This window comes from Zea mays, chromosome 1 (assembly GCF_902167145.1).
Source record: "Zea mays cultivar B73 chromosome 1, Zm-B73-REFERENCE-NAM-5.0, whole genome shotgun sequence".
Lineage (NCBI taxonomy): Eukaryota > Viridiplantae > Streptophyta > Magnoliopsida > Poales > Poaceae > Zea > Zea mays.
Genome location: NC_050096.1, coordinates 302798164 through 302859111, shown reverse-complemented (window position 1 = coordinate 302859111; position 60948 = coordinate 302798164). Strand labels below are relative to the sequence as shown.

Sequence of the window (60948 nt, the reverse complement as noted above, 5' to 3'; positions counted from 1 at the left end):
GCCCGACAGGGTATCATGACTCCCCATTGATCACTTCCTAGGTGGTCCGGCAGGGTATCACTACGTAGCTTTTACAAAGATTCCCTAGAGGCCATAGCCGCCCGTTAGGTTTCTCCAGTTTGATAAACACAGTACCTCTCCCCGCAGGAGGGTGACTAACAAAAGCAAAACGAAAGAACCTCGGCACTCAGCCTCGGCAGAGCAAGCACTGTGCCTGGACCCCATTGACGGCACGACGGCGAAGCAACTACACATCTAGTTCCTCTAATTAATTAGCTAAGGGCATCCCATTTCACCCTCATGGTTGCACTGTTATCCCGGGTGGTCTCTCAACGAACAGGTCCTTACGGAGAGGTACTCGGGAAACAGCCCGAGTCCTCTTAAATGCCACAAGTATATCACCATATCTAGAATAAAATCATAATATCATCATTGTATCTCATCATGTTCATTGATTAAAGTAAAGCGCTAGCATGTAGCTAACCATAGTAACCCAAAAGGTAAATCAAGGACAAGGTAAATAGAAAGCTAGTAAATCCTTAGGTTGTTCATAGTATGCGGGACAGTGTATTATAAAGTAAATGAGACATAATGGGTCAGAGGACACTTGCCTTCACCAAACAGATGCTCAGGGTCTTCAATCTCGTAGAACTCGAAGAACCAGATCACTTGGTCGCCAACTCTTGATCTTTGATCCCTCAAAGCTCGGAAACGGATCGCAATCTATTCGCGACGCACAACGAATACAAACAGGTACAAACAAACATATATATGCATAAGAACATTACACCATTAAAATAAGAACATAATAAAATATGCAAAACGAAATAGAGTGCGTTACTACGGTCACGCGAGGAAAAAAGAATTATCGAACTCGAAGCTACGGTCGGGAAGATATCGTGTTTACGCTAAATCAATATCAACTATAACATTTAATTCGATATTACCAAATATAAGTTATATCTAATATTTAGTTTCGCTTAACCTGCTACACTAGCCGCTATCAATTAAACCAATAATTTAATTAAAACGAGAGATTCTAAGCGAGGCGAATTTACGATGAGCGAAACATCACGGCAGCGTGCGAACGACACGCGGACATGTGCGCCATAGCACACTGACGACACACGAAACAGTGTGTGCGACCAGCGCGAACGACGCGCGAATCAGCACGACACCACGTGCGGAACAACTCGTGCAACAGGCGAGAAAGACTAAATACGTGACGCGTTTATACTAAATAATTATTTAATAAGTAGTTAAGTTAATATTATCCATGTTAATGTTTATTCTACAAGCACGAGTTGAACACTACACATTTAATCTAATTAGAATATTAATCTAATACATATTAGTCGAGCAGACTTTAAGTTAATTATCTAAAATATGTGACCTGACGAATTAACGTTATTAACATGAGCGTTTACAAGTGACAACAATTTATTACGCGCAGACGCCGCGCGACACACGAACCAGACGCGCGAAGGAAGTGACGACGACGCGCAAACAGCGGGCGAATGACACGCGAACACTCGCGCGGCAACATGCGAGCAAAGCGATAGTGCGCGAACAATGCGCGACGACGTGCGAACACACACGATCCTCACGCGCGATACGTGCGGACAACACGTGTGAAACAGCACGCACGACACGCGCGAACGACACGCGCGATACGCGAGAAAAGCTAAACAGACGTCACATTTACATTAAACAAATATTAGTTGAAAACATCTGAGTCGGCATTAACCACATTAATTTGCATCTATAAAATCACCATTTAAAACTATACCTTAATTTTAAGTTCAAATAAACCTCAGTTTAACTAACTAATTAACGAAAACATGCGTTACGACCAAATAATATTACTAACATGTAGTTGAGGTTATTACGAAGTTGCTACGACTGAAACGAGTCGAGACGGACTCGCAACGCGACATATAAATTGAATAACTAGTGTTTCTCGAATTTAGACTACGTGGCACGATTCTATTGGTGGAAGGCTAACCATACGATGGACCACATGAAAAACGGTCATAGAAGATGTGGGATCCATTGTGAGGGCTGGTTTCTAGGATCTCGTGGATGCATGTGGGTGGGGCCAGGCAATTTGCAAGCACATACGGAGGTGTCGTTTGCATCGCATGCAAGGGGCTCACACATGCGGTTGTTGCACGATGTGTGTACGGTGGTGGGATTTGCGTGCATGCGGCCATGCAGAGTGGACCCCACATCATTTCTACTTTCTTCCTTGGCTGAAAACGCACACGGTGGTTTCTTCTACGCAAAACGTGGACGCGCAGAGACTCCGAGCGATGGTGGCTCGCTGGCAGGGGTGGATCTCGCGGCGGCTGGCCGCGCGCATGGTTGCCGCACCCGAAAAACACCTGGGCAGGAGCGAGCTCGGCCGCTGAAGAGGAGAACTGGCCTCTAGCCATGGCCGCGTCAGGGCGGGTCACAGGGTGCTGTGCTGCTTGTAGGAACGCCGGGCTGGCCGCGCGCCATGGCCTCCTGGCCGGCCAAGCTATAGCACGCGCAGGGGCATCGCCTTGCCTTGCCGCGACGCGGTCGTTTGCCTGCATACCGAGGGATGTCGTCGAGCACTCACTGGATATTCGAACTGGAGCCCGACCCGTGAAGCAGCATGTGCGCCGATTCGACGAAGAAAAGCGTAGAGCCATAGGCGAGGAGATCCACAAGCTGATGGTTACAGGGTTTATCAAAGAGGTATTCCATCCTGAATGGCTAGCCAACCCTATGCTTGTGAGAAAGAAAGGCAGAAAATAGCGGATGTGTGTAGACTACACTGGTCTAAACAAAAGCATGTCCGAAAGTTCCCTACCCTCTGCCTCGCATCGATCAAATCATGGATTCTACTGCTGGGTGCGAAACCCTATCGTTCCTCGATGCCTACTCAGGGTATCACCAAATCAGGATGAAAGAGTCTGACCAGCTCGCGACTTCTTTCATCACAACTTTTGGCATGTACTGCTACATTACTATGCCATTCGGTTTGAGGAATGCGGGTGCGACATACCAAAGGTGCATGAACCACGTGTTCGGAGAGCACATTGGTCGAGCGGTTGAGGCTTACGTCGATGACATCGTAGTCAAGACGAGGAAAGCCTCCGACCTCCTCTCCGACCTTGAAACGACATTCAAGTGTCTCAAGGCAAAAGGCGTAAAACTCAATCCCAAGAAGTGTCTCTTCGGAATCCCCCGAGGCATGCTCCTGGGGTTCATCGTCTCCGAGCGGGGCATCGAGACCAACCCGAAGAAAATCGTGGCCATCACCAACATGGGCCCCATCAAGAACTTGAAAGGAGTACAGAGGGTCATGGGATGCCTTGCGGCTCTGAGCCGTTTCATCTCGCGCCTCGGCGAAAGAGGCCTACCTCTGTACCGCCTCTTAAGGAAGACCGAGCGCTTCACTTGGACCCCCGAGGCCGAGGAAGCCCTCGGGAACCTAAAGGCGCTCCTTACAAGCGCGCCCATCTTGGTGCCCCCTGCTGCCGGAGAAGCCCTCTTGATCTACATCGCCGCTACCACTTGGGTGGTCAGCGCCGCGATCGTGGTCCAGAGACGAGAAGAGGGGCACGCATTGCCCGTCCAGAGGCCGGTCTACTTCATCAGTGAGGTACTGTCCGAGACCAAAATCCGCTACCCGCAAATTTAGAAGCTACTGTACGCGGTAATTCTGATGCGGCGAAAGTTGCGACACTACTTCGAGTCTCATCCGGTGACTGTGGTGTCATCCTTCCCCCTGGGAGAGATCATCCAATGCCGAGAGGCCTCGGGTAGGATTGCAAAGTGGGCGGTGGAGATCATGAGCGAGACAATCTCGTTCGCCCCTCGAAAGGCCATCAAGTCCCAAGTTTTGGCGGACTTTGTGGCTGAATGGGTCGACACCCAGCTTCCAGCAGCTCCGATCCAACCGGAACTCTGGACCATGTTTTTCGATGGGTCGCTGATGAAGACAGGAGCGGGCGCGGGCCTGCTCTTCATCTCACCCCTCGGGAAGCACCTCCGCTACGTGTTGCGCCTCCATTTCCCGGCGTCCAACAACGTGGCCGAGTACGAGGCTCTGGTTAACGGGTTGCGCATCGCCATCGAGATAGGGGTCCGGCGCCTCGACGCTCGTGGCAACTCGCAGCTTGTCATCGACCAAGTCATGAAGAACTCCCACTGCCGCGACACGAAGATGGAAGCCTACTGCGATGAGGTTCGACGCCTGGAGGACAAGTTCTACGGGCTCGACTCAACCACATCGCTCGACGATACAACGAGACTGCGGACGAGCTGGCTAAGATAGCCTCGGGGCGGACAACGGTTCCTCCGGACGTCTTCTCCCGAGACCTACATCAACCCTCCGTCAAGACCGACGACACGCCCGAGCCTGAGGAGGCCTCGGCTCAGCCCGAGGCACCCTCGGCCCCCGAGGGTGAGGCACTGCGCGTCGAGGAAGAGCGGAATGGGGTCTCGCCTAATCGAAACTGGCAGACCCCGTACCTACAATGTCTCCACCAAGGAGAGCTAACCCTCGACAGAGCCGAAGCTCGGCGACTAGCGCGGCGCACCAAGTCGTTCGTCTTGCTGGGTGACAGAAAGGAGCTCTACCACCGTAGCCCCTCAGGCATCCTCCAGCGATGCATATCCATTGCCGAAGGTCAGGAACTATTGCAAGAAATTCACTCGGGGGCTTGCGGCCACCACGCAGCACCCCGGGCCCTTGATGGAAACGCTTTCCGACAGGGTTTCTACTGGCCAACCGCGGTGGCCGACGCCACTAGGATTGTACGCACCTGCCAAGGGTGTCAATTCTACACAAGGCAGACGCACCTGCCCGCTCAGGCCCTGCAAACAATACCCATCACCTGGTCGTTTGCTGTGTGGGGGTCTGGACCTCGTCGGTCCCTTGCAGAAGGCACCCGGGGGCTACACGCACTTGCTGGTCGCTATCGACAAATTCTCCAAGTGGATTGAGGTCCGACCCCTAAACAGCATCAGGTCCGAATAGGCGGTGGTGTTCTTCACCAACATCATCCATCGCTTCAGGGTCCCGAACTCCATCATCATCGACAACGGCACCCAGTTCACTGGCAGAAAGTTCTTGGACTTCTGCGAGGACCACCACATCCGGGTGGACTGGGCCGCCGTAGCCCACCCCATGACGAATGGGCAGGTAGAACGTGCCAATGGCATGATTCTGCAGGGACTCAAGCCAAGGATCTACGACGACCTAAACAAATTCGGTAGGCGATGGATGAAGGAACTCCCCTCGGTGGTCTGGAGTCTGAGAACGACGCCAAGCCGAGCCACGGGCTTCACGCTGTTCTTTCTAGTCTATGGGGCTGAGGCTATCTTGCCCATAGACTTAGAATACGGATCCCCGAGGATGAGGGCGTACGACGACTGAAGCAACCAGTCCAGTCGAGAAGGCTCACTGGACTAGCTGGAAGAGGCTCGGGACGTAGCCTTACTACACTCGGCGTGGTATCAGCAGTCCCTGCGACGCTACCACGCCCGAGGGGTTCGGTCCCGAGACCTACAGGTGGGCGACTTGGTGCTTCGGCTACGACAAGACGCCCGAGGGCGCCACAAGCTCACGCCTCCCTGGGAAGGGCCGTTCATCATCGCTAAGATTTTGAAGCCCGGAACATATAAGCTGGCCAACAGTCAAGGTGAGGTCTACAGCAACGCTTGGAACATCCGACAGCTACGTCGCTTCTACCCCTAAGATGTTTTCAAGTCGTTCATATACCTCGTTTACATATGCAAATAAAGTCTAACCATCAAGGAAGGGTCAGCCTTGCCTCGGCAAAGCCTGACCCTCCCTCGGGGGCTAGAAGGGGGGAACCCCCTCTGCGTCAAAATTTTCCTCGGAAAAAGTCTTTCTGCCAGAACATCTTTCGTGCTTTTCGACTACTTCGATAGTGGGATCCTGAAAACGACGGAGTACACGTAAGCGGCAAGGTCGACCGAGCCGAGGGACTCCTACGCCTCCGGGATACGTATACCTCACTCATCACCTTCTGCGATAAGTAACTCATGCTCGGATAAGCGATTCCGCTGACCGAACGAGTCTTAACGCTCGAAAACTTTTCTGCCGAAACGATTTTTCGTGCCTTCTCGACTATATTGATAACAGAATCCTACGGACGAGTAAGAGTACACGTAAGCGGCAAGGCCGACCGAGCCGAGGGACTCCTACGCCTCCAGGATACGGATACCTCACTCATCACCTTCCGTGAAAAGTAACTCTCACTCGGATAAACGATTCTGCTACCGACGAACAAGTCCTGATACTCGAAACAAGGGGAAAAGAGACGCAGCTTTACAACACGACGACGGTATGTTTGGGCCTCGGCGGTCGCAAAAAACATACGCACACTACAGATAAATTGTTCCTGCAGGATCAGACATCAGTAGGGGGAGCAGCAGCACCCTCGACGTCGACTCCATCTTCGGCGGAATCCGACCCGGCCTCGAACGGCGACACGGTCGGAGAATCTCCCCTCGAAGGAAGACGTCAGCACCGCGCCTAGGCCATCGTCGCTAGGGTCTCCTCCAGAAACTCGGCCCAAGCAGACGGCTTGATCAGCCGCCCTGTAGCCTCAGCCAACTGTCCCCCGAGGACGTCAGCCCGGCTCATGGCCGCGGCAGCCCGACTCCAGGGTTGGTCCCGCCAGTGGACGACCCGGCCAGGCTCCGGCCGCCGCTGCTATGCCTCCTCGGCCTGGGAAGTCCCCTGCTCCTAGGCCGACGAAGTTTCTTATCCAGCCAACTCTGCCTCTGTCCATGCTGACACCGCTGCCTCCGGCTTTGGCTCATCGCAGAGCAGCCGAGGGTTCCTTCACTGAGCAAGAGAAGCCTCGGGCGACAAGGCCAACCGAGCCGTGGGACTCCTACGCCTCCGGGATACAGATACCTCACTCGTCACCTTCCGCACGAGGCAACTCACACTTGGTTAAGCGGTCCAGCTAGCCGACAGGCGAGTCTGGTGCTCGAAAGGAGGAAGAAACACGGCTTTACGCCCAAATACACACACGTTCAGGCCCCGACAGCCACAATGAACAGACACCGGCACTCAAGGTGTCATTACAAACGAAACTCCGGTTCTACCCCCGCAGGTACAAACAACCCCCCACATTGGAGGGCCTGCGGGACGACAAAATCCCAGGTGGCTCGCCGCCGCCCACTCCGGCAGCAGCGACAACGACCTCCGCTCCGGGCGGCCAAACAGCAGCAACGATGACCTCAGGGCAGACGCTGCTGCGATAAGGCCCTCGCCCACATCCCCACTCGAGGGGCGAGGACAAGCTATCAAAGCCAAAGAGCCGGAGGCCCAGAGCGCAGATGGTGGCGGCGACCTCGTCGGCGACGAGGACTTCTTCAGCCGCCACCACCTCAACACCGACGACGGCAGCCATCTGCCCACCGGCAGATCCCCACTCGGGTCCTCCCGGACGGGCGAGCACAGACCTCCGTGCAGAGGCGTCGTACCGGAGCAAGGGCAGGACAGCCCAAGAACACGAACGCCGCCCTAGCAGCGCGCGACGTCTTGGGCGGTCCCCCGGTGCGCGCGGCGCAACAACTGCCCGTACGGCGGGCAGATAGCCGCACTCTGCCCAGCGGTGGGAGGTGGCACCGGAAGCTGCGCCAGAGCCAGCTGAGCCAGCGAACCGGGCACGCTGGAGCTGACAACGTTTGCGGCCGATCGGCCCCGCGTTGTCGAAGTCTGCCCCTTCCGCTAGGCCGGTGAGCGCCCTCTCCCCTGAATGCTGAAGGAGAAGGTGGCCCACGAACCCGTGCGGGAGGTAGCTCCGGCTCAGCTCGCCCTCCGCCCCAGCAAGGATGATGAAGATCCTTGAAGCTGAGGGCGGGGCACAGGCCGTGGCCCGGCTTGCTTCTCCCCACCATCAAACTGGTGGTCACCGTCTTGGGTGACCATCGGCGAGGGGATGTAGCCGGGCTGCCTGATGAAAATCCTTGAAGCCGAGCGATAGCTGAAAGGTACCAACTTCCGCGAAGTTGCGTTCCTCCAACGACAGCAAGACGAAAGCAACACGGGCGCTCCCCATCCGGGGGCTCGGAAGGTGGAAGTACGCGATGCATGAGGGGAGTGCGAAGGCATGGCTGCCATCCAAGGGGGCCGCCCCCTTTTTAAAGGCGACTCTCCCAACTTGCGTCCTCAGCCGTCGCGGACTGAGTCTTCACCAACACGCTCCAAGGTCCTCCCCCTACGACACGGGGGCTGGGTCCCACGCGTCATGCAAGCTGGCCCAGGACAGAAGGAGCCAAATCGCCGCGCGCGGAGCGCGTAACTGCCCAGCGGTTACAAGCACTCCTCCACTTTCGCCCAGACCAGCGGGTGAAAGGGCGGACCGCCATGCAGGCGGCATGCAACCGCACCAAGGGGGCGCACCCTTTCGACTTCGACGCGTCCAGCATGGAGGCCCAGGCCCACACGTCATGTAACCGGCGTGCCGGTTACTACGTGCGAGAAACTGCACCGCCACTTGCGCCAGTACCGCGCCTTCTCGACAGCAGAACCGGTGCCGCGACTCGAGGCAACCCTGCGCATGGCCCAACAGTGCCAACCAAGCACATCGGCCACGGGTCAGTCCGCCGCGGGAGAAGGCGCGACGGTCGATATGGCCAAAAGTGGGCCGGCAGTGATGGCGGTGGCAGGCGGGCGGAAGCAGCGGTCAAGTCGTCTGCAGGCTCACGTCCCCTCCTGGGACAGCGAGAGAACCCTCTCCCACGGTGTGAAGACGACGCACCCGTGTTCCGTTCCTCGAACGGCTCGCGCACGCACAACGACCGCCCCGCGAACCACTCGTCTCGTCGCATTAACTCTGCGGCAGGGCAGGCGACACCTTTGGCAGGCAAAGCGGGCGACGCTTCACCTCCGCCATGATGACCGTGTCAAAAAAGGTGTGCCACGTCGTTCAATTTCGTATCATTTTCCTCTTCCCCTCTCTCTCTCTCTCTCTCTCTTGCTACAGGGACCGGGAAAGGGGATACTCCGAAAGGGATCCTTCCCTGCGAAGGAAGCGGGCCCCGAGCCCTCCTACTGATCAGAGGTTCGAAGGCTAGCCCCTCGGAAGGGTTCGACAGCCGCCTCAGAGCACTCAGGCTCCGCGCCCACTACTGGTCAGGGGTTCGAAGGCTGGCCCCTCGGAAGGGTTCGACAGCCGCCTCAGGCCACTCGGGCTCCGCACCCACTATTGATCAGGGGTTTGTAGGCTGGCCCCCGAAGGGTTCGACAGCCGCCTCAGAGCACGCAGAGCGAGGGATGACTCTGGGTACGTCCGATACATGGCCGAGGCTCGAGCTACGCTCCCGAGGTACCCTAGGACATTTCCGAGACCAGCAGGAGCGATTCAGTAATGGAATCCCATCAGAGGGAGGCATCGAGCCCTCGGACCCTATCAAACGGGACCGGGTCTGGCAAATCACCTGCAAGTACTTTTGGAGCGCGCCTCTGGGCCATTAGCCGACCCTTATCGAACGGGGCACGGGCGTCCACTCGGATCACTCGTTAGCAACTCACTGGAGACACCATGTTCGACGCCCTCCGAGGGCAACATGGCGCTCTCCCCCCTCCTCCTTGCGGAAAGGCGATGAAGGGGCGTATGATAAAAGCCGAGTCAGTCCTTGACCGTCCTCTCGCTCTGTGTAGAGGCTCGGGGGCTGCTCTCGCAAACCCGGCTCCGGCCAAACCGTTGACAACATCAACATACCAGCCCGAGAACTTGGAACCTGACTATGCACCCGGGCAACGACCAGTTCGCATGAGGGAACAACCAGACCGGTCGAGGCATCACGAAAGGCATTAAGACCTCGAAGGAGTCAAACCACTCCTCCGAGGCCTCGGGGGCTACACCCGGCGGGTGCGCTCGCGCGCACCCACTGGAACGAAATGCAACCGAGAAAGGCCGGTCCCCTTGCAAAAAGTGCGACAAAAGCCTCCAAGCGAGTACTAACACTCCCTTCGAGGCTCAGGGGCTACTGTCGGGGACCATAATTAGGGGTACCCCCAAGACTCCTAATCTCAGCTGGTAACCCCCATCAGCACTTTTGACACCTTTTCGGAGGCGCCAATCACTCAAAAGAACCAGCGGCGGTGCTCTCTGGTCAGGCGCGGACGGTCCGCGGCTTGGGGCCGGACGGTCCGCGACCTGGCGCGACGTGGCGGTGCTCTCTGGTCAGACGCGGACGGTCCGCGGCACAGGACCGGACGGTCCGCGACCTGGTGCAGGAGCTCGGGTTCCCTGCCTGACGGCCGGACGGTCCGCGCTCTAGGGCCGGACGGTCCGCGCGTGCGCAGGGGCGGCGGAAGATCGCCGGCGGCGCCTGGATCTCGCTCCCGGGAGGGACCCCGTCGGGGAGGAGAGATCCTAGGAGTTGTCTAGGCTCGGGCCGGCCGACCTAGACTCCTCTAATCGACGTAGAGTCGAGGAGAGGCAGAGAATTTGGGGATTGGAATACTAAACTAGGGCTAAACTAGAACTAGACTAGAACTACTCCTAATTGTGCTGAAAATAAATGCGAGATAGAAGTTGTATTGGTTCGATTGTTGGGGGTTCAATCGGCCGTAGCCCTTCATCTATATAAAGGGGGAGGTCTGGATCCGTTTCCAACTGTTTCCCGAGTTAATCCCGCGGTTTTAGGTAACAAATCCCGCGAGAAACTAGGAACCCTAACTGACTCTGCGCACGCGCGGACCATCCACGCCACCACCGCGGACTGTCCGCACCGCGGACCGTCCGGCCTCGGGGCCGGACCGTCCGCACTGCTCTTTTTAGAGCTCAACATATGCCCCCCTGCCTTTTGGTGAAGGTAGACGAACCAAAAGCATATGAACTAAACCTGATGTAGGTCACCGGCTTTTCGATATGGAGATTATTCAATAAAGCACCAATATAAAGGCCGTTTCGGATTGTATCTTTCTCGGCCATGACCATTTGATCAATGGATCAAAAGGAATAGAATGGAGGTGCCCCCCAGTCTGGATAGACGAAGGGACTATATATATACCATGGATTCATCATCGTGTCATTCCATGTTTGAACAGGATAATATACCGACGATGAGTAAATAGGTGGAAAGTACCCTGGTCTCATAGAATGAATAGGCGATGCTTGTTGTGTCGCCTTTCGGGTCGTTTTGTTTGACCGTTTTGTTTTAGCAGGTGACCGGGGTTTCTTTGTTGACCGATCACGTGGAACAGTCTTTTTGCTAGTATTTTTGGAGAGCAACTGATCAAAAGTAGGATCGGCTTTGATCAGCCGATTATATGTGCTTTGACCTTGCGTCTTTTTCCTTGCTTTGTGTAGAGGTTGACGCCTTTGGTCATAGGTGGACTGTCCGGCTGAGTTAGCCGGACAGTTTGTCTGAGCACCGGATTGTCCGCACGTAGGTGCCAGACCATCTACGATGCTGGGGCTAGGCTGATGTGTTTGGTTTATTAACTGTGCCTGCCCCCCGGCGTCTTCGGACCTTTTAGCCTTCTCGTCTGAAGCCTTTCGAGCAATCTCCTTTTGTGATATATCTGACATGCGAGGATTGCTGATGACGATGCCCTTGCCTTTGCCTTTATCGGTCATTTCGGGCCGAACCAAGACCTTTTTGCATGTGAGTTCTATTGTATTAACAGGAAAGGGTTGTGTGTCTACTTGCATCTCCTGAAAAGCCAATCGACCCTCATTTATGGCCGATTGTATCTGTCGACGAAAAACATTACAATCATTGGTGGCATGAGAAAAGGAATTATGCCACTTACAATAAGCACGCCTCTTTAATTCATCATGAGGAGGAATAGTATGAGTTAATTTAATGTTGCCGTTTTTCAGTAACTCGTCAAATATTTTATCGCATTTGGCAACATTAAAAGTAAACTTAACTTCCTCCTGTCGATTCTTTCGAATCGACTGTAAAGCAGAACACGCTGAAGGTTTAGCCTGTCCTGGCCAAACCAGTTCGGCGGTGTATACATCCGTGGATTCATCATCCGAATTATCGTATCCCACTAGATGCATCTTATGGCTAGCCGATTTTGATGTTTCCTTACTTCGGCTTTCATAGGTCATAGCCCGCTGGTGTAAGTGCACTAGTGAAAAGAATTGGGTGCCATCTAATTTTTCTTTTAAGTAGGGTCGCAACCCATTGAAAGCTAGCCCTGTCAGTTGTTTTTCTGCGACATGAATCTGAAAGCATCGGTTTCTAGTGTCCCGGAATCTCCGGATATAGTCATTAACCGATTCTTCAGGCCCCTGTCGGACTGAAGCTAAGTCAGCCAATTCTAACTCATGTTCTCCTGAGAAGAAGTGTTCATGAAATTTCTGCTCTAATTCTTCCCAAGAGTTAATAGAGTTTGGTGGCAAAGCTGCGTACCATGCAAATGCAGTATCAGTAAGGGACAACGAGAATAAACGAACGCGGTAGGCTTCCCCATCAGCCAATTCTCCCAGGTGTGCAATGAATTGGCTTATATGTTCGTGTGTGCTTTTCCCACTTTCACCAGAAAACTTAGAGAAGTCTGGTATTCTAGTTCCCTGTGGGTATGGCACGGTGTCGAATCGGTGGCTATAAGGCTTCCGATACGATTGCCCTGTACCTGACACACTAACACCGAGTTTGTCCCTGAACATCCCGGCTACCTCGTCTCTGACCCTCTCTGCCATGTCTGGCGACCATCCATTGAGTTTGTGGGTGGAGATTTCAGGTTGCCTGACATTACTCTGTCGGCTTTCCTCCCAGGTATGTTTGAGGTGTGTGTTAGGTGTCCTATTAATGTCACCAGCTCCTGCCCTATACCCCTCAGGCTCTCTTGTGGCCGAATAGTATTCAGCCCTATGTCCATGAGGTGGTATGGCATGATTATAATGTGTTGCTGGTGGGGCACCATAATGTTGCTGCGATGAATGTGGGAACTGTGTGTATTGCGCAGCTCTCGGCTCTGCGTATGCATATCCGGACGGTCCGGCGTAAGAGGCCGAATGGTCCGCGACCTGGCCAAATGGTCTGAAGGTATATCCGGATTGTCTAGCCGTATATGGTGCTACGTGGGTAGTCTCGTACCCAGACCGTCTGTCGTAAAGAACTGGACGGTCCGCGATCGGGCCGAATGGTCCAGGGCTGTACCCGGATGGATCGGCCATATATGGCGTGACTTGGGCAGTCTGCGCATGGACTCGTGTAGAGTCGGATGGTCCAGCGTAATACGTCGGCCGGTTCATGCCATATCCGGACGGTCCGGCGTGATGCACCGGACGGTCCGTGATGGGGCCGAAGTGTTCAGGGTTGTACCCTGATGGTCCAGCCATGTACGGTGCGACCTGAGTGTTTTGTGTGCGGGCCTGCATCTGGTCGGACGGTCCGGTGAAATACGCCGGACGGTCCGCGGTATAACCGGACTGTCTGAGATGATGCTCGGACGGTCCGGTCGCGTCCAGTACCTGCCGCGTGCCTAGTGGTTGTGGCTGTGATGGTGACACGAAAGCGTGCATCGGCATACCATATGATGGCTGGGTCAAAGGTGACCCGTTTATAGCCGATGTGTTTGACGTGGGTGGCACTGTATTAGACTCTCGCGATGGAAAATTAGGAGCAGCTGATTTCTCGTATGCACGTAAATGCATTTTAATGGATTCATCTACATATCGCTTTAACTGATCTCCTCGTTGATCCATGAAAGTCGTAAGAGATAGATCTGGAGTACTTACAGTGGGACCCTGCAGTGGAGGTAGGAGAGATTCCATATCGATCTCCCCTTGACGGACGATCTTCTGGTAGCGATCCACCGTGAAGTGTGACAAGTACTTGTCCGCCGCCTCCTTGCGCCGTTCGGAGAGTTTATGTAGTAGTTCCGCCTCTTCCTTGTCGCGTTGTTCGTTCCATTGCCGCATCACCTCCTTCTCATTGTGCATTACGAGGTCTTCAAAGGGCCTTTGGTCATCAGCCGGGAGCGCCTCCATGGCCGGCTTGATGATGTTGGTAGTGGAGATCTTGGTGTGATCCTTAGAACCGGCCATTTATGGGCCGATTTTTAGCAGATCTAGGCACCTATTCCCCAGCAGAGTCGCCAAAAGTATGTTGACACCTTTTCGGAGGCGCCAATCACTCAAAAGAACCAGCGGCGGTGCTCTCTGGTCAGGCACGGACGGTCCGCGGCTTGGGGCCGGACGGTCCGCGACCTGGCGCGACGTGGCGGTGCTCTCTGGTCAGACGCGGACGGTCCGCGGCACAGGACCGGACGGTCCGCGACCTGGTGCAGGAGCTCGGGTTCCCTGCCTGACGGCCGGACGGTCCGCGCTCTAGGGCCGGACGGTCCGCGCGTGCGCAGGGGCGGCGGAAGATCGCCGGCGGCGCCTGGATCTCGCTCCCGGGAGGGACCCCGTCGGGGAGGAGAGATCCTAGGAGTTGTCTAGGCTCGGGCCGGCCGACCTAGACTCCTCTAATCGACGTAGAGTCGAGGAGAGGCAGAGAATTTGGGGATTGGAATACTAAACTAGGGCTAAACTAGAACTAGACTAGAACTACTCCTAATTGTGCTGAAAATAAATGCGAGATAGAAGTTGTATTGGTTCGATTGTTGGGGGTTCAATCGGCCGTAGCCCTTCATCTATATAAAGGGGGAGGTCTGGATCCGTTTCCAACTGTTTCCCGAGTTAATCCCGCGGTTTTAGGTAACAAATCCCGCGAGAAACTAGGAACCCTAACTGACTCTACGCACGCGCGGACCGTCCGCGCCACCACCGCGGACTGTCCGGACCGCGGACCGTCCGGCCTCGGGGCCGGACCGTCCGCACTGCTCTTTTTAGAGCTCAACAAGCACAAAGCTGCAAAGGCCTGATGGGCGCGATTCCGGTCAAGGCTCCGTCCACTCAAGGGACACGATCTCGCCTCGCCCGAGCCCAGCCTCGGGTAGAAACAGCAGACCCAGGCAGATTCACGTCTCGCCCGAGGGTCCTCTCAAGCAACGGGCGCACCTTCGACTCGCCCGAGGCCCAGCTCGGGCAGGCTTCGCGGAGAAGCAACCTTGGCCAGATCGCCACGCCAACCGACCGTATCGCAGGAGCATTCAATGCAAGGATCGCCTGACACCTTATCCTGACGCACGCTCCTCAGTCGACAAGGCCGAAGTGACCGCAGTCACTTCGCCGCTCCACTGACCGACCTAACAGGAAAACAGCGCCGCCTGCCCTGCTCCGACTGCTGTGCCACTCGCCAGAGTGAGGCCGACAGCAGCTAAGTTCAGCCTCGGGCGCCATAGGAAGCTCCGTCTCGCCCGACCCCAGGGCTCGGCCCCCGCCTCGACCTCGGACGACGGACTCCGCCTCGCCCGACCCCAGGGCTCGGACTCGACCTCGACCTCGGAAGACGGTCTCCGCCTCGCCCGACCCCAGGGCTCGGACTCAACCTCGACCTCGGAAGACGGTCTCCGCCTCGCCCGACCCCAGGGCTCGGACTCAACCTCGACCTCGGACGACGAACTCCGCCTCGCCCGACCCCAGGGCTCGGACTCCACCTCGATCTCGGAAGACGGTCTCCGCCTCGCCCGACCCTAGGGCTCGGACTAAGCCTCGACCTCGGAGGAGTCACCGCCTCGCCCGACCTCGGGCTCGGACCGACCACGTCACAGGGGGGCCCATCATTACCCTACCCCTAGCTAGCTCAGGCTAAGGGGAACAAGACCGGTGTCCCATCTGGCTTGCCCTCCGGGGCTCTCGTACGAGAAGGTGGCCGCGCGGGAGAACGGGCCGACGCACAAGGCTCTCGCTCTCTCTCTCTCTCCCACACGAACGCTTGTAACCCCCTACTGCAAGTGCATCCGCCCTGGGCGCAGGACAACACGAGGCCGCGGTTTCCCCTTACTGTTTTCCCCCCTTGTGTTCCGTCTCGCGCCGACCCATCTGGGCTGGGACACGCAGCGACAATTTACTCGTCGGTTCAGGGACCCCCGGGGTCGAAACGCCGACAATATTGCATGGAGTAAACAATAATATCAGTTAGCCAAATCAAAAAAATATTATAAGGAAAGCGGAGACAATTAATAAAAAAATCTTGAATTTTTTTTGTTGATAGTTTACGTAGTTACTATTGTAAGCCGTCGTAATGCACGGACAACCGACTAGTTAAAACCAAAAATTCAGATCACTTAATAGTCTCTCCTTCTTACTCACTTAAATTTAATGGACAATTTTATTTGAATCATCTCTTATCTTCCCCCTCTCACACACACCGGTAACCCGGACGTTCCCAGCACACCGGTAACCCGGACGTTCCCAGCCTACTCCTTCTCCGTGTCCTCGCCACCCTCTCCAACTCACTCATGCCGCCGACACTGCCATCAATCTCTCCGCTCACCGCTCACGTCATCGCCATCAATCTTTCCACTTCTTACAATAGTAACGTTAGCACAAGCTAAGTTTTTAATAAGATACGGTTAGTCATTGATTGAACCATTTAAACAAACATGCATTCCCTCTTGCACTCACAGGCATGGACAATGGTTTTACAAAAGGGAAAGGTCCATTTAACAACCCTAGAACTGCCGTGGTCGTTCGATTTTCAACCTCAAACTACGAAACCGGACAACCTCGGCCAATCAAACTAACCAAACCGGATGAAAACAACCCTACAGAACAGACATGCTCGAATTGCCCATAGAACAGTGAACAGGTCAAGAATGTTTCTTCTTTCCACTCTCGGCAGGAAACCGATCAACCATCGAACAATTGTAAGTTAGTGACATTTCATCTTAGGAATGCTACGCTACACGAATTTCTCGAGCGACCTACCGATATACAGGATACAAACAAGGAACAATACATGGAGCAAAAACCTTGCGGCTGTCAACTGGTATCGTTAGCGCGGGGACCCAATCCAATCCAATCCAACATCAGCTACAAAGACGACGACGAGCCGCCGGAAGTCAGAAGTTCAGCAACCGCTTCATCGACCAAGGAACCCAGCAGCTCCGCCGCCACGTCTCCGCCGGCCTGGTACGCTTCAGTCCTGAAATCGACCCAGCTCCCCATAGGACCACTCATCTCCCTGTACACGAGCTCGTCCACCATCCACTCCTCGGCGACCGTCAGGCTCGTCATCTCCCGATGCATTTCTGCCGCCGACAGGCTCTGCAGAACCGCCATCCCCGTGAACCATAAGCTGTAGCCGGCGCTGAAGTAGTGCGCGTATTTCACGCTCAGCGATTCATTGACGCAGTCGAAGAGCAGCCTCCGCCTCAGTCTGTGACCTTTGCCCTCTTCACCGGCCAGCAGCCTAGTGCCGCCATTTAACTCCTCCAGTAGATGTGGATCCAAAATACCCGAAGAGTTGCCGTTGCCGAACCGCTCCAGATAGGAGATGCGGCGGGCGGGAGAGCTGGCGTTCAGTATCTCTCTTATAAACTCCACCTCCTGTCTGCTATCCATATGCCACGAGCTGCTACTTTCTGATCGAGCGATTTCTGCTGTGGCCACTGTGATTGATGAGGCCGTGTCGGAGTATTCTGAAGAGGCGTCCGCTTCTAGGAGTTTGTTGAAGCGCGTCGAATCAGAAGTTGTCGCTCCTTCGGTCGAACTGAACAGTCTTGTTCCTCCTGCAAGGAGTAGAACAGGAAAAGATTTAGAGAAAGGTTCATGGCTACTGCTACGGCGAATTCCAAGCTACTCGGTTTACCATTTGCAGGCCTCCTCCAGCTCTCTGATGAGCTGCAGGTTTCAGTTGAAATAGAAACCTCCCATGTGAAAAGGGGGCTTTGGCCAAGATGCTCGAGCTCTGATCGGTCCGTGACGCCATGATCGTACTTCACAGGCTGAGATGACTGATCAAAGGTAGATATGTTAGCATAAAGATTAATGTTTGACCTGTTATGTATGCGTTAATACTGACAAAGTCCTCTTTATGTTGGTGTCAACCTACAGTTTTTTGGTAAGAAAATAAGGCTGCTCAACTCTTAATCCACTATGATAAAGTTTGAGTTCACCCGAAATATATTGATTTTCTAACTTCGCTCTGATCTCATAATTTGCATCCTCAGTAGAATTCACTCTGATCTCATTATTTGCATCCTCAGTTAGAATAGATGGAAAAAGGGATCTAATTCTAAGAAAAAGGAAGGCATGCACCTGATTATACTGAAAATAGAAGATATCTATTATGCACCTAATTCTAGTGAAAATAGAGGATTTACCATGTGAACTACTTACGTCCATCAGCAAAAGTCATATAAAATGTGTAGCTATATGGAGCGAAATTTCGTTCACAAAAAAAAACAAGTCTCTCCAAACTTCCAATACAAGATAACTAAACACGTGTTATAAAATGCGTAGCTATATGGAGCGAAATTCCCATGCCTCAAGTCAACTAACATAAAGTAACTCCCTTTCAAGTTTTCTCTTATCTGATATAGACATAGTAACAACAAACAAACATCATATGCTCAGAACTAGCAACTTGATATGCAAGAGATGGTGCTGACAAAAGGATCTGACTGAAAGAGGTGCGCCAGAGTCTCTGACATGACATACCTGGACACTTCTAGTAGCAAGATTTGTATAGGGCAGAGTAGCTTTTCCATCACTGAAAGACTGTAATGACTCCCTATCATAATCAGTAGAAGCAATGCTAGATGTTTCACATGCTGATGCCATATCTTCCAAAGCTGTTGAAGTGTGGTACACTTGAGCACCTTCGGCTGGTTTAGTGTAGGGTGATCTCACACCAGATGTCAACTCTCTCAATTTCTGCTCCAACAGGAGTCCCAAAAATTTTCCATCTATGACATCAAGTTTAGTGTTTGATGTATTGCTTGAAGTTGACACAGTGTTCTGATTCCCTAATATTTGTTTTTCCACTGAATGATTGGGGAAGTGGGTGCCATGTAGTGACTTATGAACTGGCGAGGTAAATGTGAATGAAACAATCTCAGTGCTGACTTTCTTTTTGTTTGTTGAAAAAGATGACTGCTCATCAATCACAATATTGTGCCGAATCCGCCTCTGGCTCCTGTCAGAATTAATACTATCACTTGACTGGCTTGTATCAGAGTACACTCTTCTGTCTTGTAATCTTCTTGGCTTCGGGATTGCTTTGGATACAGAATTATTTCTTACATTTGCACGAGCATCTGGCTGCAAGTCCACCTTTCTGCTACCTTGACTACTGCTTCCAGCAAATGTGTTGGCAGCCCTCGCTTTTCTTGGATGGGCATTTATTTGGTGAATATTGCTCCGTTGCCTACTGGGGGTTGCTGGGTTTGAGTGCACTTTATGTTTGGTGACTGTAGCATTCTGTTTTCTGCTGTTTGGCACAAGCACACTAGACGAACTTGTGCCCAGTTGGTTACTATCCTTTTGTCTGTTCAGCCCACTTCTTTCAGCATTGCTATTTTCAGGGTTCTTGTGGGTTTCAAGCTTTTTACCAAATTTTCTCATCCCCCCTTTTTCCTGGGCATGCATAGCTCGAGCAGTATCTAATCTATTGCCGGGTTTGACCTTTGGAGCAACTGGAGCACATCCATTTGCCTGTGAGATCCTGGAAGACGAGGTGCCCTCCGAACCTCTCAACCTTCCATCTGAAGGTTTTCCACTTGGCGGCCTAAAAGACGCAGAGCCATCACGTTTCCTCAGTGCTTCATTAAGCTTCTGTGACCTTTGTTGGACTCCTATGAGCTCTCCTGGGTTGTAGGCACGTGCAGCATTTGTGTTCCCAACATCGTGAACTCTGTAAGAACTGATATTTTCTACTCCAGGTCTGATGATCCTTGATGCTGCTTCCATTATATCAGCTGCATTCCTGCTGGATATATGGTTAGGGTTTTTCATGGGAGACAGCAACTTATACTGTGCGACAGATAGTGTCCTCTTGGCAAGTCTTGGAGGCAGTGCTTCCATTTTAAACCGATCAATAGGACTACCCGGCATCTTAAGGGGACTACCAACATAACTTCTGCCGATCAAATCCTCGTGGCTGTTGGGTTGGAAAGGGGGTTGCACAGTTAATGGAACGGGATTGGATTCGGGTGAGCTTGCCGCGGGCATAGAATCCAAACCCATAAGCCTAGCCACAACAGTCGGACTTCTTCTTGACTGAGCTTCTTCATCAATTACTGAAGATGAGCAGCTGTGCTCACTGCTTTCCTTCAAACTTGGGGCATCTTCAAGGATCTGCAGTATACAAACAACCATACCATAGTAAATTCAGGACTCCAAGCATAAGCAACACACTGGACAGCACCAAGGAGGATTTAGGAGTGGAAAGCACGCACAGAATTTGACCGTGTACTTGTTGTTGGTGTACTATCATCAATATCCTTCCCATCTGCAGCATCCTCTGCAAAGAAATAGTAGGATATAAATTTAGCCAGACCCCTTGTAAAAATGCACCCTGTGCACAGCAACCACTCGACTTCTATTGCAATTTTTTCTTACTCAGATTTGGATCACTGCTGGTGCTCCCGACGAACAGGCGCTTCTTAGACTTCTTTCCCCAATCGAAGAGCGCAAAGAAACCATGCGCCTTGGAAGCAGGTTTCTCTACATCCATTTCTCCTCACCGCAACCTGAAAATAGAACACCTCCTGTAAACACAGAATCAACAGAATACAGGAGAGCTACCATTTAGCCCAAATGCATGTAAAGGTGGCTAATCAAGCCAGCTTTGCTCCTGGAACCAGATCTTCATCCCGAATTTGACCCAGGAAAACCCGCAGAAAACCAAACCATGAGATTGACCCCCACGTCCTCCCACCGACCTTCTACGAATTCAACCAGAATGCAGGTAGCCCCCAGCACAAACCACTCCAAGAATCCACAAGTCTCCCACACAGATGGCACAGAACGGCATAAAGATCCAACCTTTCCGAGGCGGAGACGGCGGCGCTGGAGCAGCGGCAGCGTGGGGTCAACGGCGTGGGGGCTCACGGAGCCGGCGCCCAACCCGAGGCGAATCACTGCGTTGAGCAGTCCGGATCGAGCCGCATTGGGCCGCCGCGCCGAGTCGCCGTGGAAGCTCACAGGTTAGCGACCTTTTCCTTCTCCCCCAACGAACACCCCGAGCAAACGACGGCGTGGAGGGAGGAGGATCCGTGCGGGGGGAAGCGCGTCACGTCAGGGCTCTCGCCGCGGCCGGGAGGACGCGGGGCGGAGGGAGGTGGCCGCGGCTGCGGAATCCATTAATGCCGCCTGCGTGAGGTGGGGTGAGGAGAGAGGAGGGTGCCGGATTGGAGGGGAGGTTAGGGGAGGGGAGAGAAAAGGAGAGGAGATGGGGAGGACGCTTTCTATGTTCCTCCCTCGCTCACTACTCCTGCTGCTCTGCTCGCGGTTGTTTTTGCTTAAAAAAACAAAGAACTTTTGGTCGTTTTCGTGACGTAAAGTAACGAGATTTGGGCGTTTGGGGCTGGATGATTTGGCGTCAGGTTTTTGGAGCTTTCTATCTATGGCGGTTACCTGTTAACTACTAGTCCGGACCAACAAAAGAATTCTTTTGTGTGCGCTCATGTGTGGAGCGTTATTGTACCACTCAACATATATTTTATGTTTTATATTCTATACATAAGTGTAATATAGATAATTTTACGAAAAAATAAAAAAAACAGTATATACCTAAGGGCTAGACACGACATGATGATCGGGCCGATCAGGCTAAACCGTGCCGAACCACTGATCACCCATCAAACCATACCCATTTAAACATGTATACCTAAACACTAGTGGTGCTCCCGAGCAGGCAGGCAGCGACATAATCAAGACGGTAGCTCGTACAGACGAGGCTATCTGATGTCAGTGTATAGACGAGGCTATCCGATGTCAGTGTATAGACGAGGCTATCTGATGTCAGTGCAACAGAGCTACCAGTCACCGATTGAGATACATAGATTTTAAATTTTGCTAAATTTGGAATTAGTTTGGTTCAATTTAAGATTGTAGTTGTTTGATTGAGTAGAGGAGAGGCGTCGACGCCCGCCATGTCTGTGAGGCTCGAAGTCGTGAGGACGAGAGCAGGACCTGACCGTCGTCATCCTCGTAAGTCGTCAGGACTTATTGGATGCTCGTTTTAAAATTTTAGAATGTGTCTGAACAAATATCCCATTTAAACGAAATCTAGCTATATACTATATAGAAATTGTAGCCATGATACACAAACATCTAATTAGTACTACTTGCTAAGGGTGTGTTTGGAAACAAAATATTTCTAGAGTTTTGAGATAAAACCATGGTATTGAAGAATATTATGCTTTTTCTGCCAAGAGGTGTTTGGTTACCTTGTAAAAACAGTTTTGAATACCATGGTTTAGTGGTTACTATATGGTAGGTTTCGAGTATTTAAAACTACGCTCCAATCCAAAAAAATTGTGACTATAACTAGCTTGTAGCATATGTACACTAAATACCGTGATTTAAGGGTAGGTTGTGTTCAAATAAGGGCCTATTTAGAAATGCAGTTTTGAAATACTGTAGTTTTAAGATACCGTAGTTTACAATTGTACATGACATAAATACTATGGTATTATTTTACCACAGTAAAACCACAGTATTGCTCAAAACCGAGATTTGTTTGGTTCCATTGAAAAAACAAAGTATATGCAGAGAGAAGAAAAGAAAACTGAGGTCCTGAGTGGAGTTTCGAAAACTCAAAAAACGCTATGGTTTAGGGTAAACCATAGTATTTAAAACTGTGTTTTGCCTGTACAAACAAAACATCTTTTGAGTTCTAATACTATAGTATCATTAAATACCATATTATTATTTCAAAACTGTAAAAATAATACATCTCCAAACATGGCGCCTAAGCATTGTTTGGAATGGTGCAAATAACACGGTGATTTGAGGGCACTTTGTGTTCGAACAAGTATTGTTTAGAATGGTGTAAATAATACTACAGTTATGTAACGACATTTTTAAACTATGGTAGGGAGGGTGGGGTGGTGTTTGAAGAAGGACGGATGGATCCAGCAGCGACGCAGCGCACACGCACGTCGATTGCCGCCGTCGCCGTGCACGGTTGGTGCAGGCGGTGCGCCATCGTATCCAAGGCGAACGGAAGCATGCATCATCAGTGACGACGCACTCGCGCCCTCCTAATGGCGCCAAAAGTTTGGCGCGCTCGCGGCTGCGGTGGTGCCATGCCATGCCCCCACTCGGTTGCCATCCCATCCCATGTTTGCCTTGTACTTACTCCTCGCCCTCCATCCGCATGCACCTTGCAGGCTTCGTGTCGTGGACGGACATGGGGTCGTCGCTAGTATAGTAGTCAGGCGGACCTGTGCTGTGAGGAGAGTGGTACGTGCGTCCACGTCGTGATACCACCAGCAACAGCAAGCAGGTAGAGCAGGCTCGCAGCAGCTAGCGCACCGGAGACGGAGAGCGGAGACGACCGGATGCGTGGTGGATGGCAAGACAGACAGACAGACAGACAGACAGTCGTATGCTTGGACCTGACTGAACGTCTCACCTACCGTAGCTAGCTAGCTAGCTGCTGCTACTGCCACACACTACTACGTACTACACTGCAGCGCTCTCTCCACCGTATCCATCATCTCCATTTGGGTGGGACACACCGAATTAAGCTAGCTGGTTCGTTCCTTGCTCTTGCCGCTGATATATGGCGCCTGGCACTGGCAGTCAACAAGACAATGAACAACGAACGCAAGCTAGCTAGGGCACATGTAGAGGTGGGTGTTGGTACACGTGCTGCAATGCCTGCTGCGGCTCCTTCCTTTGCCCGTGGCCGTGGGTGGGAATCGAAGCAAAGCAAAGCAAAGCAAAGGCGTGTGTGGTGCATCGTGCATGGTGGCATGTCGTCTGCCAGACAGGTAAAGTCGTGTGTGGTATGGTACCGCACGAGCCACGACGCAGCAGAGCAGTGCAGTGCAGCACACGTTCGGGGCCGACAGCGCGGCATGTGCGAGGCGTGGCGTGCATCCACCGGATCTGCACTGCAGCAGGTGCCCCGCCGCCGCCACTGCTGGAGAGGAGAGGAGAGGAGGTTCGCGCGCACACTTCGGCGATACCGTAGTGCTTCTTCTACGGCAGCATCGTGCTCCGTCCAAGTCCAAGCCAGCCTCAGACGTACATTACATACGTGGGATTCTGGCAGCCTCTGCAGGCGTGCTGTGGTTTGGATTCTCTTCTTAGTTCCTACTTCGTCTTCGACGGCGGCAAGGCGACAGTGAATGCCCGTGTCGTTGCCGACCGGCCCCCAGCATGGTCGTGGTACGTGTTGTTGTCCACAGAAATTGGCGGCCAGTTGAGGATCGCGTGATGTACCGCCACGGAGCTGAACCTGGACCGCTTTACGACGGCGGCGGCGACTTCTTCTACATGCGAGACTACTACGCCGTCGTGTCAACCGCATGGGCGGCGTGCGCGTGTGTGGGCTGCGCCGTGGATGCCTTGACGTGGTGTTCGACCGACGTAGTACGACGACGGCAATGCATGCAGGATCACACGGGGGCACGCCACGCTGTTAATAAGAGGACCTGCATCAAATTGCAACAGGGATTGAATAATCTATATATATCTTCTACAAACTTACAAATTGCAACCAGCTGTTCATATCACGTGAAGCCAGGGGCATTAGAGACCCAGGCCAGCAAAGGGAACCGATCAACTAAGTGCCATTGTGCCTCGAGGGGACGAAAGGCCCTAATCACTTTCCTTCATAATTTCCCTAGACACGGGGTTGTTGACCTGAGAGCACCTAGAGGGCTGAATAGTTGATTCTGTAAAATTAAACACTTGGTAGCCACAAAACTTAGTTATAGAAGCGGTAGTGCGACTAAGTAGTTTTGAGACGAGTTCTTGTGGACAAAACAATCACAGATAATGCAACACAAGAGACACACGATTTTATCCCGTGGTTCGGCCAAGTAACACTTGCCTACTTCCACGTTGTGGCGTCCCAATGGACGAGGGTTGCACTCAACTCCTTTCAAGTGATCCGATGATTAACTTGAATACCACGGTCTTTATGACCACCTCAACGGGGACTAGGTTCTTTGGAACCGAACCTCAGTAAAATAAATCACCGTGTTCATCCGCTTTATCTTTTGGTTGATTTGTTTTTCCTCTCTTTCGGATTTCGATTTAATTATAACGCTAACCCCGTCTTGTAGTGTGTGCTTAAGTTTATAAATTTTCAGATTCCGCCTATCCACCCTCTCTAGGCGACCTTCATTTTTTCAGCCAAAAAATCTAGCCTAGAATACATTCTAGACCAAAAATATAGTACAAAAGACTTTCTACTTGCAGCGATTGAGCCTGACGCTGGCAGCCTCTCTCGGTCGCTCACGAGAACTCACACTCTTTTAATTATTTTATGGTGTGTTTGGTTTGAGGTTAAAGTAGGATGAGTCGGGGGCGCCACCGTCCCCTCGATTTTTTGGGATCTCGCCACCCCCAAAAATCATTTCGGTGTTCACCTCGCCCCCGTTTAACTCTCAACCAAACACTATAGAAAACGTGGCCGCCTCATTCCATCCCTCTTTGTACATTCAACCAAACACACCCTTACAAACATGTACAGCTGCGCTTCCTATGTTGGCAGCGACATGACCGTCTCTCTCCAGTTTTCTATCGCTATCTACGCCTTCAGGCTCCACGAATTCGACAAGAGCACAAAACAGCAACCTCCGAGGCGGTCGGGCGGGCTTGACTCGGGCATCCACCACCGCCAGTCTGGCCTCCGCCTCCACCATCCGCCTCCAGCCTCCCTGCGACCCTATAGCAGTGTCGCGCGCGGGGGCTGGCGCCATGCCACCTCCCAAATCCACCCCTGTCATTACATCTTCTTCCAAGCTATATAACTTTCTCAACTTGATTATCTTTTTTTGTTATTCATAGGCGAGTGCAGAGTGCCTCCTTGGCCAATGAACAACGACCACCTGAGCGGCGAGCGTTGTGTCCTGAGTGTTGACTGTCTGCTGCCATGTGCTCGTGATTCTCCTCTATTGTGAGTAATTGTTCCCGAATATCTAATCCACTTTCCCTACTTGTCATAGTTTAACTGGATTGTTTTAAATGTTACTCTCTGTTATTAAATATTTATCATCCGTTGTTTATTTTTAAATAAAACACGAAAAAAAAAATCAAAAGATAGAATAGTACATCTCGGACGTTAATTTTACGGAACTCCACCACTACATGCATGGAGGCGTCAAAAATTGGGAGCGTGCATTCCCGATTCCTGTTTGTATAGTATTACTTGCATCCGGATCAAATAATAAGAACACCAACAGAGTTAACGAGAGAGAGAGACTGTCATGTAGCATGCGAGGAAAACAGTGGAGAAGGAAAAGAAGAAGAGAAGAAGAAGCACGGGCCTTCAATAAATTTTCAAAAAAAAAAGGACGATCGTAACAACACGACGACGCAGCAGCTGCAGGTCGATGGGCGGGTGGTCAGATTCAGTAGCGGCGCACGAGGCCGGTGCAGCGGTCCTTGATCCAGCGGAAGCCCTTGCGGAGCGACGCCTTGACCCTGGCCTCCACGGCGTAGGCCTTGTACCCGGCCACCCTCCGCCGCCGCTTCGCCTCGGGGTCGCCCGACGACCACCACGACGCCGCGCGCCCCTCGCTGCCGCCCCCGTCGTGCGACGCCGCCGGCTGCGCACCGCCCCGGAACTCCTCCTGCAGGCCCCTCATCGCGCTCTTGCAGGCTCTGGACGGACGTGGGAGGCCCCGTGGCGCCCGCACGTATATCTAGCGGCGAGACGTGAAAAGGCTGCTTTCGTCGCTGGTGCTTGGCATGGCATTGGCATTGGCATGCCGCTTCTTCTGGAGAAATTTTAAATATCGAGCAGGTGAGGGCGGCACGCTGCGCTGACGCTGAACGATGTCTCCGATCCCAGCAGCTGGTGCGAATTGAATTGTTTTAGCGAGAGTGGAGGAGCAGTGGGCGCCCCGTCCGTCCCGCAGCTGCTCCTCTTGCCCGGGACTGCCTGCAAGTGGAACCAATGCCGGGCATCCATCTTGTTTTCGCAGCATATACCCAATTCTACTATAAAAAAAAGAGAAGTTCCATTGAATAACAGGTGACTGACGGACTTGTGCACTATAACATGAGAAAGATACATCAGCATCCTATATTATGAAAACAAATAAACGTTGTACTTGGGGGTAACATAGGCTCAGCATGTTCGTCCATGGCACCTCTGGACTCCGGTGAGCGACATCCAATACAATACATGAATGAACACACTGAGACTTCTCAACTCTAATAGTTACCTTTCAATTTTGTCCTATTTTTGCCTCTTTCATTCCAGTTCTACATCTGCCTTTTTCCACCATCCATCTTTACTTTCCCACAAAACAAACCTACAACAGTTACAACTTATTGGAGGCACGGAAGAAAAGAAAAAAGTTAAAAATGCAGGCTTATAATTCATACAACCCCCGTTACGAGAGGGCACTTGGTGCACCAGAAGGGGGTTCAGTTTGTACGGCGAGGCGGTAATCATACTAAAAAAGAAAAACCATTTACAGCCGCGAGTCATCTCCACATCGTACTGGAACGGGAGACGAAGAACCGGAAGTCCGGATGGTCTACTCGTATTCTGCGGAGCCAGCTGTCAGCCTCCTGCATCAGTGAGGTGACGCGGTCCTGTTCTTGGGTTCCGTCAGGTATCCAAATGGAGGCACGGAATTTGTACGGTGCCAGCCCAAAGGTAGGCAAAGATAGCTTCCCAGATGCAGCTGTGCAGCGGTTGATCCCCCCAAAGCCAGGGCATGCTGGCGTAGGAGGGTCACAATCTGCAAGAACAATGAGAGTAAGAACTCTACATGCAACAGATGTGAAATCTGAAGTTGCGTCTATAGGGGCAAAATGTCACGCGGGTGGCCATTGCCATCTGCCCGAGGCAAAAGTAAAACCCCTATGGCGCTACAAGTCACTTAGTATTTACCCTTGCAAGGCGTTGCTAGGCAATGGAATGTCAAAAAACAGGCATCGAGATCCTTCAGTGTTGGCCCTGTTGGAATTCTATATATGGGGTACCTGCAATCGGAAGCATGAGGATGAAACCAGTAACGTATAGAATCATAGCAACACCAGGTTAGCAGCGTTGCTCTTCTACACAGGCTGTATCTTATGCTGGAATCCAGCACAGTAGGCAAGCCATTGTTAGGCATTGCAACTGGTAGGCATCCTCTGCATGGGCCAACACAGTTGGCAAATGTCATAACTCTGACCATCGCAACAGCATCGTTCTAGTTTCTACAAATCAAAATGGGGTGTACAGAAAAAAAGAAGCATGACATTAAGGCAATGAAACTAGATGTTAGCATTAAGGCAACCAACTTAATGGTGGTATCTTCTGAAAACATCAAGCAGCTCATAGACAACAGCTAAAACACAAGAAAACATTGGCCTTCAAAAATTATTCAACACATTTTATTTTCAAGTGGAAGCTAGAAGACAGCATTGACCTCAGAACTAGAGCAATAGCACAAGACATATCATACATCATGGTGAGTCCAGCAATACAAAATCATATTTCATCACGGCCTTACCATTGAGAAAATGCAAGTAAAAATCGAGTGAACAAAAGATAACTACGATAGAAACATACCATGCAACAGACATCCAGCTCGATGGCAGCAGATCACAGCTTTTGAACGTCTTCAGAGCTGGAAATCTATGTGCAAGAGTTGATGCCTGAAACCCATGCATAGTTACATTCTATACACAGGCCATCTTTAGTAAGCATTAGTTCAAATAAAGAAAAAAATGTACCTTGTCTGTCAGAGGCTCTCTACCATATGGAGGATCCCTCTCCATATACTCAAATATTGGAAAGCTTGAAGATGCATCACCTTTACCATCATCACTTCGTACGCCACCATTTTCCAATCGATGTGTACCTTCTAGTAATGATGAGACTCTTAGCCGCTCAACATCATTCTCAATGCTGCTCTCACTGCTAGTATCCATAGATTCCCCATCACTTTCATCCCCAGGACGCCTTAAGTAAGCGAGAAAATTAACTAGAAAAAGTTATACACTATCAAAGACATCACCAAGGTGATAAAAGCAACCATACTGAACGTCATGCTGGTTGTAGCTATCTACTCAGAACTTCTCTCATTTGTTTATTTCATTTAATTTCTTTGCATATATGCCCACCAAATTAAAGTCACATGTACCAATGCCTAGTGAACATCAGGTGATACAAAAATAACAACTCTCATCTCAGTGTTCTTGCAAGTTAACAGAGAACAAATCTGCAAAATGTGGTCACATATAGAATTTCTTGATAAAATCATGTTAGTAAACCTCAGCAACGCATAACACAATTTGCCTCGGTAGGGCATAGGCCAATATAACTACAATGAAAAGCTTGGAATGCTTAATCTGCCTTAAGCTCTTATTTACTTTCATACAGATTTAGATGTACAAAAATTCGAAAGCATGGAGCACCATTCCATCAGTATTCAACCTAGTTTTATGTATATGTATATATGTACGTATGTATATACATATATATGAAAATAACAAAGGTCAAACTAAGCATAGCAAAGACAAACAATGAACCCATTTTGGTACACAGGTTGGCCCCCTTAAGGTTTAAGTTCAATGGAAACTTTCTAGACATCATGACTCTTTGTAATTGTGAAACAGAATAGGATGTACCTGTTTCTTGAAGCTGGTCTAGATGGGTCCGCAAATAGTTGGATAGCAGAAAGATATGGCACATAATACTGAATAACAGAGTCACTGTCATTTAACACCAGTGGAACACCAGCCCCGTAAGCACTCCATTCCCTGAAAGATTCCCAAAGATCTCCCAGAACGAAATAAGGCCGTGAATCCATAGAATCACCACCCCGCCGCATCCTTAGGCTTGTCTGCAGTGGGAAAAATTGAAGTTAGTCAGCAGCAGAAAAGAAAGACCATTCCTTAAATAGGAGTGTTATTTCAACCAAAAACTGAAAATTGACATGGATGAAGAATATAGTAGTACAAGCATTGTTACTATATACATGATATAGCAACAAACAGTGTCGTCCAAATTGCAGCTACCTAATTTGTCAGAGATCACTTCACACAAATGCAAAACCTAGAGTTAGAGATGTACACGCGCACACGCAATAACTGAAGTTGTAACACGCGGTCAACTGGAAAGTGTGCCTATTCAAACAGAGAATTTTGCAAACATAGCACCGTCTACGGTGGGCTTCAGAAACTTGGCACTGCCGTCGTGGCAATTGCATTCGTGGCATTATAATCCTACCCGCTTTGAACATTTAGCATCGGTCCCTCTAAATGGTCATTAGCACATTTCCTTTTCTCTTCGTGCCCTCGCGCCGTTACTCCCCTGGACGCCGTCATCCTCTATCGTTCTCTCTGTTGTTCTTTGACTGGCCGTCGTCTTCCTCCCTCCTTCCTCCCTCTCGCGTCTTGGTCCTCCTCCTCCCCTTCATCGAAGGGATCCATCCAAGGCAAAAGGGAACGAGAGAAGCAAACAAAAAATCCCCAATTCCTCCTAGATCGATCCACCGCCGACGAGACGAATCCAATCCAGGAGCTATCGGTTGGAATTGGATTCACGCGCACGCGCCCGCTGCCACTGGCCGCCGCCTAGTCTCGGCCAGCCGGCCGACCGGCCGCCCTTCCCGCCCGCGCGCCTTGCCTTGTATGGAAACACGCAGCAGCAGTCGCAAGCGCGCAGCGGCCGCCGCCTCCTCGTCCGCCTCCAAGCGCCCCCGCCGCAACTCCTCCGCCTCCTCCTCGGCGCCGCCGCGCTAGCAGCCACCGATGGAACCATCGCCCTCCTCCCGCCGCCGCTCCCGCGCCGCCGCCGCCGACAAGGGCAAGGACCCCGACCCCGCCTCCTCCGGCCACCCTTCCCCACCCGCCCCTGACAATGACGCCGACGTCACCTTCCCCGAGCCCTTCACCTCCGCCAGCACCGCCCTCCAGGGCCTCCTCCGCAGGCTCGGCGCCGGCCTCGACGACCTCCTCCCATCCTCCTCCTCAGCGCCCTCCTCCGCCACGTCCGATCACCTCAAGAGGACCCTCGCCGGCCTGCAGGCGCACGGCGACGAGTCGCGCCAGCTCCAGTCCCTCATGCAGCTCTGCGAGATGCTCTCCATCGGCACCGAGGACTCGCTCGCCGCCTTCCCGGTCGACGCTTTCGTCCCAATCCTCGTCGGGATGCTCGGCCGCGAGGACGAGCCTGCCACCGCTGGTGCCAGCCCCAACGTCATGCTGCTCGCGGCGCAGCAATTGCCGCGATGACGGCGCCCAGGGAAGAAACGGCGCGAGGGCAAAACGGGAAGATAAAATGTGCTAATGACTATTTAGAGGGACCGATGCTAAATGTTCAAAGCGGGTAAGATTATAATGCCGCGAATGCAATTGCCGTGACGGCGATGCCAAGTTTCTGAAGCCCGTCGGAGCCGGTGCCATGTTTGCAAAATTCTCATTCAAACAGCGTGAACTACAAAACATAGACCCCAAGTGCCATACGGAGCAGCAGTGGTCATCTTCGTCTGATATCAAGGGACGATTCAGGGTTTCAATACATAACGATCGACCAGAGCTAAACGGTTACTCGAGACTAAATTCCAAGCCACGGTTCGTTCTTTAATCCTAAGTGCAGCGTTTCTGCCGACTAATCTGCTTGGCTCTGCAAATGCACTAGAGAAATGGCACAGATACTGCAATTCTATCCGTCAGATCCCCTTCCCTACCAACCTCAGCAGACAGCTCTAAGAAGTAAGACCACAACACAGCAGCCTACTGAGGTGGCGAAGAGTAATCCCGATGATACCTTGGGCAAGTACTGCGCGGTCACGGAAGGCGTCGTGGAGGTGAGAAACCTCTCCAAATTCCCCGCCGCCGTGGACGCCACCGACGGCTTGGACGAGGTCGTCGACGAGGAGTCGTCAGAATCCACCCGACTGTCCACATCCGCCGCCGAGGCCAGGGCCCCCGGCGGCGGCGGGGGCTTCTGCCGTGCCGACCGCGGCGACGGCGACGGTGACGGGGACGGGGACGCGGACCGCAACCGCTGTTGCTCCTGCTGCTGCTGTCGACGTACGTGAGGAGGGTTGTAGAACCGGTTCTCCGGCACGCCACGAGAAGTGGAGGAGGAGGCCGCGGCGCCGGATGGGCCTGCCATGTCGGCAGCGGCGAGAGGGGCGGGTATGTGGCGGTGGGGCTGGGCTAGGGTTTTGCGCGGTGCCGGGGATTGAGGAATTGCGGTGATTAGGGTTAGGGTTTTGGTCGCTTTGAGCGCTTTTTTAACACGCTGGGTTTGGATCTGAAAGCGGCGAAGCGACTGCGCGAGCGTGCGTGGTCGTGCGGACGAGGAGGAGGCGAGGAGGAGAGACGCAGGGGCTGGAGCCAGAGCGCGGTGGGCGCGTCACACCGCGCGGGACGCTGCTTGTTTCGTGTCTTCCGTCTCTCGCTTGATGAAGCCGTAGAGAGTAGAGACGTATTTCTCGTCGGTCAATGCAAGAAAGTGGCCTTCAATTTGGCATACTCGTCTACTACATTTAAATTCAATTCTGTAAATAATACAGTCTAAAAAAAATCAAAATTTTACTCTCTAAATACTCATTTGCATAAAATCCTTTTTTATATATTTTCAAACTCCAACAGACTTTCTATATCTTGCTTTTACTATAGAGAGTTATCGAGAACTTAGAAACAGAATACTCGAAATAAGGCATATAAAACCTCCTTGACCAACCAAAGTCTCGCTGCCGAGCAAGACCGCATGGCGATTATCTAGGTCCATGCCGAGTAAGACCGCGAGGCAGGCCGACCATCCATGTCCCTGCCGAGCGAGTCCGTGAGGCAGAGCGACCAACCAGGTCCTGTCGAGCCAGTACACGAGGCGAAGCGACCACCCAGGTCCATGCCGAGCCAATCCGTGACCGACCATGCTAGTGCCAAGCAAGCCCGTGAGACAGGGCGACACCTAGGTCCCTGCCAAGAAAGTCAGCAAGGCAGAAACCCAAGTCAAGCGTCGCGAAGTCCACACCAGCTAGGACAAGACATGACACCCCAAACTGTCACGCCCGGTTCTGCGGGCAAAACCGAATGCATAACATATGTGGGTCAGGATCCATTTCCTACAAATATGTTGACGTCGCAAATGTAATATATCAAAAGACAATGCAATAAAGGCGTAAAGAGAATAGAGTACTTTATTACATTATCTGAATCATTGTATATTTAACAAGTATCAACATCAAAGTAGGGCGGAATTAAATATGAGCACTATTCCACATGAAGGTGACTGGCACATCGTTAGATGTTGGAACTTGCTCTCCCGAGCAAGATGATCCAACAGGGGAGTGAAAGTAATGCAAACGAGGTTTTAGCTCAGGAAGGCAATTGCCCTGTTAATCTAGCCTCTCAAGGGCACCGTGCGGGGGTATTTATAGGTGCCTGAGTACCCAACGTCTTGGATTAAGGACGCATGTGCCCTCAGGCGCCTAGGTCATCCCCGGAATATTCCCATAAAGTAGGGTTACAGACTGTCATTACAGAAAATCCTTTACAAATCGGGCCCGTAATACACTCAGCCGCGCGGGGCCTGTTACAATGGGCCGAATTCCACGTGGGCCTTCGTGTTAGACGAGGACGCGAGACGGGGCGACCTCGTCGTAGGCCTTCGTCTTGCGACGTGTTGGACGAAGGGTGGAAACTGTCGGTCGCTTCGCCTCCGTTGGTGCGGCGAGATCGGCGAAGGCATCGAGCGAAGGGTAGCGTCTTCGCCTTCGCCCCAACATTTACCCTCCGAGGGACCAGTTCGACGAAGTCATCTGGTGCCGAAGACATCGCTAGATGGTGGAGACGCTGCCCTCGCTCGAAGTGGTTCCGCGGGGGTTTTTGATGTGACCGTTGACGGACGCGGCACAGTTGGACTGCGGGTTTCCTGAAGCGTCGCGTCCTGTGTATAAAAAGGGGGCGGGGCGGGGCGGGTCAGGTACTCTTTCTGCGCGCCACAAAACCCTAGCCTCCTCTTGAAACCGTTTGATCGCTCGCCTGCCCTCCTTGCTCCTGCTCATCGAAGATCTGGCCCGCGTGAAACAGACCGCCCCCCGCCGCCGACGGTACGTAGCCATGTCGTCCTCTTCCTCTTCTGCTGCCGATACACCGCCGGCTGGCGCATCATCCGAGGATACACTGAGCAACGTGGCGGCGGAGGAGTTGCGTCCTGGTGATACCGTGGAGTTTGGCGTCTCGCGGATGTCCTCGGTCCGCGTGCAAGATATGCAACAACTTGGATATTTTGGCAGCGGAGTGGGGCGTGTCCCGGGAGCGGAGAAGGTCCCCGAGCCAGAAGGGGAGTTGGTCGTTTTTAGGCTTTTTTCGCCGCTGGCCTTCGTCTGCCTGCGCATCGATTCGTGGCGGAGGTTCTACGGAGATTCGAGGTCCAGGTCCACCAGCTGACGTCGAATGTCGTGGTGGCCCTGGCGAAGTATGTCTGGGCGACGACTTCATATGGCGGTCAGCCCTCTGTGGAAGTCTTCGTAAAACATTATTGTCTGCATTGGCAAAAGAGGAAAATTGGACATGAGATTGCACAATTTGGATCGTGCACATTTACGCCAAAGACCGGCAAGACTTCGATGGAAGTCGTGGAGTTGGTTCCCTGCGCCTGCAATAAATGGGGCAACTGGTGGGAATTCTGGTTTTACGTTTCCGAAGGCATAGTCGAAGACCACCCAGGGCTCCCCGTGGCCGTCATGTGCTCGCATTATTACGTAGCGTACCCGCAGTTTGAGGTAGCAGAGGATGATGAAGACGAAGGAGCCCTTCGGTGCGCTGCCCGCATGAGTAGCGGGCGCGATCTTGTTGAGGAATTTATCGGGTATGGGGTATGGCCCTTGGCGCATGGCTGGGCGCTGGGCGAAGTATGCCCTCGTGAGATACCCTCCCGGGGCGGGCAGCTGGTGCGAAGTCCTGCCTTCGCGCTGGATTTGCGTGGCCGAGATCCCGCCGCGTTCGTGCGTGAAGCGGAAGTGTTGGAACTTGCTCTCTGTTGCAAGGGGATCCAACGGGAGGTGTAGTGACGTAAACAGGGTTCTCGCGCAAGATGGCAATAGCTCTGCTAATCTAGCCTCTCACGGGCACTGTGCGGGGGTATTTATAGGTATCTGAGTGCCCAGCGTCCTGTGTTAAGGACGCATGTGCCCTCAGACACCTACGTTATCCCCAGAATATTCCCATAAAGTAGGGTTATAGACTGTAATTACAGGGATACCTTTACAAATTAGGCCCGTAACACGCAGCGGCCACGCAGGGCCCGTTACAATGGGCCGAGTCACACGTGGGCCTCCATGCTGGACGAGGCCGCACGGTGGGATGACCTCATCGCAGGTCTTCGTCTGATGTCGTATGGGGCGAAGGGTGTCCCTGCCCGTTGTCTTGTCTCTGTTGGACCAACGACTGCAGCGAAGGCCTCGAGCGAAGGGTGGCGTCTTTGCCTTCGCCCCAACGGTGCGGCGAGGATCGTGGGGCGCTACGTGCCGAAGACAGAGGGTCTACAGAGCTAGGATATCCGTGGGTCCAATTACAGGTTGAATCGAGTGTTCGAATTGAACCGGTTGTCGTACAGTGGTTATCCCGGGGAAGACGCCGCCGACCACCGCGGGAAGAAACCGATGGGCGGGACCAAGGAAGGGCCTTCGTAGGATGCTGCCCCGGCCCCTAAGAGGAGGAAATTAGGTACTACGGTGGGGGGAATGGGGGTGTCTGATAATTTTGCTGTGGAGTTGATGGGGACATGCACGGCCCCCGGGGGAAGGATGTCTTCGCCCGAGCTCCGGGAGTCTTCGGCGCGAATGCTGGAGGTTACCGAGGGTCGATGGCCAAAGAATCTTCCGATCCCCTGGACGGAGGGCGAAGACATGTCTACATCTCGTATAGCTCGTGGCTTGAGGATTTTCCCTTATGGACGAAATATTGCTGTTGTTATGTCGGCAGTGATGAACAAGGACCGTCAAGACGCTGCGCAGAAGTGCCGGGCGGTTATCAGGATCGCAGATCCTAGGCGTGGGGGAGCGTGAAGGCTGCGACCCCCGGCAGCAGCCAGCCGATGCCGGTTGCGAAACCGGCTGCGCCCGGATCCGGCAAGTCGTCGGCGAGCGCGAAGACAGCCGCCGCTGGCAGGACCAAGCCTCCCCCGGTCGAGGCTGCGAAAGGACGGGAGCTGCCCTCGCCGGGAAAATGTGTTGCCGACTTCGGCACAAACATCAGCGTGGAGGACTATTTTGTTGGTAAGTTTTTTTTGGAGGTCTTCTGACCGGCAATATATTGCAGGGCCGAGCGAGGGACAAATGGTTGTTGTCCCGCCTTTGGTCGTGATCACTTCGCCATCGGCGGTGGTAAGCGCAAAGGGAACCGCACAGGACCCATGGGCCGCCTTCTGCGCAAGCGGCGAGATTCTGACAGCCGCTGCAGCTAAGGACGTGGCGGGCACCATGTCCCAGCGGCTGAGGGAGACATCGCAGCGGCTGTCGCAGCAGCTGAGTCAAGTAAGTTGAGCTGGACTTCGGTGTTTGTTGTTTTCATGAGGAGTTGGGTCTCATGTGTTTTTGTCTGGCGGCCGACTTCGCCGACCGTGTTGCGTCTGGTGTCCTGACTGCGGACGTGGCTGCCGAAGTCGAGAGACTTCGGGCGCAGCACGCGGATGCCGTCCAGGAGAAGTCGGCTGCGGAGAGCAAAAACCGCAGGTTGGCGGAGAAAGTGGCCGCCTTGGAGGCCGAGAAGACAGACCTCCGGCGCCAGCTGGTGGAGGAAAGGAAGGAGGCGAACCAGGCCATCGCTGAGGCGCAGGCGGAAGCCAAAGTGGCGCGGGCGAAGGGAAGTCTCGCCAGCCAGCGCGCCGAGGAGTGGGAGGCGAGGTTCAACGCTCTGCGCGGCCGCGTGGACAAAGCTGAGGCCTCTACGCGCTCGGAGGTTGAGCGGACGCTCGCATAGTTCGTGGACTCGTACCACGAGCTAGGTGCGCGTACTGCTGACTTAGAGGTGCCCGACCGGGAGGCGGGCCTTCGCTTCCTCGAATGTTACAGGAGTTGTTGGTAATCCCGACCATCGTCGAGGGTTTCATGTCCTTTGCCTCCCTCGTCACCTGCGAGGGGGCCATGAATGTGTTGTCCCGTGAGGGCTGCAGACACTAAGAGGTCTTTGACCAATCAGACGAGAGCTTTGAGCGCGAGATCTTCAAGGCCGAAGACCCCGTTGTGAAGCAGTCAGCGGGGGCACTTTTTGATAGGATGTGGGGGGCGCATGGTCGGGAGGCTGTCAGGGAGCGATCCGACCGGGCGAGAGAGCAGGTGAAGGTTATTATTTTTGTGTGGTTGGTTGCGTGTGGGTATGTGTAGTTTTTGCTGAGTGAATGTGTTGTTGCTGCAGATGGAGCGTGACGAGGACGTCGAGGACCTTGGAGGTCTGGTCGGCGCGCCGCCCGAGGCTGCGGAGGTCAATCTGGTGCTGCCCTCGGATGCCTGTGAAGGCCCCTCGCCCGTGCCCGTGCCTGCTATGGCCGGCGAAGACCCTGTGTCGGCCCCTGCGCCGACGGTCGAAGGTGCCCCAGAGGTGGTGGCTGAGCCGGCAGTCGAAGACACCACGACCGCGTCCGTGCCTTCGCAGGTGGCTAAGTAGTTAAATGGGTGCAGGGGAGTTTGTAAATTTTGTCTACGCGTTACTGAACCTCGATTGCTGCGCAGGTTCAGGGTTTTGGGCCTGCGCACGCAACCGCTACTGACAATGCTAATTTTGTGGCGGCTTCGACCGTGGTTGCTGAAAATGATTCTGATGTTTCTATGGCTAAGTTTTTTGAGTCTGATGATTCTGGGAGTTCGGTTGTGTGGTCGGAAGAGTCTTCAGATGAGGACTTGGATTATTTTGCGGCCTTGGATGTGGCTGCGGCGGAGACTTCTCCGCGTGTGATGGGTGCTGAAGTTCTTCCTGGTCCGAGTGCTGGGCGTAGGCGGCGAAGGGTGGTGGCGAAACGGAGGGTGAGTGAGGTGGAGGGTGGTCGTCTTCGTGTGGACGGGGCTAGCAAACGGGAATTGTTGTCCTCGCCGGCTGGGGCGAGTGTAGGTGAGGGGGAGTTGCGAAATCTTTTTGAGGGTGAGGAGCTGAGGATAATGTTGTTCAACTACAGGGAGACGGGTATCATCCCGAAGGTTGAGCCAATGTAAGCTGCGATGCCCTCGCTGTATGTATGTAACCGTAATTTATATGAAGCTGCGTGCCTTCGTTGATCTGGTCGTGCCCGTAGGCGACTTGTGCGCGGGGAACCTTTTGGAAAATACTTCGATTTTGCGTACTTATTATGCTAGTCCGGCTGCACCCATAGGCGACTTTTGCACGGAGAGTCTTTTGTAGAAGACTTTGATTTTGTGCACTTATTATGTTAGTCTGGCTGCACCCGTAGGCGACTTTTGCACGGAGGGTCCGGCTGCACCCTTGGGCGACTTTTGCACGGGTAGTCTTTTGGAGAAGACTTCGATTTTGCGCACTTATTGTGCTATTCCGGCTGCACCCGTAGGCGACTTTTGCACGGAGGGTCCGGCTGCTCTCTTAGGCGACTTTTGCGTGGGTAGTCTTTTGGAGAAGACTTTGATTTTGCGCACTTATTGTGCTATTCCGGCTGCACCCGTAGGCGACTTTTGCGCGAGTAGTCTTTTGGAGAAGACTTCGATTTTGCGCACTTATTGTGCTATTCCGGCTGCACCCGTAGGCGACTTTTGCATAGGGGGTCCGGCTGCACCCTTATGCAACTTTTGCGCGGAGTGTCGCACGCGAGGGTAGTCAGCGCTGCCCCTCGCAGTGACTTCGGTGTGGTCGAATGCCGAAGACCGTCGATGCGGTCTTTTTCGACATTGGCTTAGTTTTTTGCGAGGGATTTTTGCTTGTATATTACATGGCGCCGCCTCATTAAAAACCTCACCCCCCTGGGAGGAAAAGAGTGCGGGCCGGAATAATAATGTTTGGTGAATTACAAGGGCGTGATGGCCCTGAGGAATTAAACAAAAAATTTGCAAAGATTATCTATATTCCAGGAATGTTCCAGGTCTTCGCCAGATTGTGTTGTCAGTCTGTACGCGCTGAGAGACGACTTCGTCTTGACGATAAATGGTCCTTCCCACTTTGGTTCCAGCTTACCCCATGACTCTGTCTGGGTTGTGCGGACAAGTACGAGGTCCCCTTCGTTGAATTCTCTTGGGACGACTGCGTGGTCGCGCCAGGCCTTCGTTTGGGCTTGATATTTGTCGAGGGCCTGCAGAGCGAAGACACGGTCTCCGTCAATGAGGTCTTTGGAAGTTGGCTCGTCGACGTCGGGTACTGCTGAAGCGCTTGTCCGTGGGGACCCATGTTTGATTTCCTGCGGGGTCATGACCTCCGATCCGTATAGCAGGCGAAAGGGGGTGAAACCGGTCGCCCGACACTCGGTCGTGTTCAGTGCCCAGACTGCTTCAGGTAGCAGGTCGGCCCATTTGCCCTTCTTGTCGTCGAGGAGCATTTTCTTGATCGTCGTGAAAATCTTACCATTGGCACGCTCCACGACGTTGTTGGATTGTGGGTGGTACACTGAGGCGAAGGCAAGCTTGGTGCCAATGGAGAAGCAGAAATCCTTAAAGTCTTGGCTGTCAAATTGCTTGCCATTGTCAACTGTGAGCTCGGACGGGACTCTGAAACGACAAACAATGTTTTGCCAATAGAATTTCTGGGCAGTCTTCGATGTTATCGTGGATACCGCCCTCGCCTCGATCCACTTGGTAAAATACTCGACGACGACGAAGGTGAACTTGAGGTTCCCTTGGGCCGTGGGTAGTGGCCTGACAATGTCCAGGCCCCAGCGCTGAAGGGGCCACGTGTGGGCGATTAGCTTTGTGAATTGCAAAGGGCTTCCCGAGCATGGAGAAAACTTCTAGCAGGCTTCGCATGACCTTGTGACCCGATTTGCGGCGCAGATCATGGCGGGCCAGTAGAAACCTTGACGGATCACCTTTGCAGCTAGGGCCCTAGGCCCTGCGTGAGAGCCGCAAGTCCCGCTGTGGACTTCACGCAGGATTTGGACGCCTTCGGTTTCGGTGACACATTTAAGCATGGGTTGGCTGATCCCCTTCTTGTAAAGCTGGCCTTCGATGAGTGCGAAGTCCCGGCTTTGGTGTTTGAGGCGCTTGGCCTCGTTGATGTCGGTTGGATGATAGTACCCCTGCAGGAACAGGGTTATTGGTGCCCGCCAGTCTTCGGTCATAATGAGGTTGACTATGCGGTGGCCCTCGCTGTCATCGGTTATTTGGAGGCCCTCTGGGCTGCGGACGGCTGGCGTGCCGATGACATGGTAGAATACGTCGGAGGGCAGGGCCTCGCCTCTGGCGGCTGCCTTGGCCAATGCGTCGGCCTCCTCATTCTTGGCTCGGTCCACGTGCTGCAAGGTGAAGCCTTTGAATTGCCTCTCGAGACTGCGGATAGCCGCGAGATACTGCATGAGTGCGGGGTCCTTCGCTGCATAATCTTTCTCGACTTGGCCGGCGACTACCTTGGAGTCTGTTCTGATGATGCAGGTAGTGACACCAAGTGCCCTTAGCTTGCGAAGGCCGAGGATGACAGCTTCGTATTCTGCTATATTGTTTGTGCATCTGTCAGACTCCAAAGCAAAGTTGAGGCGTGCTGCATATCTATGCTTGACCCCTGTGGGTGAAGTAATGACTGCAGCTGCGCCTGCCCCCGCATGGCACCATGCGCCGTCGCAATGGATGGTCCACACCTTCTCTGCGGACGTGTTCGGCTGCGTTATTGGCCCGGTCCAGTCGACGATGAAGTCTGCCAGGACTTGTGACTTGATGGCTGTCCTGGGCTCGAAGGTGATATGGTAGCCGGAAAGCTCGGCTGCCCATTTGGCAATCCTGACAGATGCCTCCAGATTTCTAAAAAAATCGCCGAGTCCCCTGTTTGAGGTGACCCGTACCTTGAACACTTCAAAATAATGGCGCAATTTGCGCGAAGCCATAACAACTGCGTAGGCAATTTTTTCCAGTTCCGTCATGTTGCATTTTGATGTCGTGAGTACTTCGGAGACGTAATAAACTGGACATTGCCTGATCGTGCCCTCTTTGTCCTGCTCTTGAACTAGTGCTGCGCTGACCGCATGCGGTGAAGCTGCGATGTAGAGCAACAGGGGTAGCGAGAGGTTGGGGCTTGTAAGAATCGCCAACTCTGACAGGTGCTGCTTTAATGAAGTGAAGGCCGTCGCTTGCTCTGGTCCCCATGCGAAGTCTTTTGCGCCGCGGAGTGTTTTGAGGAAAGGTAGGCTTCGCTCTGCGGACTTGGAGATGAATCTGTTGAGGGCGGCCAATCTGCCTGTCAGTCGTTGGACGTCTCTGGCTGACTGCGGGGGCGTCATGTTGATGATGGCCTGGATTTTGGTCGGATTGGCTTCGATCCCGCGGTGCGACACCAGGTAGCCCAGTATTTTCCCCTTGCGAACGCCGAAGACGCACTTTTCGGGGTTTAGGCGAAGTCGTGCGTCCCGCATGTTCGCGAACGTTTTTGCGAGGTCAGCCAGATGGTCTTCCTTGCTTCTGCTGGCGACGACGATGTCGTCCACATACGTAAATATGTTTCTGCCGACTTGGCTCTCGAGCACCGTTTTGGTGAGCCGAGAGGATGTGGACCCAGCGTTCTTAAGTCCCTCCAGCATTCTGATGAAGCAATACGTGTCGAAGGGTGTTATGAAACTGGTGCTGGCCTTGTCTTCCTCCTTCATATATATTTGGTGGTAGCCGGAGAAGCAATCAAGGAGTGACATGACTTCGCACCCGGCTGCACTATCGACGATCTTGTCGATCCGAGTCAGCGGGAAATTGTCCTTGGGGCAGGCCTTGTTGAGGCTGATGAAATCAATGCACATCCGCCACTTGCCACTCTTCTTCTGCACCATCACTACGTTGGCGAGCCTCATAGGGTAGGCGATTGGCTCGATAAAGTTGGCCTCAAGCAGGCGGTGTACCTCGGCCTTGGCGGCTTCTGTCTTCTCATCAGACATCTTGCGCAGCCGCTGCTTCTTCGGCCTCACCGAAGGGTCAATTCCCAAGCTGTGCTCGATGATAGAGTGTCTGACTCTGACCAGGTCGAGGGCGGACCAGGCGAAGACGTCTTTATTTTTGGATAGACAGGAGAGGAGTCTCGCCTCGTCATGCGAAGTGAGGTCTTTGCTTATGATGACTGTTTGCTTGGGCGTTTGTAACACCCTGAATTTGGGGGTATAAAATTTCTTTGCTCATATTCACAAATTCAGGTGTTACTTCCTTTTCTCATCCTTCCTCATTCTTTTCTTTCTCATTTCTATAGGAGATAAGTGCTTATTTTATTTGTAATTATAGTTTATTATGTTAAACCCTAAGGGAGTATAAATTGTTGCATCATGTTGAACCCTAGATTTCACTTTTGCTTGGTGCATAATTCTTGGAAGGTTTGGTTTGAATTTGTGGCTTGTTTGAATTTGAATCAAATAGGGAAAGTAAAAAGAAAAGGGAAAAACAATTCAGAATAAAAAGAAAAGAGAAAGAAGCCCGCCACCCTGCCCCCCCTCGGCCTTTCGGCCCAGTCGGCCCATTCCCCCCCCCCCCCCCCCCGCGCGCCTCTCTCTCCCCCTCCTCTCTCTGCCCCGGCGGGCCCGCCTGTCAGCGCAGCTGCCCCTCTCGCGCGCCCGCCTCCGCTCTCCCCTCTCTCTCTGCTCGCGGGCCCGGGCTGTCAGCCCCGTCGTCCCCGCGTAACCGCCGCCGAGCTGCGCGCGCCCGCCTTTCCCGCGCCCACGTCGCGCGTGGAGCTCGGAACTGACCCGCCCCTGGCCACTTGAGCCCCGAGCCCCACTTGCCCTCTCCCCCCTCCCCCATTTGCGCTCCAGTAGACCCTCTTCCCCCCTCGCTGCGCGCACGCAGAGCGCCGCCGCCATAACCTCCGCCGTCCCGAGCTCGGTTCCCCGTCGCCGTTGGAGCTCCGCCGCGCCCTTAGCCCCGGTGAGCTCCGCCCCGACGTCCGCAACCCGGAACGCGCCCCAATTCTCCCTCCCCCTCCCTATTTCTCTCTGCCCGCGCTCACCCGTCGTTCCCCGTGCAGCCGCGGAGGTCCCCCGTCGTCGCCCCGGGCCACCGTCGCGCCATTGCCGCCGCCGAGGAGTCCCCGGAGCCCGTCTTGAGGTAAGGGACCTCTCCCGCCCCTATCGCCCTTTGTTTTGCTCTCTGCCGCGTGTAATCCCTCGCCGGAGTAGAGTAATCCCGCCGCCGAGCCGCTCCGCCGTGAACCGTCCCCTCCGGTGCCTCTGCCCCGACCCAGACCCCACCAGAGAACTCCCCGCGCCCTCCCCAACCTTCCCGGCCACTCAGGTCGCCCCAGAGGCCCGCCAATCGCCCGCGCCCCTCGTCTCCGGCGAGCCCTCCGCCGCGGGGACGAGCGCCGCCGCCCCAGCTAGCCGTAGGAAAGACCCAGGCCGCCCACCCGATCCCCGCCGTTCATCCCAGATCGGGCGGCCCTGATTCAACTCACCCGGACCCAATCCTAGCCGTCCGCCGGAGATCTAGCGGCCCAGGCCCACTTCCCCCCTCACCCCGTCTCTCTGCCCGCCGGCCCCGCTTGTCAGCCCGCCCGCGCGCGCTCTGCCCGCCGGCCCCGCCTGTCAGCCTGCCTGCGCCCTCGCCTTGCCCGCCAGCCCCGCCCGTCAGTCGCCCAGGCCGCCGCGCGCTCGCGCGCCCGCCCGCAGGATCTAATCCTGGCCGTTCGCTTTAGATCTGACGGCCGTAGTAGCCCGATACCCCTTCGCCTGTGTTTTTTCTTAAAGAGACCCCCGGTTTTCTGGAATTTGAACCCGTCGTCCCTGGTTTCTCGCAGTTAAGTCCCTGGCCCTTTTATTTAATTCAAAATGCTCATGATGTTTTTGTCTATCTATTCAAACAATGTTTCTCTGCTGTTTCCATGTACCAATTAATAGTTAATCACCAGGATAGGATTAAGGCTATTGGAACCCTATTTGAGATAATTAGAAATTGGTAGACTTTAATAAAAGTTGGATTACTTAAGTTTATGGACTTAAACACCTAAATTTAGGAACTTAAAACCAGGTAATGATTTAATTCCACCACTGACTTAAACTTGATTAGTGGGTAATGAATCACTTTGTATAGTCCTCTACCCCAGACCTAGGGAACACCAGAGTGCCTATCCCTTTTCAACTATGAACTTGTGATCTCTCTCTGCTGCATTTGTTTGGTATGTTTCTTTTGTTTGTTATCTTCCCAAGTGCATAGTGTGAATGATTACTTTACGTAGACAACGAGCAGCCTGTGTTTCCCGAGGAAGTTGCAGAGGAAGTCCCTGATCAGCAGTTTGGTGAAGGCAAGTGTCCTCTGTCCTATTATGTCCTATTCATTTATAACTTACTACCCCACACTACTTACTTGAAACCTAAGGATTGACTAGCTTTACATTTTACTTTATCCTTGATGACCTTATGGGCTATTATGGTTAGCACTTTGCTATTGCTTTAACATAATCAATGAACATGATGTGACCATTTATGATACTGTTATCCTGATGATGTTGATGATCTTGTGATACTCTAGGGGGCTCAGGCTGTTTTCCTGAGTACCTCTCCGTAAGGACTGGTTCGTTGAGAGACCACCCGGGATAACAGTGCAACCATGAGGGTGAAATGGGATGCCCTTAGCTGATTAATTAGATGAACTAGAGGTGTAGTTGCTTAGCCGTCGTGCCGTCAATGGGGTCCAGGCACAGTGCTTGCTCTGCCGAGGCTGAGTGCCGAGGTTCTTTCGTTTTGCTCTTTGTTAGTCACTCTCCTGCGGGGAGGGGTACTGTGTTTATCAAACTGGAGAAACCTAACGGGCAGCTATGATCTCTAGGGAATCTTTGTAAAAGCTACGTAGTGATGCCCTGCCGGACCACCTAGGTAGTGGTCAATGGGGATTAGCTCTCCCCGGGTAGAAAGGGAATCATGACTCATGGGTAAAGTGTGCAACCTCTGCAGAGGGTAGTGAAACTGGTATATCAGCCGTGCTCACGGTTAAGAGCAGCCTTGGGATCCTCTTTGATTAGAGATACAGATGGTTCGAGATACAAGGATTATGTTATGGTTATGGTTCGAATATGACGATGATGTTCCTCGATGAGGAAATGGTTTACGGGTTGGTTAATGCTAAAATCTGGCTTCTACTAATGATAAATACTTGACCAACTAAAAGCAACTGCTTGAGCCTAACCCCCACATAAAGCTAGTCCACTTCAGCCAAACGGGACATTTGCTGAGTACGTTGATGTGTACTCATCCTTGCTTTACCAGAAAACACCAGGTTGTCCGCATTGTAACCACTGCTCAGGAGAAGGTGAAGCCGTGGAAGGAGACTTCCAGGAGTTCCAAGACTACGATGAATTCTAGGTGTGGGTTGGCGGCAACCCCCAGTCAGCTGCCTGTGAAGGCCTTATCCTTACTGCGTTTCGTTTAGCACTTTGATTTACTTGTTAAGACAATGACTATGTGGATGTCTATGACTCTATGATGTAATAAGTACCCCTTTTATGTTATTATTCGAGCATTGTGTGATGATGTTCATTTATGTAATCGCTGTGTACGTGAGTTCTGATCCTGGCACGTACATAGTTCGCATTCGGTTTGCCTTTCAAAACCGGGTGTGACATAAGTGGTATCAAAGCCCATGCTGATTGTAGGACCGCTGACCTAGAGTAGCACTGGTCGTATTAAGGACTATTGACCCTCCCCCTCACCTTGACCTCTGTTGTTACTTCAAAAGTCGGTCACCTCGACCAACCCTATGTTTTACTATCTATCTATACTATACCTTGTAAAATTTTTTATCTTATTCTGTCTTTGGTTTATTCACTTGTCATATTAGTTCTGTTCTTACTCTTGTGCTTACGGTGTCTTTTGTAGATGGCTCGTCTTAGACACACTGCACGTAAGTCGGTGATTCCTTTCCTGCCGTCTCGACTTGCGGAGCGTCCACTGCACCGCACCGTGTCCGGTCAGTCGAGTCACCTGGAGAGGCTGCACCACCGCCTGCGTGAGGAGCAGGAGCGCCGGCGTCAGCACAGAGAGCAGCAGGGCTCTTCCTCCCCACCCCAGCGAGAGGTGGAGTCAGTGAGGCCCCGTTCCTCTGTTGCCCAGCTGGAGGCGCCCCCTGCACCACCGCGGGACGTCCCGGCTGTTGGAGGAGCTACTGGAGGAGATCCTGGAGGAGACCCCGACGACGACGACTCAGACCACAGCACGGAGTCCTCTGAGCCGCAGGAGGCGGAAGGATGGGTCGCCCGACCCATCACCCGTGACGCCGCTCGCGGTTGTCACTTCCACGACGCACTCGACACCTTGCTGCGCCAGGCTTTCGACCGGCACACCTGGTCGATCGAGTATCGTTGTGTAGTCTACCAGCATAGTCGCGGAAGGTACCCGGACCGCTGGGAGGCTACCTGCCTAGTTCGCCGTCCGGAGGATGATCTCCGGGGTGCGGAGGTCGTTTCGGAGCACTATTCCATCTCCGAGAGGGACACTGCAGAGGCGGCTATGCAGGATGCAGCACGGCGTGCACTCTCCCAGTACTGTTCTTTGTTCGGTGGCGTGGCCGACGGTCTTAACCTTCGGTACTACCCCCGCCTCCCTACTGGCAGCACAGAGAGTGTGGTTGTCTCACCTGTTGGTGAGGCTAACCCTAGGTTGAGCAGCACAGTCAACCTAGTCGCAGTGCTTAACACTGAGCTGGATCACTCTCTGGACGAGCTAAGCAGGGCTCGAACGGAGATTGCAGAGTTGCGTGCTGAGCTGGCAGAGCGCCATCACCAGGAGGGTGGTTCCCCCGCTCCTGTTGGGACTCAGCACCCATACCGCTCGCCGCCACGTGGTCACCACACTTATGGTTCCCCTGTCTGTAAGACCAGGATAGACCTGGATCCTTAGATCGTTAGCGTCGGAGTTTGTAATAATTCTTAAGTCAGATGTCTCAGTCTTAGGTAGTCAGTTTAGTTTGCTTATCAGCTGCTTCTGTTTAGTTTAGTTTGCTTATCAGTTGCTTTCATGCTTGTTATGATGAACTTGTGCTGGATTTGGATCTTTGTAATGACTGTAGCCAACATGTGGGTTTCCCCTGCAGTTTGGCTTAGCTAGTAATGTTAATGAAGTCAGTTGCTTAGTTGGGAAACCATTTACTCTTACTTTCCTTTCTTATCTGAGGAGCTGTGTTGAGTCATGAATGAGGATCAGTGAAGCTCTTTGTTCACTCAGTGTCATGAAGAGTTCTGCTTTCTCTTTTCTTATGCTGAAGGATTGTAAGATCAATGCTGATGTATGAATGTCTTCCACAGATGTCTGACAACAGGCGCCGATGCAACAGACGTGCTCAGCTAGAGCAGCATGACCAGCAGGAGGAAAATCAGAGGCAGCCTCCCCCACCACCCCCGATGTCAGTGGAGCAGATGTTCTTGATGCAGACCCAGGCAGTGCAGGCCATTGGGCAGACTCTGGCAGCCATGCAGTAGGCTCAACAGCAACCCCAACCCCAATTGCAAGTGCAGATGCCCCAGATGCCACGAGATAAGCGTGGTGAGTTCATGAGAGGGCACCCTCCTACCTTCGCCCATTCTGCCGATCCCATGGATGCAGAAGACTGGCTGCGCGCAGTGGAGAGGGAGCTGTGCACCGCCCAATGTGACGACAGGGAGAAGGTTCTGTATGGTCCCCGCCAGCTGAGGGGAGCAGCCCAGTCCTGGTGGGAGTCCTACCTCGCCACCCATGCTGACCCTGAAGCCATCACTTGGGAAGAATTCAGTGAGAGTTTCCGTCGGTACCATGTGCCAGAGGGACTGATGATCGTGAAGAAAGAGGAGTTCTTGGCTCTGAAGCAGGGACCCCTGTCTGTTAGTGAGTACAGAGACAAGTTTCTGCAGCTGTCTCGTTACGCACCTGAGGATGTCAACACTGATGCCAAGAGGCAGTACAGGTTCATGAGAGGTTTGGTGGATCCCCTGCATTACCAGCTGATGAACCACACCTTTCCCACCTTCCAGCACCTGATCGATAGGGCAGTTATGACTGAGAAGAAGCGTAAAGATATGGAAGATCGGAAGCGCAAGATGAGTGGACCCCAGTCCGGAGGCATCAGCCGTCCACGTTTCTCAGGCAGTTCGTCTCAGCAAGGCAGACCTGGTCACCCGCAGGGATATCAGAATCAGAATCAGCGTCCGCATCAGCAGCAGTTTCAGAGGCAGTACCCGCAGCAGCAGCAGTATCGCCAGCACAGCCAGCAGGGAGGTAATCAGTATCAGAAGCAGAACAACCAGGCACCTCGCCTTCCTGCCCCAGCAACAAATCAGAGCAACCAAGCAGCCCCAGCACAAGGAGGAGGCAGAGGATGTTTCCACTGCGGAGATCAAGGCCACTAGGCGATGCAGTGCCCAAAGAAGATGGCTCAGCAGCAGGCCAACCCCAATGCTCCAACAAGGCAAGGTGTACTGCAGCCGACAGCCGGCAATCGCAACCAAGCGTACAACCGTGGAAAGGTGAACTACTTGGAGGCCGAAGCAATCCAGGATGCACCAGATGTGGCAGTAGGTATGTTCTCAGTCGAATCTCATCCCGCGAAAGTGCTATTTGATACTGGTGCAACTCATTCATTTGTCACTGCAACCTGGGTAGAATTGCATAACATCTCAGTAGAGGCAATGATGCCGCCCATGAGGATTAATTCGGTTGGTGGCAAGGCGCAAACAGATAAAATATGCTCAAATATAATGGTGGAAATAAGGGGGATAGGATTCCCCAGCGACTTAATAGTAATAGACACCCCTGGGATAGATGTCATTCTAGGGATGAACTGGTTAATGAAGTATGAAGCAAATGTTAGTTGTGACAAGAGGACCGTAACATTGAAGTCCCCGTCAGGAGAAGAGGTAGTGGCCGAGCTAAGGATGCCTAAATCAGAAGAGGGAGTCTGCCATCAAATTTCAGTTGATAGTAAGGAGCCCAACCCGCTCGAGGCTATTAAGGTTGTGTCAGACTTTCCGGATGTGTTTCCCGAGGAGCTAACGGGCATGCCACCCGAGAGAAAGGTTGAATTTGCCATAGAGCTTATCCCTGGTACCGCCCCCATTTCCAAAAGAGCCTACCGAGTGTCTGGACCAGAATTGGTGGAACTCAAGAAGCAGATAGATGAGATGTTAGAGAAGGGTTACATCAGACCAAGTACCTCGCCTTGGGCCGCCCCAGTGTTGTTTGTAGAGAAGAAAGATGGTACCAAAAGGATGTGCATAGACTACAGAGCCTTGAATGAAGTCACTGTCAAGAACAAGTACCCCCTGCCAAGGATAGAGGATTTGTTCGACCAGCTCCGAGGTGCCAGCGTATTCTCGAAGATAGATCTGAGATCGGGTTACCATCAACTCAGAATCCGACCCTCGGACATACCGAAGACAGCATTCATCACCAAGTATGGGTTATATGAGTTCACAGTTATGTCCTTTGGTTTGACAAATGCGCCAGCCTTCTTCATGTACCTGATGAACAGTGTGTTCATGGATTATCTGGACAAGTTTGTGGTAGTGTTCATCGATGACATTCTCATATACTCTCAAAGTGAGGAAGATCATGTAGAGCATTTGAAGATGGTATTGCAAAGACTTCGAGAGCATCAGTTGTATGCCAAGCTGGGCAAATGCGAGTTCTGGATTCATGAAGTCTTATTTCTGGGTCACATCATAAACCAAGATGGGTTGGCAGTGGATCCAAAGAAAGTAGCAGATATCCTGAACTGGAAAGCACCGAAGGATGTTCGTGGGATCAAGAGCTTCATTGGAATGGCTGGATATTATAGGCGTTTCATTGAAGGCTTCTCAAAGATTGCTAGACCAATGACAGCGTTGTTAGCGAAGAAAGTTGAGTTCAAGTGGACTCAAAAGTGTCAAGAAGCATTTGAAGAACTGAAGAATAGATTGACTACAGCCCCTGTGTTAGTCCTGCCTGATGTTCACAAGTCATTCTCAGTGTATTGCGACGCTTCTTACACCGGATTGGGATGTGTGCTGATGCAAGAAGGAAGAGTTGTAGCATACTCGTCTCGACAGCTGAAGATCCATGAGAAAAATTATCCCACACATGACCTGGAGTTGGCAGCAGTGGTTCATGCCTTAAAGACCTGGAGACATTACCTGTATGGGCAGAAGTGCGACATCTACACAGATCATAAAAGTCTGAAATACATATTCACCCAGTCAGAGTTAAACATGAGGCAGCGAAGATGGTTGGAATTGATCAAAGACTATGAGTTGGAGATACATTACCATCCAGGCAAAGCCAATGTTGTTGCAGATGCTCTGAGCAGGAAGAGTCAAGTCAATATGTTGGCCTCGTACCCGATGCCGTATGAGTTAGCCAAAGAGTTCGACAGACTGAGCCTCGGTTTCCTGAACAGTACGCAAGGAGTAACAGTGGAACTAGAGCCCACCCTAGAGCGGGAGATCAAAGAAGGGCAGAAGGATGATGAAAACATCAACAAGATCCGGCAGCTGATCTTAGAAGGAAGAGGCAAAGACTTTCGAGAGGATGAAGAGGGGGTAATATGGTTCAAGGACCGATTGTGTGTTCCCGACCTCAAACCTATTCGGGAACTAATCCTCAAGGAAGCTCATGAGACAGCTTACTCCATACACCCTGGAAGTGAGAAGATGTACCAGGATTTGAAAAGAAGGTTTTGGTGGTATGGTATGAAAAGAGAGATCGCAGAATATGTCGCCATCTGTGATAGCTGTCAGAGAACCAAAGCAGAGCATCAGAGGCCTGCCGGATTGTTGCAACCATTGCGGATTCCTCAGTGGAAGTGGGATGAGATCGGGATGGATTTTATAGTTGGCCTACCTCGTACCCGGGCCGGTTATGATTCCATCTGGGTGGTTGTGGACCGCTTAACAAAGGTGGCCCATTTCATACCCGTGAAGACGACATACACCGGAGCAACGTTAGCTGAATTATACATGTCACGGATAGTCTGCCTTCATGGTGTGCCGAAGAAGATAGTGTCAGATCGAGGAACGCAGTTCACCTCTCATTTTTGGCAGCAGCTACAAGAAGCTTTGGGCACGCATTTGAACTTCAGCTCAGCTTATCACCCGCAGACAGACGGTCAGACTGAAAGAACTAACCAGATCCTTGAAGATATGTTGAGAGCCTGTGCGTTGCAAGACAAGTCAGGATGGGACAAAAGGTTACCTTATGCAGAATTCTCCTACAACAATAGTTACCAGGCCAGCTTGAAGATGTCACCGTTTCAGGCGCTCTATGGACGGAGTTGTAGGACTCCGCTGCATTGGGACCAGCCTGGAGAGAGACAGGTGTTTGGCCCCGACATCTTGCTGGAAGCCGAAGAGAATATCAAAATGGTTCGGGAGAACCTGAAGACAGCCCAGTCAAGACAGCGAAGCTATGCGGACAGAAGGAGGAGAGAACTGAGTTTTGAAGTGGGAGACTACGTCTATCTAAAGGTGTCACCTATCCGAGGAGTCAGAAGGTTCGGAGTCAAAGGCAAGCTAGCACCCCGGTACGTTGGACCGTATCAGATTCAAGCAAAGCGTGGAGAAGTGGCCTACCAGCTTGACCTACCAGAGAGCTTGTCAGCAGTGCACAACGTGTTTCACGTGTCGCAATTGAAGAAGTGTCTGCGAGTACCAGAAGAACAGTTGCCAGTGGAGGGTTTGGAAGTCCAGGAGGATCTGACATACATAGAGAAGCCAATGCAGATTCTGGAGTTTGCAGACAGAGTCACCCGGAGAAACACCATCAGAATGTGCAAAGTCAGATGGGGTCACCACTCGGAGGAAGAAGCAACCTGGGAACGAGAAGATGATCTGAAGGCTAAATACCCTGAACTCTTTGCTGACCAACCTTGAATCTCGGGGCGAGATTCTTTTAAGGGGGATAGGTTTGTAACACCCTGAATTTGGGGGTATAAAATTTCTTTGCTCATATTCACAAATTCAGGTGTTACTTCCTTTTCTCATCCTTCCTCATTCTTTTCTTTCTCATTTCTATAGGAGATAAGTGCTTATTTTATTTGTAATTATAGTTTATTATGTTAAACCCTAAGGGAGTATAAATTGTTGCATCATGTTGAACCCTAGATTTCACTTTTGCTTGGTGCATAATTCTTGGAAGGTTTGGTTTGAATTTGTGGCTTGTTTGAATTTGAATCAAATAGGGAAAGTAAAAAGAAAAGGGGAAAACAATTCAGAATAAAAAGAAAAGAGAAAGAAGCCCGCCACCCTGCCCCCCCTCGGCCTTTCGGCCCAGTCGGCCCATTCCCCCCCGCGCGCGCCTCTCTCTCCCCCTCCTCTCTCTGCCCCGGCGGGCCCGCCTGTCAGCGCAGCTGCCCCTCTCGCGCGCCCGCCTCCGCTCTCCCCTCTCTCTCTGCTCGCGGGCCCGGGCTGTCAGCCCCGTCGTCCCCGCGTAACCGCCGCCGAGCTGCGCGCGCCCACCTTTCCCGCGCCCACGTCGCGCGTGGAGCTCGGAACTGACCCGCCCCTGGCCACTTGAGCCCCGAGCCCCACTCGCCCTCTCCCCCTCCCCCATTTGCGCTCCAGTAGACCCTCTTCCCCCCTCGCTGCGCGCACGCAGAGCGCCGCCGCCATAACCTCCGCCGTCCCGAGCTCGGTTCCCCGTCGCCGTTGGAGCTCCGCCGCGCCCTTAGCCCCGGTGAGCTCCGCCCCGACGTCCGCAACCCGGAACGCGCCCCAATTCTCCCTCCCCCTCCCTATTTCTCTCTGCCCGCGCTCACCCGCCGTTCCCCGTGCAGCCGCGGAGGTCCCCCGCCGTCGCCCCGGGCCACCGTCGCGCCATTGCCGCCGCCGAGGAGTCCCCGGAGCCCGTCTTGAGGTAAGGGACCTCTCCCGCCCCTATCGCCCTTTGTTTTGCTCTCTGCCGCGTGTAATCCCTCGCCGGAGTAGAGTAATCCCGTGAACCGTCCCCTCCGGTGCCTCTGCCCCAACCCAGACCCCACCAGAGAACTCCCCGCGCCCTCCCTAACCTTCCCGGCCACTCAGGTCGCCCCAGAGGCCCGCCAATCGCCCGCGCCCCTCGTCTCCGGCGAGCCCTCCGCCGCGGGGACGAGCGCCGCCGCCCCAGCTAGCCGTAGGAAAGACCCAGGCCGCCCACCCGATCCCCGCCGTTCATCCCAGATCGGGCGGCCCTGATTCAACTCACCCGGACCCAATCCTGGCCGTCCGCCAGAGATCCAGCGGCCCAGGCCCACTTCCCCCCTCACCCCGTCTCTCTGCCCGCCGGCCCCGCTTGTCAGCCCGCCCGCGCGCGCTCTGCCCGCCGGCCCCGCTTGTCAACCCGCCCGCGCGCGCTCTGCCCGCCGGCCCCGCCTGTCAGCCTGCCTGCGCCCTCGCCCTGCCCGCCGGCCCCGCCCGTCAGTCGCCCAGGCCGCCGCGCGCTCGCGCGCCCGCCCGCAGGATCTAATCCTGGCCGTTCGCTTTAGATCTGACGGCCGTAGTAGCCCGATACCCCTTCGCCTGCGTTTTTTCTTAACGAGACCCCCGGTTTTCTGGAATTTGAACCCGCCGTCCCTGGTTTCTCGCAGTTAAGTCCCTGGCCCTTTTATTTAATTCAAAATAGGTATTTAGGGTATAATTTTAATCCCCAAACTTGTAAAATTCATAACTTTGTCATATGAACTCCAAATGAGGTGCTTCAAATTGCAAAATGCTCATGATGTTTTTGTCTATCTATTCAAACAATGTTTCTCTGCTGTTTCCATGTACCAATTAATAGTTAATCACCAGGATAGGATTAAGGCTATTGGAACCCTATTTGAGATAATTAGAAATTGGTAGACTTTAATAAAAGTTGGATTACTTAAGTTTATGGACTTAAACACCTAAATTTAGGAACTTAAAACCAGGTAATGATTTAATTCCACCACTGACTTAAACTTGATTAGTGGGTAATGAATCACTTTGTATAGTCCTCTACCCCAGACCTAGGGAACACCAGAGTGCCTATCCCTTTTCAACTATGAACTTGTGATCTCTCTCTGCTGCATTTGTTTGGTATGTTTCTTTTGTTTGTTATCTTCCCAAGTGCATAGTGTGAATGATTACTTTACGTAGACAACGAGCAGCCTGTGTTTCCCGAGGAAGTTGCAGAGGAAGTCCCTGATCAGCAGTTTGGTGAAGGCAAGTGTCCTCTGTCCTATTATGTCCTATTCATTTATAACTTACTACCCCGCACTACTTACTTGAAACCTAAGGATTGACTAGCTTTACATTTTACTTTATCCTTGATGACCTTATGGGCTATTATGGTTAGCACTTTGCTATTGCTTTAACATAATCAATGAACATGATGTGACCATTTATGATACTGTTATCCTGATGATGTTGATGATCTTGTGATACTCTAGGGGGCTCAGGCTGTTTTCCTGAGTACCTCTCCGTAAGGACTGGTTCGTTGAGAGACCACCCGGGATAACAGTGCAACCATGAGGGTGAAATGGGATGCCCTTAGCTGATTAATTAGATGAACTAGAGGTGTAGTTGCTTAGCCGTCGTGCCGTCAATGGGGTCCAGGCACAGTGCTTGCTCTGCCGAGGCTGAGTGCCGAGGTTCTTTCGTTTTGCTCTTTGTTAGTCACTCTCCTGCGGGGAGGGGTACTGTGTTTATCAAACTGGAGAAACCTAACGGGCAGCTATGATCTCTAGGGAATCTTTGTAAAAGCTACGTAGTGATGCCCTGCCGGACCACCTAGGTAGTGGTCAATGGGGATTAGCTCTCCCCGGGTAGAAAGGGAATCATGACTCATGGGTAAAGTGTGCAACCTCTGCAGAGGGTAGTGAAACTGGTATATCAGCCGTGCTCACGGTTAAGAGCAGCCTTGGGATCCTCTTTGATTAGAGATACAGATGGTTCGAGATACAAGGATTATGTTATGGTTATGGTTCGAATATGACGATGATGTTCCTCGATGAGGAAATGGTTTACGGGTTGGTTAATGCTAAAATCTGGCTTCTACTAATGATAAATACTTGACCAACTAAAAGCAACTGCTTGAGCCTAACCCCCACATAAAGCTAGTCCACTTCAGCCAAACGGGACATTTGCTGAGTACGTTGATGTGTACTCATCCTTGCTTTACCAGAAAACACCAGGTTGTCCGCATTGTAACCACTGCTCAGGAGAAGGTGAAGCCGTGGAAGGAGACTTCCAGGAGTTCCAAGACTACGATGAATTCTAGGTGTGGGTTGGCGGCAACCCCCAGTCAGCTGCCTGTGAAGGCCTTATCCTTACTGCGTTTCGTTTAGCACTTTGATTTACTTGTTAAGACAATGACTATGTGGATGTCTATGACTCTATGATGTAATAAGTACCCCTTTTATGTTATTATTCGAGCATTGTGTGATGATGTTCATTTATGTAATCGCTGTGTACGTGAGTTCTGATCCTGGCACGTACATAGTTCGCATTCGGTTTGCCTTTCAAAACCGGGTGTGACAGCGTTGCCTGGTCGAGGGGAACAGTCTTGGTCCCATCGTTGCTCTGCAGCTGTGCCTTTTCATGCTCTTTGGCGGTTGGGCTGGCAGACTCGGGGACCTCGCGCTGCGCCGTGAGGTAGTGTACGTTCCTTTGCCCAGGAACGAAGTCTATTTCTATGTTGTGTGCGGCCTGCTGGTTGCCGTAGACTATGATTGCGCCTTGCGGACCCGGGATCTTCATGCACAGGTAAAGTCCGTGAATGGCTGCCTCAAACTTGTTGATGGAGCCCCAACCCATTATGGCGTTGTATGGGTACACCATGTCGACGATGTCAAAAGTGACTTGCTCGCTTCGTGCATTGGGTGCTACACCGAAGGAGAGGGGTAGCTCTATTTTGCCGACTGGAAAGGTTCCCTTGCCGCCGAAGCCATACAGTGGGTTGTCCGAGGGTTTGAGCAAGATGTGGCTGATGCCCATGCGGTCAAAGGCGTGGAGGAAAATGATATCCGCCTGGCTGCCGTTGTCAACTAAGACTTTGTGCAGGTCCCAGCCTGCCACGCTGCAGTTGATAACCATGGCGTCGATGTGGGGTGCGCTACGCAGGTCGACGTCTCGGGCATCGAAGGTTAATGGCACATGGGACCACTTTGTCTGCACGACTGGACCGGTGACGGCGACGTGGTTGATGCTGCGGTAGTGGTCCCTCTTCTGTCGCTTCGTGTCGAAGTCGATGCTGGACCCCCCGGTGATCATGTGAATGACTCCGTGATACGGCTGATCGGCAAAGTCTTCTCGTTTTGGTGCTTGGGGGTGGTTGGGGTGGTGGATTTTTGGCTGTTGCGGGTGTGGAGGTGGGGGTGGGGGAGGTACGATTTGTACCTCCTGGTGGTGTGGGTATGCATGGTTAGGTGGAAGCTGAGCGGGGCCGTGGTTGTATGGTTGAGGAAGTTGTTGATATGTGTGCGCGACAACTCTAGGGTTATCGGCTGGTTGCGCCCGAGACATCCAGTCTCTGGTGGCCTTCGTCTCTGGGCAGTCCCTTGTAGGGTGCGCGCAGTCTTCGCCGTGGAACAAGCAGTAAAATCTGTGCGGCTGCTGCGCCCGTCCCGGACCCCGACCACGAGTTCCGTTGCCACGGCCCTGGGGGATACTCTTGGCGGCGAGGGGCCTCACCAGCGGGGTGCTGGTTGGCGATGTTGTGTACCTGCTACTGACTGCGACCGTCCCGACCGGAGTCTGCTTGCGAAGGTCTTGTCCACGTACGGCTGGACTGCGGAGGGTCTTTGGGTTTCCTCTGGGACTCGACTTTGCGCTGGTGGAGCTCTTCGGATCTGGCATATTTTTCGAACGGCTGATACAACTCCTAGAGGTTCTTGGGTGGATCTCTGATGCAGTGGCTGTAAAAGACGCCAGCCCGAAGGCCACTGATGGCGTAGTGAACGACTATTTGGTCATCAACCGAAGGCAGTTGTGACTTGAGAGTCAGAAACTTGCGGTAGTACTCCCGCAGAGTCTCTCTTTCCAGCTGCTTGCAGAGTGACAGTTTAGCCAAGGCGTTGGTGTCTGGGCGGTACCCTTGGAAGTTGAGCAAAAATTTGTCCCGCAGACTTCTCCAGGAGTCAATGGACAACGGGGGCAACCTGGTGTACCAAGTGAGAGCCGGGCCTTCAAGGGCGATGATGAATGATTTGGCCATCGTGGCGTCGTCCCCTCTAGATGATGCAACGACGACTTGGTAGCTCATGATATACTGTGCTAGGTCAGTGCTGCCGTTGTACTTGGGGTAGGTCCCCATCCTGAAGTTGGCGGGCCATGGTGACACTTGCAGGTGCGGCGCCAGGGGACTTCGCTCGTCAAGGTAGTTGACACCTTGGAACGCTGTGGCGTGCGAGATGGGTCCGCGCTGAGGAATGAACACGTCTTCGAATGGCGCGCGCTGTTGGAGGGGTGGGCCTTGTTGCAGACCAAGTTGGCCTTCGCTCTGCATGAGCGCAATCTCTTGCTCAAGCTCCTGAGGCTTCTGCTCCTCGTCGCGTATCATCTGGCGCACCTTGGCCTGCGCAGAGACACGTTGGCGCTTGGCCTCGAGGATCTCCTTTTGCTTCTGGAGGTTGCGGTTCTTGATGCGCAAGGCCCGCAGCTGTAGCTGTTCCTCTGCTGAAATGCCGATGACTTCGCCATCCTCAGTGGCGTCCGCGCCCTCCGGTGGAGCGAAGCCTGGGGGAGGTTGCGGTTGTCCTCCGGAGCTGCAGGTGCGGAGACTGCCTTCGGGTGTGGGTTGTTCATTGCGCTGCCTCTTGCTGAGTGCGTCGTCTTCGCAGATTTCGTGGTGGGTGGAGTCGACAAGGGCCTTACCCCTTTTCTCGGCCAACAGCACTGCCTTCACTGCTTCGTCAATGGATGGGGCTGCCTTCGAGCTAGCTCTCTTGGGTGCCATCGCGGGTGGTTTTTTCGTAGCACGAACGGTGGGCGCCAAATGTTGGAACTTGCTCTCCCGAGCAAGATGATCCAACGGGGGAGTGAAAGTAATGCAAACGAGGTTTTAGCTCAGGAAGGCAATTGCCCTGTTAATCTAGCCTCTCAAGGGCACCGTGCGGGGGTATTTATAGGTGCATGAGTACCCAGCGTCTTGGATTAAGGACGCATGTGCCCTCAGGCGCCTAGGTCATCCCTGGAATATTCCCATAAAGCAGGGTTACAGACTGTCATTACAGAAAAGCCTTTACAAATCGGGCCCGTAATACACTCAGCCGCGCGGGGCCTGTTACAATGCGCCGAATTCCACGTGGGCCTTCGTGTTGGACGAGGACGCGAGACGGGGCGACCTCGTCGTAGGCCTTCGTCTTGCGGCGTGTTGGACGAAGGGTGGAAACTGCCGGTCGCTTCGCCTCCATTGGTGTGGCGAGATCGGCGAAGGCATCGAGCGAAGGGTAGCGTCTTCGCCTTCGCCCTAACATTAGACTTAAAACTCATCATCGTCATCAGCGAAGTCTTCAGCATCACCCTCTGATCAAAATATTAGCAAGGGTGAGCTCACTTATGGTCGGGGCTCAGCAAGTGGGGGAAAATTAATGCAAGATAATAAGGTAGGCTATGGATAAGCGGTAAGCATTTTAGTTGGTTAATATTTTATTAGCAACACTTGTCTTACTAATAAGTGTGTATCCCAAGTATCCCAATTGAACAAAGTTATAAGAGTATATCAAAAGCATTTAAGTGAAACCACTTAAGCAAACCATTGGTAGATCCTCAGATCTCGATTTATTGTCCATCTTTAAGTTCAATTATCATATGAGGGTCTAGGTTGCTCTTAACCGTGAGCACAGCTCACATATCAGTTTTACACTCTGCAGAGGTGGTACAACTTTACCCACAAGCCATGTATCCCATCTAGCCTGGGTTGATCGGACCAGTAAACACTACCGAGGTGAATGACTAGGGATCCATTATGAGGCTTTCACAAAATATCCTTAGTACAAAGCCACCCGCTAAGGTTTCCACGTCAGTATTGATGGCCCTCTGGGTGAGGTAACTTAGCCAAGACTACCACCCCATGTTAACATGAACTGCCACCAAACCATTGCCGCCCCCTCTTGCCCATCTTTCAGGTAGGGTTGTGTGACACCCTAGGTGTCTAGTTCGTGTTACGTCGAGATATTTATCCTAATCTCGGATGCTCAGTGAACATTTCTATTTCTCGCTCGCGTATGTCTCTGATTATCCAGACTATTCATTCACATTTCACCGAATTCGGAGTTATTCGATCGCGAGAAACAACCAATTTTGGAGCCTGTTAAAACTTTTAATTATCGGCACGAACGCAAACTCGAAAATCATTCTCGACTTATAATTCTCATCTGAAGCTCATTTAATCAAACGCTCTACGGTTGCTAGTCGAACTATGTCCGAATCCGCATTCTCCAGCGGAATCTCTATTGTGTCAACCTCTAATTAATTCTTATGCAAAACGGCTTGTTTTCTCTATATCATCATTCATCTCTATCTATCAAGTGTATCTAAAGATTTCTAAAAGTTCGAACCAAATACACACATGAAAAGATAAATCCTATACATGCTGAAAAATGCTCGTCCGAACAAATGCGAATTTTGAAATTCAACAAAACCTTGTCATCTTGCTCAAACAACTCTATATCAACTCTACAACAAAAGTTATTAAGGGTTCATGCAGAGAAAATGCCATGAAAATGTCGAGAAATACCCCGATTGTCTTAAAAATATAATTTGAAGATTTATAATGATGCTACCTTGACCAAAGTGAAACTTTAATTTATATTCAAGATATGAGGTTTGACCTTTAATAAACATTGTAGAACCTGTGTTATACAACAAATTTTATATTTAAACTAAGCCTTGATTCAATCTCTAAGTATCTCAAACAGTGCCATCAAGACAGAATAAAAATCTGATTTCAGAATTCGAATTCTTCTAAGTCTGAAATCAACATCGTTCGGGTCGACTTCTCGTGTTCCCACATTTTTGTTGAACAACTCAAGTTTTCCCAAATATAAAAGTTGTTAATAATTAATAGGGGCACAACATATTAAAAGATGGCATCCATCCGATTCCGTTTGATATGCTTTGACATTCAGTTTTCACAAGTTTCCACTGATTTCTGAGCCACTGACAAACCAATTTTCGTGGGTCTATAACTCTCTAACCAGTGCCCGAATCACCTCAAGCCTTTTACAAGATTTGTAGAGTGTACATCAAGGAAGATATTTTGTGCAGTAACCTTGATCCGATTCTAAGGGGAAAACGACGAAAACGTCCGCCCACTGTGTGTTCGTTGCTTCGTCCATAAGGAAAGGTGCAATGCCTCGCAGCCACCCATGCCCACCAATACACAGAGCTTGCGTCTGCAATGGCTGCCTTGTGTCCGCCCCTTGCTGCTCCCTCGCCTATAAATGGATACCCTTGGCCTCCTCCTCTCCCTCCCCCTCCGACTGCACAGGGATCTTCCCTCCCTTTCTTTTTTTCCCTGCGTTTCGTGGCTGTTCATTGTCTGTTGGTTGGCTGAAGGTTGAAGAAGGTGTTTGTGAGGCTGACGTGTGGGCCCAAGGCGAAGGGTAATGGTGCTTCAAATTCCAGATTTCGTAATATCTTCTATAATTCATATCTTGAGTTTGGTAGCTCCTAAAATTGTGAAACTTATTTTGTTCCCTTCCTTATGAAATTATCTATCTATTAGATCTATAAGTTGGCATGTTTTAGTGGAAAGGTTTTCTGCAGAAATTCGTATTTAAAACTAGTTTACAAAATAAATGAACTTTCTTCTCTCCAAATTTTTAATTATAAAAATCCAAAAATAATGAAACTTGTTTTGTTAGTTAGATGTTGTCATACTATAGCTGAGAAAAATATAAAAGATAATTGTTTTGCTTGTTATTTTTAGATCTATAGCTCT

The 60948-nt window shown here is 52.3% G+C and overlaps 2 protein-coding genes across 4 annotated transcripts; both read right to left on the bottom strand.

Annotated features, from left to right (window-relative positions):
* Positions 1 to 16673: 16673 nt before the first annotated feature.
* Positions 16674 to 21334, bottom strand: LOC100193394 (DUF4378 domain protein). The gene is made up of 6 exons (XM_008652635.3): positions 20868 to 21334; positions 20442 to 20572; positions 20279 to 20343; positions 18540 to 20177; positions 17689 to 17833; positions 16674 to 17608 (listed from the first exon to the last, which is right to left on the bottom strand). Exons 2-6 carry the CDS (start codon positions 20554 to 20556, stop codon positions 16911 to 16913), a joined length of 2661 nt encoding a protein of 886 aa, XP_008650857.1. The 5' UTR covers positions 20557 to 20572; positions 20868 to 21334; the 3' UTR covers positions 16674 to 16910.
* Positions 21335 to 27038: 5704 nt separating this feature from the next.
* Positions 27039 to 32454, bottom strand: LOC100272386 (uncharacterized). Of its 3 annotated transcripts, none has more exons than XM_008668198.3 (6): positions 31783 to 32454; positions 29640 to 29854; positions 28743 to 28926; positions 28579 to 28664; positions 27913 to 28004; positions 27039 to 27760 (listed from the first exon to the last, which is right to left on the bottom strand). In XM_008668198.3, the coding sequence occupies exons 1-6, from the start codon at positions 32131 to 32133 to the stop codon at positions 27501 to 27503; spliced, it is 1188 nt and encodes a 395-aa protein (XP_008666420.1). In that variant the 5' UTR covers positions 32134 to 32454; the 3' UTR covers positions 27039 to 27500. The 3 variants fall into 3 exon arrangements, with proteins under 3 accessions (XP_008666420.1, XP_008666417.1, NP_001140338.2); XM_008668195.2 differs by having other exon boundaries at positions 28743 to 28929; positions 31783 to 32423; NM_001146866.2 differs by having other exon boundaries at positions 27081 to 27760; positions 28743 to 28971; positions 31783 to 32428.
* Positions 32455 to 60948: the final 28494 nt, after the last annotated feature.

Bases quoted from the DNA above. Each gene is read 5' to 3' on its own strand.
- LOC100193394 (XM_008652635.3), bottom strand. From the start codon at position 20,556: ATGGATGTAGAGAAACCTGCTTCCAAGGCGCATGGTTTCTTTGCGCTC. The intron at 20,344-20,441 runs GTAAGAAAAAAT...ATTTCTTTGCAG, and splicing joins CAGCAGTGATCCAAATCTGA to AGGATGCTGCAGATGGGAAG. The intron at 17,834-18,539 runs GTATGTCATGTC...ACCTTTGATCAG, and splicing joins TTGCTACTAGAAGTGTCCAG to TCATCTCAGCCTGTGAAGTA.
- LOC100272386 (NM_001146866.2), bottom strand. From the start codon at position 32,133: ATGGCAGGCCCATCCGGCGCCGCGGCCTCCTCCTCCACTTCTCGTGGC. The intron at 28,005-28,578 runs GTATGTTTCTAT...TTCCGATTGCAG, and splicing joins AGCTGGATGTCTGTTGCATG to GTACCCCATATATAGAATTC. The intron at 27,761-27,912 runs GTAAATACTAAG...TTGTTCTTGCAG, and splicing joins CCTAGCAACGCCTTGCAAGG to ATTGTGACCCTCCTACGCCA.